Source organism: Elgaria multicarinata, chromosome 14, assembly GCF_023053635.1.
Source record: "Elgaria multicarinata webbii isolate HBS135686 ecotype San Diego chromosome 14, rElgMul1.1.pri, whole genome shotgun sequence".
Taxonomy (NCBI): domain Eukaryota; kingdom Metazoa; phylum Chordata; class Lepidosauria; order Squamata; family Anguidae; genus Elgaria; species Elgaria multicarinata.
In genome coordinates this window covers 12,974,009-13,044,937 of record NC_086184.1, presented here as the reverse complement: position 1 = coordinate 13,044,937, position 70,929 = coordinate 12,974,009, and the positions used below count along the sequence as shown (strand labels likewise).

At 45.9% G+C, this 70,929-nt stretch overlaps 3 protein-coding genes across 3 annotated transcripts; 2 read left to right on the top strand and 1 right to left on the bottom strand.

Moving 5' to 3' along the window:
* The first annotated feature begins 21,279 nt into the window (after positions 1-21,279).
* LOC134408746 (histamine H3 receptor-like) lies at positions 21,280-26,919 on the top strand. The gene is made up of 3 exons (XM_063141145.1): positions 21,280-21,565; positions 24,695-24,861; positions 26,003-26,919. The coding sequence occupies exons 1-3, from the start codon at positions 21,289-21,291 to the stop codon at positions 26,885-26,887; spliced, it is 1,329 nt and encodes a 442-aa protein (XP_062997215.1). The 5' UTR covers positions 21,280-21,288; the 3' UTR covers positions 26,888-26,919.
* A 4,018-nt stretch (positions 26,920-30,937) lies between these two features.
* Positions 30,938-60,362, bottom strand: VPS35 (VPS35 retromer complex component). The gene is made up of 17 exons (XM_063141243.1): positions 60,278-60,362; positions 54,802-54,900; positions 53,886-53,982; positions 50,800-50,923; positions 50,444-50,626; positions 47,830-48,043; positions 47,255-47,338; positions 45,497-45,606; positions 42,818-42,914; positions 42,475-42,623; positions 41,799-42,006; positions 40,010-40,165; positions 38,103-38,225; positions 37,430-37,609; positions 35,563-35,802; positions 34,492-34,635; positions 30,938-32,026 (listed from the first exon to the last, which is right to left on the bottom strand). The coding sequence occupies exons 1-17, from the start codon at positions 60,278-60,280 to the stop codon at positions 31,847-31,849; spliced, it is 2,391 nt and encodes a 796-aa protein (XP_062997313.1). The 5' UTR covers positions 60,281-60,362; the 3' UTR covers positions 30,938-31,846.
* A 426-nt stretch (positions 60,363-60,788) lies between these two features.
* Positions 60,789-69,952, top strand: ORC6 (origin recognition complex subunit 6). Its single transcript, XM_063140977.1, has 7 exons — positions 60,789-60,853; positions 62,866-62,995; positions 64,586-64,749; positions 65,569-65,658; positions 67,972-68,084; positions 68,723-68,797; positions 69,244-69,952. Exons 1-7 carry the CDS (start codon positions 60,789-60,791, stop codon positions 69,363-69,365), a joined length of 759 nt encoding a protein of 252 aa, XP_062997047.1. The 3' UTR covers positions 69,366-69,952.
* The last annotated feature ends 977 nt before the right edge of the window (positions 69,953-70,929 follow it).

The window sequence follows — 70,929 nt, the reverse complement described above, 5'->3', positions numbered from 1 at the left end:
TGGAAACATCTGAGGACATCCTCTGAATCCCTTGATGTGTCAGCTTTTAGTCATTCTGGCTCGTCATGTGATCCACATGGTTCAGGAAATCTCAGAGCATGGATATGCTAATATCGAGTCGGGTTATAGAAGGAGAAGACCCTGTTGGATGCAACTCACTGGAATGCCCGTTGCAGCCTTCTTCAACCTGGTGGTTGAATGCCACAATGCCAACACATCTGGAAGCCACTGGACTGGGTAAACTCCTATCAAATGAGTCTCCTGGCAAATGGAATTTCACACTCTTGACGACACAATCAAGAGGTTCCTGTTTTACCTCTCCACCAGCCACACTTGCAATGGTGCTAGGATGTGGAGTCAGAGGCATTGGACGCAATCTCACAAGAGGTTACAAATATAGTTTCCTCCTGTTCCTTCCTGTTACCTTGGGATGATGTCCTAAAAGTCCCCAAGGTTCTGGGCCTAATACAAGAGCCCTTTCCAATTCTGGGACAGTCTAGGCCAAATGGACCTGTTCCAGAGGTGGAGCGGGCAACAAGGTGCCTTGGAGAAGTAATAAGGCAGATGAAAATCCCAACCATCTGTACGTGAATAATGGCAGGCTGAGGAATCCTGGGAGTTGTAGGAGGACTTTTTTCTGCCTAAACATGCATAGGATTTGTTAGATCTTAATGCATTGGTTCTATTGCTTTGTTTGCCTGGCTGTGTGTCATTTCTGCTGCTATTATTATTATTATTATTATTGTTATTATTTAAAATTACATACAATAAAATAAAATACACAAACTTTCACAAAACAAACCACAAACAAACAAAAAAAGGAAAAGGAAAGGAATAGACAAGGAAAAAAGTGTATCTTAAACAATTTGCTATATATAATTAGTCTTCCCTTAAATATATAATATAAAAAGAAAAGGAACAAAATCCAACATGTAACTTCCCCTTTCGTGCTCCCCTACCCCAGGGCCGTCTATCTTTCTAACTTATGTCATCCAGTTTCTGCTGCTGTTTATGTTTTAAAGTTTTCTTTAAGTTTTGGTCTGGTAACATATTTGATACATTACTTCATAAATGTGGATTTGGGAATTTCTCTTATTATCTGTTTGAATGGACTGCAGCTGTTTTAATTTGTTGTGTTCACTTGTACGCCTTGTTTTCTTATTTTCTGTGTGGATGTGCTCAGGACTGGGCTATCCATCCACAGAAATAATATCCTTAATTCAGTAACCATACCAAATCATAGAATCATTGAATAGCGGAGTTGGAAGGGGCCTACAAGGCCATCGAGTCCAACCCCCTGCTCAATGCAGGAATCCACCCTAAAGCATCCCTGACAGATGGTTGTCCAGCTGCCTCTTGAAGGCCTCTTGTGTGGGAGAGCCCACAACCTCCCTAGGTAACTGGTTCCATTGTTGTACTGCTCTAATAGTCAGGAAGTTTTTCCTTATGTCCCTCCGGAATCTGGCCTCCTGTAACTTGAGCCCGTTATTCCGTGTCCTGCACTCTGGGAGGATCGAGAAGAGATCCTGGCCCTCCTCTGTGTGACAACCTTTTATGTATTTGAAGAGTGCTATTTGAAGAGTGCTAAATCCAGACACTGTGATTTGTATTGAGTTAGCTGGAAAACATGCTGAGGGAAATATCTGAAAAACATGGTTTTTCCAGTGATTCTAAAAATATCCTCACCTCTTTTATTTGATTTTGTTTATCCAGCATTCTCAAGGCTATTTTGTTTTTCAGCCTCTTTATTTACAAGCTACAATGGAGTTTTGCAGCAATACTGTGCCTTTCCTCTGTGTTAAAATTCCTACTGTCTTGATGGGGCTATTATGCTTAAATTGAGTAATATCTGACAACCGAGAACACTGTGTGCCGGCCCAGAGTTTGTTGCTTTTTTTGGTTACTTTCAGGGATGATTAGGAAAACCTTAATTTTCCCAAAGAGCAAGAGGAGACATATTAGATTGTAAGCCTATGCGGCAGGGTCTTGCTATTTACTGTTTTACTCTGTACAGCACCATGTACATTGATGGTGCTATATAAATAAATAATAATAATAATATTCATAAAGAAGCTAGACAGAGTGTTTGACATACCACTGTTGCTAATAAATTGATGTTCATCAGTTATATGTTTGGCTTTAGAAGAAAATATTACTAATAATAATGATGATGATGATAGGTTTACACAATGCTATCAATATACATGTTGATTTGTAGAGTGGTTTATTTATTTACTTATTTATTTGTTTGTTCTTTTTTATTATGATTATATTTCTATACCGTTTAATAGCTGAAACTCTCTGGGTTTCAGAAATGGGCCTTGGAATTAATATTTTAACAGAAATGTGTCTTGTTTCTTCTCCTTCCTAGTGCCTCCTACCAGTGAAGACTGGTGGATCCAATTTCAGTGGGGCTGTGATTCCATTCTGAGTTTCACTCAGAACCAGCCAATCTGGAGGAGCTATCTAAGGTGCTGAAACCAATGGTTCAACACATTAGGCACTTTTCTCTGCTATTATAGCACGTGGTTACAGTGGTCAGGAATGCTGGGAGCTGAAGTCCAAAACATCTGAAAGGCCCCAGGTTGAAGAAAACTGTGGTAAGATTACCTATCATCAGCTCACTTGCATTATTCTGAGCAAAGCTTCAGCCATTTTGTTAATGTTGGTGGATCCATACATCACAATAACCCACTCTCTAGGATTGAGTATGGGTTAAGTGTGGGTTGTTGAACTGTGCATTGTTGTTGGACCATAGGTTATCGTGTTGTCTGAACCCAGCTGAGTTAACAAACCATGGTTTGTTAAGCACAAACAACTCATGAAGAGAACCCATGGTTTGTTGTTTGGTTGTGAACTGTGGGTTGTTCATGCATAACAAGCCATGGTTTGTTAGCACAGATGGATTCAGACATGATACCTCACATGTCAGCATCAACCCATACTCAGTCCACACCCAACCCATGCTCAACCTAATAACCCCTTCAGTGTGGATTATTGTCTGAATCCAAGCCTCACACCCCTGCTCCCTCCATCACTGGATGATCCAGTCCTCATTGACAGGGATCCTTCGGTTTTAGAACAGCAGTGCAAAACCGCAGCTCTGGGGCCACATTTGGCCCTCCTAAGGTCCTGATCTGGCCCTTTGGTTTTTCCCAGATGCATTAGATAATGCAAATTAATGCAAATCCCCCCAATTTTAAAAAAATGTCCCACTATTTCCACGGAATCTGCATGACTCAAAAAACAAACAAACAAATAAAACCTGCCCTCTGCAGAAATCCTAAACTCCTTTGAATCCGTTACACACTTGTCCGACATCCTAGCTGCAACAATAAGAGATATCCAGACAATCTGCGCTTGCTTCCCAGTTTCCAGCCTCCCCAGCCAGAGATTCGCTTGGCAAGACAACCTGCCATGAGTCAGCGCCTCACCCTCTATTTTTTGCCATTGTCCTGCTTTGATGAAGCAGGCCTTCCCCAAGGGAACGTGTTTATTATGTAAAGGTTACGCTTCCCACACAGTGGGGTTCAGAAGACTAAATTCACACCTGACAGCCTGCTCAGTACAGCATCAACTCTCTGCCCAGATCATGCAATTTGATGCAGATAGACGAATGCCCCCCATCCCACCCCACGATCGTTTCTTACCTGCATTGCGGTTTATTCAATCAGAGCCCCTTATGTTTTCCCACCTCCCTAAAACACAGGGCCATAAGCAGGAGGTACAAGTGAACTTTGTATTGGGAAGGGAGTTGAGATCAGAGGGGCTGTCACAGGGCCAAGAACTGCATCACAAGGATGGGCACCTGCTTGGATCAAGAAAACCCTAAACACCTGCTAAAAACAATTCTGAGAATTACTGTGGTCCTGCAATGATTAATGTACACCACTTGCTGGGGAACATGGGTGGGAGGGTGCTGTTGCACACATGTCCTGCTTGTGGGTTTCCTGTTGAAAGATGGATGGGCACTGTGTGAACAGAATGCTGGACTAGACAGACCCTTGGTCTGATCCAGCAGGGCTCGTCTTTATGTTCTTATATAAATGACTGAGAATGCACGGGGAACATACATAACCAGTGGTGTAGTAGAGGCAGGGTTCACAGGGATGCCACGCCAGCACTTTTTGATGATCAGAGACACACTCACATCATGTGCCACCGCCACCCCTAAGAATTTCCTGCTCCTATTGAGCTTCGCTGCAAACCTCACTGTAACTTTGGGAAGGGGGGATGAATTTTCCCAGCAACAATCTGTGGGTCCCTATTGTAAGGCAAAGTATTTCAGAAGGATTGGTCTGGAAGGGCAATGAAGACCATTCATTTTACAGAATTCCTGCTCCTGGTGGAAGTGGAAAGTGCTGGAACTGGTTCCTTGATATGGTGCAGCTTTTGGAACGGTCATGAGGAACACCTGCAGTTCAACATTTCCATTATGTATTTGCATTATGAAGCCTTAGCCATAGATGTCCTAGAAGAAGCTAGCAAGCTTGAGTTTTAAATTGCTTCAAAGGGGGGGAAATGTTAGCATATGTGACTCCATTTTCAAAAGGAAACTATGAAGCAGCCATTATGCAGCAAGCGAGGCGTCACGTACCCGAGGGTGTCTCCTTGTGTCTGTCTTATCTAACAAAAACAAGAGAGCCTCGGTTCCAGTGCAAAAGTTAGCTTACAGTAGAGCAGAGGGATTGTTTAACAAAGATTAGTTATGCCCCAGTGTTACGTTCTGATTGGTTCATGCTGCTACTGGGCACTGCCCTTTGCAGGCTTCAAATGCTGTACTGAATCCTCTGCTTCTCTGTCTGACTGCTCGCCTTCAAGAGACCAGACCTTGATTACTAATCAATAAAGCGCTTTTGAGCCCTCTGTCGCTGGAAGTGTGGAGTCGTGCTTAGGGGCTGATTGGATCTTGTCCCTAGGGCGAACAACTTGTGCAACAAAACCACCTTGAAGATTCACGACTCAGCAGTAGTTGCAGCCCTGGGTGGACCATGCCCTTTTATTGATTCTTTTTATTGCTTAAAAAAAAGGACGGAGACGTCTTTGATGGGAATATGCCTCTTTTTATTTGATTGCTTTGTTATCTGCTGCTATGCCACGTTCTGCTTCTTTTGTTTTGGTGGCATTTGGGTTGTTTCCATTGTCATTTTTATGTAGCTAGATTCTTGGATTCCTTTTGAGGGGAGAGCAGTATATAAGTGGTTTCCTAGACCATGATCCTATACCTACTTCCCTGGGTGTAAGCCCCCATTGAACTTAATGGAACTTACTTCTGGGCAGACATGTATAAAATGGTGCTTTTGGAATAAAAATACATGAATAGGTTTGTGTGTTACATGTTGTTCTGTTCACTTGGACATCTGCGTCTAATGAGCAATTGCGATTTTGCTCTTTCAGCTGAGAAAAGATGCATTAAAAAACATGGACACACACTGATCTCATCCCTATTTATTTATTTTTAAAAGATATGAGAGTAAAAAGGTTAACTTGAGAGAGCACCAAACTACGGGGAATCTCTGATGATTATAAGGAAATAAAGAAACCCAGATAGCCTTGACTCCCGAGGTCAGAACTACTTCTACTAGATGCTGTGGTAAAAAGAAAAACAGTGTGCATCAGTAGAAGTATTCCTGCATAAATGTTTCAGAATCATGCCATTGCATAAGGGGAAAGTTACAGGGCATATTGCAGGGCTGTCAAACCTCAAGCCTATGAGCCAAAGCCAGCCTACCCAGTCCCCATCCAGTCCTCTGGGATTCTCCAGATGGCCACCCGCCTTTCCCTCACCCTACCCACACACCAATTGTTCGGTGGTATTTCAGCTTTTGCATGTTTTTCCCCCCACTCTCAAAGGCTGAAATGCCTCTATACATTAATAGAAGTATAGCTTCCAAATTGCGTGAGGTACTGGTTCCTCTCTATTCAGCCCCGGTTAGGCCTCATCTTGAGTATTGTGTCCAGTTCTGGGCACCACACTTCAAGAAGGATGCAGACAACCTGGAGCGTGTTCAGAGGAGGGCAACCAGGATGATCAGGCGTCTGGAAACAAAGCCCTATGAAGAGAGACTGAAAGAATTGGGCAAGTTTAGCCTGGAAAAGAGAAGATTGAGGGGAGATATGATAGCACTCTTCAAATACTTAAAAGGTTGTCACACAGAGGAGGGCCAGGATCTCGTCTCGATCCTCCCAGAGGGCAGGATGCGGAATAATGGGCTCAAGTTACAGGAAGCCAGATTCCGGCTGGACATCAGGAAAAACTTCCTGACTGTTAGAGCGGTATGACAATGGAATCAGTTACCTAGGGAGGTTGTGGGCTCTCCCACATTAGAGGCATTCAAGAGGCAGCTGGACAACCATCTGTCAGGGATGCTTTAGGGTGGATTCCTACATTGAGCACGGGGTTGGACTCGATGGCCTTTTAGGCCCCTTCCAACTCTACTGTTCTATGATTCTATGATTCTCCTGTGGCGTTACTGTCTGTAAGAGCTCTGAGCTAAAATAAGCTGATCTTTGGGGTTATTTTAGCCCCGCCTCCTTTGGCTTCAGCACCACCTACCACTGGAATGCGCCCCCATGATAGCTTCTCTGAAACTGAATTCGGCTGTAGGAGCTTCAGCGTCAGTAACTTATAGGGAATGGGCGTGCTTAAGCTCAGAATACAGATGGACGCAAGCATAGGGTGCAAACCACACTACGTGGGCCAGTCTCAGACACTCTGAGCAGTTCCATCTGTATCAAAGATGGCAGAGGGAAGAGGAATGTTGCATTGGAGGCCAGCTTTTACTCTTCTGCCAGTCCTGGGGGTTGTCAATATGCCCTATTTACTCCATCGTGGATGCCCAGTGACACTGCCTTTTATATATACATATATGATGCAGCCGCCGACTCACAGCCACATTGGGCTTTTCGACCCAAAACTGCACTTTTAAAAGGGTCCATTTACAGCAAATTTTCCCTTTGCTCCAAGGTCACCACATTGTTTCTTCATGGGTCAGTGGTGGCCTTGGTTTGGGTTATCCAAGTGTCCATGACTCTAGCAGGATCAGGGTACGCACCGGGACTCAGGGCAGAATGGCTGCTGACGCTACCATTTTTCTTCCTTTTGCCATCTAACGTTATCATTCCTGTCTCGCAGCAGAGGGCATCTGGTGATTTGCAGCCAAAACAGGGCCAATGAGAAACAGAAAGGAGGTATTAACCTGTTCAGAGGAACCCTGAAGTTTGCAGAAGTGGAAAAACAATTACATAACCCCTGGAAGTGAAATAACAGAAGCCTACACATTCCTCTCCATCTCCCCTTGGCCTTTAGAACTTTTATGGTTCCAATCCAGAGAAAGTCAGGTAGTGCATGCTTTAAGGCTACAATCCTATACATCCTTACCTGGCTCCTAATTCCATGGTGTAAAATCCAATATACACCGTAAGAGTGACCCCACTGAAATGAATGGGACTTAAGTTAGATAGTCCTGTTCATTTCAGTGGATCTACCCTAAGTAGGACTCCCATTGGATTTTACCCACTGAATTCAAGTGCTCAGCTGAGTAGAAGTGCCTAGGATTACAACAAGCTAGTTGTAGCTCAGCTAAATGTTATTCATTTCATCAGGGTTTTCGCACAACTATTTCCCCCCTCTGGATCAGGGCCTAAAAGCTTTTTGAACCAAGTGAGATGAAATAAAATGAAACACCGTCTCTGTTTGAATAGCGAAGCTATTAAAAACAGACAAACAGGACATGCAATTTCAGCATGCAGGCATAATTATGTCAATTGTGCAGTACCCAAGAAACAGGAAATCAAGGGTCATATTACCATGGAGACTCAGATATTTAGTCTCCATTGACATATAATGATACAGGCAAAATGCTCTCATAGATGGTACTGTACCCGAGGAGGAGGAGGAGGAGGAGGAGGAGGAAGGAAGGAAAGGATCGACAACAAGGCTGGAGAACATGTGGTCTTCCAGATGTTCAGCTGCTGAAATTTAAAAAATAAATTTAGGGGGGAAATAGGAATAGAGTTGGATGTGGAAGCGTTTGTTTGGGAGCTCAAGTTCTGGAACTGAAAAAACAATTTCGTAGGCTCAGCATGTGCTCAGACGCTCCTTTCTCTGCAACTCTGTGTCTGCCTTCCTGAACCACGATTTCGCACCCACCTCGAGTTGGTGGATCTCCTAGTTAGAACCAAGGTTGATCCTGATAGCCTAAAATTGGCACACACCCAGGACTAGATGGTATCCAAATTAAATAACTACTCTATCAGACTTCAAGTCACCAAGCGAACCTTTGCTGGTGTTATTCTAATGTTCAGGGGATTATGAGAGTTGTAGTCTAATCAATCTGGAGATTTGCAAATTAAAAACAAGACCACATCACGCCAGTCCTCTTCCAGCTTCATTGGCTGCCAGTCCAGGTCGAGGCCCGATTCAAAGTGCTGATATTAACATTTAAAGCCCTAAACAGCTTGGGGCCAGGTTATCTGAGGGAATGCCTTCTCCCATATGTACCTGCCCGGACCCTAAGGTCATCCTCAGGGGTCCTTCTCCGTGAGCCCCTGCCAAAGGAAGTGAGGCAGGTGGCTACTAGGAGGAGGGCCTTCTGTGCTGTGGTACCCTGGCTGTCCTAAGGAGGTTCGCCTGGCACCTACACTATACTATTTTAGACCTTTTTATTCTCACAGCATTTTAACAGCCTATAAACTTAATTTTAACTTTGCTGTTTTAAATTTGTATCTTAAATTTGTATTTCTGCACTACTGCTGATTTTATCCTGGTTGTGTTTTTATATTGTATTTTAAATCATGCCTTTACACTGTTTGTTTTATACTTTGAATGGTTTTAATTTTTGTGAACCGCCCAGAGAGCTTCGGCTATTGGGCGGTATAAAAATGCAATAAATAAATAAATAAATAATAAAAAGGCGAGATGCAGGGGGGACCCAAGTGCCTAGATCTTATCCAATGCTTGGACATTAAACACGCTGAGAGGAAAATTCTAGTAAGTGTGATCATTACCTAGCCCTTCTCAATATTTATACTGACTGTCTGCACAGTGCCAAAATTGTCAACAATCAACAGTTAAGCAGACCAAGGCCGTAGCTAGACCTAAGGTTTATCCCAGGATCATCCCAGATTCATCCCTGCCTGAGCGCTGGATGCCCTGTGTGGCACTTAGATGAACAGGTCTGACCTCAGGACAATCCTGGGATAAACCTTAGGTCTAGCTACAGCCCAAGAATCTGAGCTTCCTGGATCAAAGAAGTTGAAGTTTTTGCAATGCAATTCAACTCCTCTGAACCCTTTTTCTTTGGACAAGGAAAAGACAAAAGAATTTCTTTTGTTAAGACTGTACAATACTGTACGGCAAAATTTGATTTCCTTGGCAGCTAAATTTTGTGCTCCTATTTTTGACATGCGATTCCCAATTGGGAGTAAAAAGGCTAACAGTTTAAAAATTGTTCACCATTTGTAAGCCTCGGGTTGCGCTTACACTAGCCTGTGCGAACGATCTGCCATGCTAGAGAGGAAATTCAGTAAGGATTCTTCATTGCAACCTTATTGGCCCTGCAATTCAACAGAGACGGTTATGCATGTTTTATTATATTGCAATTTCTATCAGGATATTAGGAGAGAACTGATTGTGCCTTGATGATCTAAGTTTCCTGGCAAAGACAATCTGTTTTATGTATCTTACTATTCGGCCGACATCATTCCTGTAGTTACTGGAATGGTTGCTAAGTTGCTGTTGTTGTTTTTTCTGTTGCAGTTAAGTTGAGAGATGAGTTAACCCATTTTTTTATTTGCTCAGCAGGGACGGTACACTGCTCTATACATCTTATAAGTATACTTTGTTGTCATATATGTTTTTGTATATCTTGTATACCTTGCTTTTTCAATCTGGTCATCAACTGCAATAAGAACATAAGAAGAGCCATGCTGGATCAGACCAAGGGTTCATCTAATCCAGCACTCTGTTCACACAGTGGCCAACCAGATGTCAACCAGGAACCCACAATCAGGACACGAGTGAAACAGCACCCTCCCACCCATGTTCCCCAGCAACTAGTGTATACAGGTTTACTGCCTCTGATACTGAAGGTTGCACTTAGCTGTCAGGACTAGTGGCCATTGATAGCCTTCTCCTCCAGGAACTTATCCAACCCCCTTTTAAAGCCATCCAAATTGGTAGCCATCACCACATTTTTGTGGTAAATAAATAGATTTGGATTTGCTCAATGAGTATGGTCATATTAAGCAGCTAAATTTGGAAGTGGGATGGGGTTGCAGGGTCCCCATTTCCTCTAGGATTCCAAACCGTGCTGGCATAGATGTCCTTTGTTATAATAATATTCCATTTCAAAGGGAGGGCGAACGTTTACCAGTTCTTACAATTAAAAATGGTGTCAGATCACAATGTATTCAGTACTCTATTATTTTGCTTAATAATTAGCTTGCCATTCTATCTCATTTCTGTTCGTGAACCCTACTAATTGCTCATGACATTCTGAAGAGCTCTCTAAAGCTCTCTGGGTTTTCCATCCCACACTAACATGAACATTGACAGGTTATGGTTTCCCATTGTTGTTGGCGCGCACCAGTCACATCACCCAGTTCCACTCAAACCTCAAACCTCTTTATCATTTGATAATGGCTGAAAGGTTCTGCGATTACCCAGGGGGCAGGCTTCCAACATGAAAAACTTAAATTTAATCATGCCCATTTTCCATCAGCTCTTTTAAAGAAGTTTGCATGTCACAGTAAGCCACCCTGAAAATAAACTGCAGTGTGTTGGTGGTTCACTCACTAATCCAAGTTATTCCCAACAGATGATCAGGCACTCTGTGGCTTTTGCCCCTTAGGCTTCCTGCCTGCTCCTAGCATGGGTCTTTGCAGCGCAACCTCATCCTATTCTGCTAATGTGCGCAAATACACTCAGCAGAGTAGACTTTGTTTTGCCACAAAAAAAAAATCACCTTCAGGGAGATTTGTGCAAATTTAACTTAATTTTTTTAAAACAGCATCCAGCTCAATAGATATACCATAGGTTTCAACGGTGGCCAGGAGTGCATTTGCACAGTTAAAGCTAGTGTGCCAGCTTCACCCGTTCCTAGAGATGTCAGACCTGGCCACGGTGACACATGCCTTAGTTACATCCCGATTGGATTACTGTAATGCACTCTACGTGGGGCTGCCTTTAAAGAGTGTTCGTAAACTCCAGGTGGTTCAAAGAGCTACAGCCAGATTGTTGACTGGGGCTGGTTACAGGGAGCACACAACTCCCTTGTTAAAACAGCTCCACTGGCTTCCAGTCTGTTTCCGGGCACAATTCAAAGTGCTGATTATGACCTATAAAGCCCTATATGGCTCAGGTCCAGGTTATTTGAAAGACCGTATTCTCCCTTATGAGCCTGCCCGTGCTTTAAGATCTTCTGGGAAAGCCCTTCTTTCAGTCCCAGCATCTTCACAGGCACGCTTGGTGGGAACATGGGAGAGGGCCTTCTCGGTGGCTGCTCCAGTGCTCTGGAACTCTCTTCCCGGGGAAGCTAGTCTGGTTCCCTCCTTGCTGTGCTTTCGGAAGCAGGCTAAAACTTGTTTGTTCCAGCAGGCCTTTGGAGAATTATCTGATCCTCCATCTATGTTAAGGTCTTGTAAAACTGTTGTGTGTTTTAAACGTTTAATGTTTTATATTGCATTTTTATTTATTTTTATTTTATTTTTATTTTTGTATATTTCTTTCCCTAGGTTTAAAATGTGTATGTTTTAAATTTTGTAAGGCCACCTTGAGGCCCAGTAGGTGGCCCTAAGTTGTTCGTCATCAGTTTTCCACAACCCCACATTCACCTCTGCATATCCTATTCTCTATCCTGTCCTCATGGTTTATACCTGGTTTGGGAGAATGAGAATTTCACTGGCACTTTCTGCCTCCTTAGGGAGGATGTGGCGTTATAGGCCTGTGAGCCTTAACTCCCAATTTCCCTGCTTTTTGGAGTTTGGTTGAAAACTGTAGAGCCTTTAAAGTTGTTTTGTAAACCGTAGGTTTTTTGTTTATTGAATTTCATGGTTTTGTGTAACGGATGACCACACAGGAAAGAAGCCATATAAATGTATGGGATGTGGGGAAAGCTTCAGCTGTAGTGGGACCTTGAGTAGACATCAAAGAACCCACACTGGAGAAAAATATATTTTTTAAATAATTTCCCAATTTACACTATTTAAAAAATTTAAATTATGACACTATAGTGTAATTATTTAAAAAATTACACTAAAATTTATAATTTTTACTATATTGACATTAAAGAATCCACGTAAACCAAGGATCAGAGTATCTAGCATTTTTCATATAACTGCTTGATCACCCACATATCACATAACTTCCAGATGAAAGGCATCACCAAATGTTGCTTCCTTGCTCATATTTTCTTGCTATGTCAATAACTGGAGATCATTGTTAACAACACATTTAGGTATTTATTGCAGAGCTTTGGCTATGGGGCGGTATATCAATGTAATAAATAAATACACCCAGGCTATGGGGCGGTATATAAATGTAATTCATTATGCCCCCCTTTCCTGGCTTTCCCTCAGCCTACACTACCTCACAGGGTCATTGTGAGGATAAAATGAAGAGGAGGATGAAGAGAACTACATGCCCTGGACTACTGCAACTACTGAGGGGCATTGAATTCTATGATTCTGTGAATCTAAGTGTACAGCAACTGGAAGGTGCCACGTTGTAGCAAAAACTAGGTCCCTTAACCATTTCTTTGGTGTGAAGTAATGTTTTGAGTATAAGATTCATGGATGTACATTTTAGAAAATGTTGTCATTTCATACAAACAAAGCAGCAGGTTTAGCTTATAAGAAGCAGTTACACAGAGAAAGGAAAATATTTTCTATGTACAACCAAAACTATGCACCTTCCTTCACATCAAAACCTTCCTTCACACCAGAGATTTTTTAAGAGACCTATATCTGTGTTCAAATTCAAAATACACATACACACACACACACAAATCTATAAAAGAAAGCTTAAAATGTAGTTCAGCACCTTTTAAAGAAGCACACACTACCTGAAAAAGTTTAAACTCATGGCAGATAGGCCAGGGTTAACCTCCTCTCATTCCTAGTCTGAATATTTATTTCCATAAAGTTTAAACTTTAAGAGGCTTGGGTGAGGAACTGCCACCCCAAAGGAAAGTTTGCCATATATTCTTTATACTTTGAATTAAGAAGGATGCACCAGCACTTCAAACACACACACACACACCTCCCTCTTCACAATCACAGACACACAACAAAGTCAATCAAACCCCTACCTGAGCCAGCCAGGTTTTCTTTTTCCAGGGAAGGGCCTCCCTCCAAGCAAGGCAGGTAGTTTCTCTCTCCCTCCCTGGCCTCCACAGCACTGTGGGGAAGGAGAGGGCCCAGACAGGGCCTTGGCTTATCTGCAGAAGGTAATGGCTCCTAAATGAGCCAGGCGGCCATCTTATTTCAGCCAGGCAACCATCTTATTTCCAACATTCCAATCTATTTGAGACAGGAGGGAGGGGGGAGAGCAACGCTACTGAGCATGCTCCATTTAGGAGTTATGAGTCTGTACTCACTTTAATGGGGCAAAGAAATGTTCATTAAAAAACAATGGAAGCAAATTTTGAAAAAAGAAAAGCCATTCCACCAACTAAAAGGACAGGGGGACAAGATCCCACCACTGGTTTGAAGGGTAAGGGTCCCAATTCAGAGCTTTTAGTGAGCAAAAAAAATCATCGCCACCCGGAAATATAAAGCCTTTTTGAGCCAGAGAGGTTTTCCCCATTTTCGTACTTTGAACTGCCATCCTGCCCTCAATATTTCACAAATCTTCTTGAAACACGCAGGGTATGTAAAACCAGCATTTCTTTCTGGCAGGTCTCCTTTCTGTTTCAGAAAGATTGGTGAAACATTTTCCATTTTATGAACATCAGAATGACCCACCCCCAATTTCGGCCTTAACATGGTGGAATGCTCTTTTCACTGATCGCCTATAACACAGGGAAGCACTCCCGTGTTTCCCTGTAGTAGTAATAATAATAATATTAATAATAGACACACCAAAGGCCAGCTTGACTAAAGTGGCCTTTGCCTGCTGGTGGAAGGATTGGAGATAACCATTTTAGGAGGACGTTTCCAGGATACAAGGTTTCATTTACATACTAGTGAATGGACCAGGCATTGCACAGGCTAGAATAGAGTTTGGTACAGCGAAGCCTTGAGCAAACCTATTCAGCTGTCAGAATTGGACGCATTGTGCCTGCCCCATCTGAGGAACCCATGTCCTAGTATGGCCCTGTCCATTCCATTCCCCTGAGGGAGAGCCTTCCATACTTTATCTTGCAGGGCATTTCCTCTGGATTAGAATGCAACCAAGCCCGAAACACAAATGCATCCCTCCAACACTGCAGTGCAGAAGCAGCAGCGATGCAGAACCACGGCCAATTTGGGTGTGGTTGCATTTCATTCTGGATGAAAATGGACAGCAGAGCATGTTATGCAAACTAGGAGACATTATGCAAATCTGCTCAGATTGCTTAATCGATACCAGTTGAAGAGTTCCGTTTTTTATTTCCTTTGGTGAAGAATTTGATTTACCCAGATGCCGTGGTTGTTGTTTTTTACTCTCTTCTGCCAGGAATACACACAGCCTTTAGCACAACAATGTAGAAGGCAATGCTGGAACCAGAAACATAAAGTTATGGTATTTGTGCCATATACATACTATTCCCTCTTGCTTGCATCTTACCGTATACACAGAATCTGACAACAGGGAGAAAAGGAGGAGGAGGAGGAGGAGGAGGAGGAGAAGGAGAAGGAGAAGGAGAAGAGGTGTCTGTTAATGGTACACTGGTCCAGAATGTGCATATCACCACAGCACAGAAGCAGCTATTCAGAGAGCATTACTTAACAACCAAGGCTCTGCGTGCTGCCACCACTTAGCATTCCACCACGCAACTCCTCCAAACCCACCTTTTGTTGGAAATGCACCCTTGCCTTGGCTCCAAACAAGCCGAAGCATATGTATGGGGCGAGGGCAGGCATGCCAGAAAAGCAAGCAGGCCGACTGTCAGTTCGCAGTTATCTGGGCCAGCACTCTTGCTGTAACACGCAGTGATAAAAAGAGAACATCCACCAGTTCAGCTCAGAGTGGGTAGTTTGCATAACACAAATAATCGATGCTCTAGAAGAGCTGTTTATCAGTATGTTTCCCCCAGGAAAGGGGGGTTATGTGCAAAAGCAGCAATGTATACAGGGCCACTTGAATTGGCCCTATATTAAAGATAATCTGAATTGCATTCCACCACTATAACTGGAAATGGGGGGGGGATATGTTCTGTGGCTTATTCTGAGAAAACAGCTCAACAGACGGATCTGAAACGTAGCAATGCAGAAGAGGTAGCTTCACACAGTCCACGCCGATTTTGAGTTAGTAAAGACAAGAAATGGCTGATAGGAGTTTAAGGTTTGATGAGTGCCTCCCCCCGCCCATCAGTTTGACATGTATTGCTCTTTCTCCCCCAGAGATTTACATGGGGTTTACTTGGTAGTAATATTTCTCTGGTTGGTTCCTAGCACAGGCTGGAGGTTGGCCTCTCCTGACTTAGGAGAGGCATTTTGACTAGGGCTATACTCCGCTTCTCTTAGGATCGGAGAAGCAGATGCGGATCGGGGTGCTTTGCCTCCCCTTACCTCCTCCCCCCTTACCTGCACCAGCCTGGCACAGCTGCGGAGCTCCGATGCAGCTGCGGCCTGGTCTTCCAGTTTGAGTCCTTGGGCTCAGTTGAAGCCGCAGACGGACCGCAGACGGACGCAGGTAAGGAGGGAGAAGGGAGGGAGGCCTTACCTGCCACCGGCACCTCTGGCACTGCAGAGCTCCAATTCGGATCCGGAGCTCCTCAGCGAAGCGAAGCGGACCACTGGCGGATCGGCACGGAGCAGACCTGATCCAAAAGTTGTGGATTGGGGGGGGTCCATGCACAGCCCTAATTTTGACCTTTTAGAATGGGGGGGAACTGCCCAAAAGGTGGGAGACCACCAATCAGTAGTCAAAGGGAAATAGGATGGGACCAAGGGAAGAGGCTGTGATGGGTTCCCCCCTTTTCCTTGAGGAGCCGTCCTGCTTCATTAAAATAACAAGCGCAGTCTTGTGACACCTTAAAGACTAACCAATTTATTATGGCACAAGCTTTTGTGGACTAGAGTCTACTTCATCAGTGGGATTAAGTGTTATCTTCAGGTGCAACACATATATATATATACATACATACACATTCACACACACGCAACACACAATGGTGAGGGGTGGAATTGTAAGCACTGAAGCTAGACAATTCAATTAGAGCTTGAATGTATGCAAAACAGGAAAAGAAAAGGAACCTCTCGTGCAAGCACTGAGTCATTACTGACTCTTGGAGGGACGCCAGCTTTCGCTGACGTTTTCTTGGCAGGCCTTATAGCGGGGTGGTTTGCCGTTGCCTTCCCCGGCCGTGATTACCTTTCCCCCAGATAACTGGGTACTCATTTTACTGACCTCGGGAGGATGGAAGGCTGAGTCAACCCGAGCCGGCTGCCTGAAACCAGCTTCCGCTGGGATCGAACTCAGGCCGTGGGGAGAGTTTCAGCTGCAGAAACTGCTGCTTTACCGCTCTGCGCCACACGAGGCTCATTATGCAAAACAAGCACAGTGAAATTTCTCAACAGGCCCCAGCGGGTGATAGCACAATCAACTTAAATGGTTGAATTACAATGTATCAAGGAGTTCAATTCTATTAATTTGGGCCTGAATAAAGACAATGGTTTCCTGTCTCACCATAGATGTTAATTTACTCAGCATTACCATTTAACCTTGATGCAGAAGGTCCATGATTGGATCTCCCATCCTTTCCTGGAAACCACCGTGTGCTCCAATTTCAATCTCACTAGAAACAATGTCAGGTGAGAATCTTTAACTCTCGCCCCCGCTCCTGCCTCCCAGTAATACTTTCCAAATCTTAATCCATCATGCAGAACATCAGAAGAGCCCTGCTAGATCAGACCAAGGTTCTGTCTAATCCAGCACTCTCTTCATACAGTGGCCAACCAGCTGTCGACCAGGGATCCACAAGCAAGACATGGTGCAACCATGAATTAGTCCCACTAGTGCAGCCTTCCTCAACCTGGGGCGCTCCAGATGTGTTGGACTACAACTCCCAGAATGCCCCAGCCAGCTCTGCATTCTGGGAGATGCAGTCCAACACATCTGGAGCGCCCCAGGTTGAGGAAGGCTGCACTAGGGGGAAAAGACAAATACCCTATTTCTTCGATTCTAAGACACACTTTTTCCCCCATATAAACATCTCTAAAAATGGGGTGCGTCTTAGAATCGTGGGTGCATCTTAGGGTTTTTTTCCTGTTGGTGGTACTGAAATTAGTGTGCGTCTTACAATCGATGGCGTCTTACAATCGAAGAAATACGGTATCATTCAGGATTTAATAGGTGGAAATTGTGCGGGGCAGAAGGGCTGAATAATATCAACTTTAAACAAGAAAACAGCAGATGAGACCATGGATCTCTTGACAACATGTGTTATTTAGCCTTGCAACTCGAGAACATTGTCCATTGTCAGGTCAGGTTGCTACAGTAACTGTGCAACATCCTCTCTTTGAGACGACCCCTCGCAATGGGAAATTCTTTATAATGTTTTATTTTTAAAGTCTGTATTGATTTTCCAAATACAAAGGCTGGATCTACACTACAGTTTTATTTTCATTTTATTTTTATTTATTTATTTATTACATTTTTATACCGCCCAATAGCCGAAGCTCTCTGGGCGGGTCACAAAAATTAAAACCATAATAAAACAACCAACAGTTTAAAAACACAAATACAAAATACAGTATCAAAAGCACAACCAGGATAAAACCACGCAGCAAAAGTTGATATAAGATTAAAATACAGAGTTAGAACAGGAAAATTTAAATTTAAGTTAAAATTAATTGTTAAAATACTGAGAGAATAAAAAGGTCTTCAGCTGGTGATGAAAGGAGTACAGTGTAGGTGCCAGGCAGACCCTTCTGGGGAGCTCATTCCACAGCCGGGGTGCCACAACAGAGAAGGCCCTCCTCCTAGTAGCCACCTGCCTCACTTCCTTTAGCAGGGGCTCATGGAGAAGGGCCCCTGTAGATGATCTTAAGGTCTGGGTAGGTACATATGGGAGGAGGCGTTCCTTCAAATAACCTGGCCCCAAACCGTTTAGGGCTTTGAATGTCAATACCAGCACTTTGAATCGGGCCCGGACCTGGACTGGCAGCCAATGTGGTCTCGCCAGCCACACATTATAGCAGTATGGCAGTGCACTGATAACTGTTGGGGCACATTACACGTTCCATATACCATTTCCATAGTATTGTTTCCTTCTTTTTATTCCACATTATCCAAAAAATTGCAACAAATGTCATTTGTGTCCTAAGAGATATAAATGTGGGGGAGGAATGTAGCATTACCATGATGGCATCACAATGATTTGACTTAATGTGTAGATCTGGCCAAAGACAGACAATCAAAGAAAAGAAAAGAAAAGAAAAGTACATCAAGTTTAAGACTAGATGTTGACAGAAGGTAGTACATTTAATTTACTTTTGCCTTTTAGTTTGCAAAAAAAAAAAAAAAAATGAGTGGGATCGATTTGGTGCTTGGAGATTTTCTTCCTGTTAGCAAATTAAGTGTTAAGTCTCTTTTCCCTAAACTGAGGAAAGGCTTTGATAGATGTCGCTGTGTGTGTCCCTGACTTGCACATAAACATAGAGCATGCTGTATTTTATTTTAAAAATCAGATGTTTTAACTTTGCCTCTGGACAATTTGAGTTGATATGTCAATTTCCCAACGGTTAGCTCTTACTCTGCAAGCTGCTATCAGAAATGAACACAAAGAATCCTTTAGTTCCCACCCTAGCATTTTGTTCTCCCCTCTTATTGCAAATAGAGCCAGTACTGGTGTGTCCTACATAGTTTGACATGTAACATTTGCCATTTCTGAAATGACAGTGCTCCAAAATTGTACCAAAACAGGTCATGACCACCTCATACAAATATAAACACCTTGCTGATTACAGTTCCTCCAACATTTTGTATTATTTTGGTTTGCTGTCCTTGCCAGATGCTCCGAAGGTCTGTGAAAGCAGATGCTTTTTTTTCCCACCATCCTTGCTCTGTTTTTGATCGAGATAAACTTTTGGTCTTCGCATTGTAACGCAAATCTCACTACATCATGCAAAAAGATGCCCCAAGTGCCATCAAGCTACATCTAGTCACTTGAGCTTACTGTGCTCAAGAGAAGTTATTGGGAATGTGTATTTCAGTTAAAGCAGGAATTCCAAAGGAGAACATGATGGGGAGATACAACCACATGGGCTGTCGGCAAAAGCATAGGCCATGCAAATAGATAAAGTGTACACTGTGGAACAATGTACACTTCTTGGAACAATTTAGAGCAGTGGTTAAGGAACCCAGCAGATCTCACCATTGGGCCCACAGAAGACCAGCTGAGGCCCCTTCCCCATATGTAAGGCAGGGGAGAGGGAAGCCAAGGCACCCATAAGAGCAGTGTGGTGTAGTGGTTAGAATGTTGGACTAGGAGTCAAAAGAAAAGAATATAAGAAGTGCCATGCTGGATCCGATCAAGGGTCCAATCTTGTCCAGCGTTCCTTTCACACAGTGGCCAACCAGCTGTTAACCAGGAACCCACGATCAGGACACAATCTGGGTTCTAGACTCCATTCAGCCCTGAAAGCTCACTGGGTGACTTTGGGCCAGTCACAGACTTTCATCTCAACCTACTTCACAGGGTGGTTGTTGTTGTGAATATAAAAATGGAGAGGAAGAGGATTATGTATGTTCCCTTGGGTTCCTTAAGGAAGGGGAATGGTGGGGTATAAATATAATATATAAATAAAATAAATAAAAGCGCAGCTCTGTCATTGCTCACCTGTTTCCTGAGCAGCAAAAAAACATTCTCCCCACTGCTCAGCTGTTTGATAGCATCTGCAACATAGCACTGGGGAAGGGAAGAGATTGTCGAAAGGTGAGGTTTAAATTTTGCCTTCCTCTTGATCTCCCCATTCCCACACTGTCTGACTGTGCTGGCCCCTAGCCTCACTCACCACAGCAATGCAGAGATTGCCCACAATGCAATGCAGGCCTCAGGCTCAAAAATGTTCCCTGTCCCTGCTGCTGATGAAACTAACTTCTTTATAGGCACTGCTACGGATAGAGTTGTCGGAGAAACCCCTGACAAATTCAAAATGGAACAGCTTATTCTGAATCATGCGGATTACGAGGATTTGTGGACCATTTTTCAACTTCTGGTGTGGGGGGTTGTTGTTGCAGTAATTTCCATGAGACAATGTTTATTAGTACATTCATCAAAGTGTGCGTTAGCACCAATGGGAATTAGCACAAGTAGAAAGAAACTCTGGTTTTTTTAAAAAAAAATCTGATTCTATCAATGAGCAGATGATGGAATGAAAGACAATCCACAATCCACAGACAGAACAAAATCTGTACATCCCTTCTCGTCAGTGGCATAGTGTGTGTGTGTGTGTGTGTGTGTGTGTGTGTGTGTGTGTGAGAGAGAGAGAGAGAGAGAGAGAGAGAGAGAGAGAGAGAGAGAGAGAGAGTGTCCTGCACCCTTTCCCCTCTTCACCTGGAGGCATTTTCCACAGGACTCTCCAAATCGATTCACAACTTGCAAAGTTTTTGCCTGCAATCTATTCAGCAGAGCTCTGGAATCTAGTACAGAGAGGATGGGCTGCAAGCTGTGGGTCTAAAAAGAGGGACCCTGAGCTCCCCAACGATTGGATGAACCCTCCAGTGACCACACACACACACACACACACACACATCCTTTGCAAGTTATGGTATACAAGAAGGCAACATTGGATTGTATGATAGGAATCCATGCAGAGAGACTAGCAAGGAACTGCAGGCTACCTCGCTTGTCTACCTACTTGCTGCGATTTTCTCTCCTCCTCTACCGCTTCCCCCTTCATTCTCTCTCTCTCTCTCTCTCCCCTCCCTTCCTAATTTTCTGCCCTCCCCCTTTAAAGGGAGGGGGAGAAGGGGAGTTCAGGGACAGTTGACTCACCCAAGGCGATCATCTTCCACGCTCCGCCAGCAATTCCCAGGAGTTCGACTCCGCGGTGCCTCAGCGACGGAATGCAGCTTTCGTCATGACAAATCTTTCCCAAGCCCTCTCTCTCAGCTGCTCCCATCTCTGTCCTGCAGCCATGCCCGGGCTGCCGTTGAGTCTCAATTTCTCCAGCGGCTCTTGCTCCTCAGCCTCTCTGGGCAACGGATGTGCGGCCAGCGAGGAGCGGCACTTTCAGCACCACGGACAGTTCTCAGCCCCCGTCTCTGTGCTGCTGGCGGCGCTCATGGGACTCGTGGTCCTGGTCACGGTATTGGGCAACGCTTTGGTGGTCTTGGCTTTCCTAGTGGACAAAAGCCTGCGCACCCAAGGGAATTTCTTCTTCCTCAACTTGGCCATCGCGGATCTTTTAGTAGGTGAGTAACCCGCACGCCACCCCACCCCAGAGCTTTGTGAGGTCAGGAGAAAGAGGGAGAATTGGACCTAGCTGAGTGGAAATCAGGGGTCCAGAACTTCTCTTCTTGTTATGGTGTCTCTTTGAGCAAGGAAATGCATCTCGCCCTGAGCTCCCCACTGGGAGGAAATAGAATAATTTGTTGTTAACAATAACAACATAACATTGAAATGATATTATTATCATTATTATTATTATTATTTGCATTTACATCCTGCCTTTTTTCCTGTGTGGAACCCAAGGCAGCATACATAATCATCATCATCATCATCCTCTCCATTTTATCCTCATAACAACAACCCTGTGAGGTGGATTGGGCTGAGAGCCTGTGGCTGGCCCAAAGCCACCCAGTGGGTTTCCATGGCTGAGTGGGGACTAGAACCTGGATCTCCCGACTCCCAGTCCAACACTCTAGCCACTACACCACACTGGCTCTTATTATTATTATTATATCATTTAAAAAATATAAGATGTAAATGTCTCCAATATCCAGCTGTATTTGCCTACTATGGCCATAATCCTTGATCATTGGCCATACTGACTGGGATGATGATGATGATGATTTTAAAAAATATAAAATGTAAATGTCTCCAATAACTAATGCAGGAACACACAACCTGGTGCCCTCCAGCTGTTTTTGACTACCATGCCCATAATCCCTGATCATTGGCCATACTGACTGGGATGTATGGGAGTTGTTGTCCAAATAATCCAGAAATGATCAGATTCCCTGCTTTGGCTCTAAGGTCGGCCAATGAAGACTTTGTTTCCATTTCCAACTTACTTGGAAGTCTCATTGATTTCCACAAGCAACGGGGCCTTCTGAGTTGCAGCCCCACAAGTCTAGTCAATCTCCCACTGGTCCTGTATCACTTTCTTTAACATTGTTCCCTAAGTAATTGAAAAGAAGCTAGTGTTGCTGGGCCTTTGGAACTTATAATGCAATCCTGTGCATGCCTTCGTTGTTTATTCGTTCAGTCACTTCCGACTCTTCATGACTTCATGGACCAGCCCACTTAAATCCCCATTAAGTTCAATAGCACTTCCTCCCAGGAGGTGTGTATAGGATCAAAGCTTTAGCCTCTTTTTACTAGCTTTGCTATTTTCTGCCATTTTACTATTGTTGATGTTTTTCTATTGATTTCTGTTGTTTGCATTAGAGTATTTTATTATTAAGATTTGAATTGCTTTAATGTAATAGTTTACTTGTACACCACTTTGGAAGCATTAACTGAAAAGAGAGATATACATTCAATCATCATGAACTAATGTCAGTGTGTTATAAAGGTTAAAGTGTTGAACTAGGACTGGGGAAAGCAAGGTTCAAATCCTCACTAAGGCATGAAGCTCATTGGATGTCTTTGGACCAGTCACACACATACATATACCCCACACACACACACTGTGTCTCTCTCTACTTCACAGGATTGTTGTGAGGATACCATACAGTGCAGTGGGGGGACCAGGCATGTTGCCTTCAGCTCTTTAGACAAACGGCAGGATATAATAAATAAGTAAATAAATATATTTTAGTGAGGCAAATCCAAACATTAAAGCAATTTACAAAATGGGGCATGTTAAATAAATAATAATGCCTATTTGTAGCACAAGGGTGGGCAGATATCAGGATTCTGGGATGATATAGTAGTAGTAGTAGTAGTAGTAGTAGTAGTAGTATCCCAAAATGTAGCAACCAAAGTCATGTGCAAAAGACATACACTTAGATTGAAGAATTCTGAGCTCAGGAATTTCTTTCGCGTACCAGAACTTAAGTGAGATCACAAGCCTCCCACACAAAAATCCAATGCTGGTTCCCTCTAGCTTTCATCATTTCATCAGTGTAATTCAGGGTTGTGGGAGGTGAGGCATTTTATCATTGTGAGTACGTCCTGATCTACCTTCTACTCATGCCGGCTGTGGTTGAGATGGTGGTATATGTGCTTCTGTTGACATAGCACCCACATGGATTTAACTCTTTCCAACTCAGTTCTCCATCTATTAAGTCAGGAAAGGGTCTTACTTCATAGCACTATTGTGAGCCCAACTTGACTGACAGATTGTGTTGACAGTTTGACAGAGTGCAAATCTCTCCTACAACTCCCATCATTCACCAGTCAGCCATGCATGTTGTAGGATTTTTTCCTATCAAAACATACATAGGATTGTGACTGTGATGCCACCACCTCACACACCAGGCTTTGACATGCACACCTCCCTCAGGCTAAGCACCACCACTTAAATACCTGAGGAAGGGTTAAAAAGAAAAGTATAACCTTTCCCTTATAGCAGAGGGAAAAGGTAAGGAGTTTTGGAAAAGGCTTTTCTGTGAATATAGCAGGCTGAAGGTTTAATGTAATGTGTTTATTTATGAACTGATAGAGCAGGAGACACAGCCCAACTGACATGTGGTTTTATGGTAATAAAGAAAATGTTTATTGTTGTTTACAGTTCTTAGTTCCTTCAAATTCTATTCATGTACTTCTGTTGACATAGCACCCACATGGATTTAACTCTTTCCAACTCAGTTCTCCATCTATTAAGTCAGGAAAGGGTCTTACTTTATAGCACTGTTGTGAGCACAACTTCTACCAGTAATCTTAAGGTAACTCCTGACAAGAAATCACACAGCTAAACACATCTACCCTCCAAACCCCATCACCAACCGAACCCCTCAAATCCCTCAGCTCCCCCATATATACACTCCTCCCCCTTTCCGCAGCATCACCAGCCACACCCACTCAAGTCCAACATTCCGCACTCTCTAGACATACTCACAGAGACATGCCTAAGGGAATAGAAATGTGGGTAACGCCACAGTGACCTTATTATATATTTATAGCTTTAGTCGTGATTCTTATATTGTTTCTGTGGTTTAATATAGATTATTATCTGCCTGGGCTCTTTTTTGTGAGGAAGAGCAGGATATAAATCAAATAAATAAATAAGGTTAAGAAGCACTTTTGTGCATGCTATATAAATGATCAACAACAGAAGATATAGTGAATATTATACGGGCAAACTCATAGCTTGTCACCATACTAGCAGGCTAAGATTGTATCACTGATACTTGTTTACTGGTCAATGTCCACAGGTGGATTTTGCATCCCCCTCTACATACCTTACATCCTGACCGGTGAATGGAAGTTCGGGAAAGGCTTATGCAAACTCTGGCTGGTGATTGATTACCTGGTGTGCACTGCCTCTGTTTTCAATATCGTCTTGATCAGTTTCGACAGATTCATCTCTGTCACTAAGGCGGTAAAGAATGCTTCTTTCTACTAAACCACACTTCTGACCTTGGAATTTGAAATTTGCACCCACCCACACCCATACCCACAGTTGTCTCTGGAGCCCACAGTCTGTCTGTCACCCGCACCCCATCAAAGCTGTCTTGCTTGTCATTTGCTTTGTCCCGAAGCCCCATGTGACATTTTCCTCTTCTCCCTGGTTCCTGTTATTATGACATTCAAGATGTCCCATCCTCTGATTTTCAGTCAAGCCTATTCTATCTCTCTTTGGTCATTCTGACTTGCAGCCCTCTTCCCACTAGGCTTCACAGTCCTTGGCATCACTGCCAGGCGAACATAGCTGTCCTTCCTTCCATTACCAACAGCATACAGTAGCTCATACTGAACCTAGGCCATTCATTTCCTAAGTCATCCATTTCTTACCAATGCCTCTTTTTCTCATCCCCCTGCCTCCTTTTTCCTCTCATTCCTCGTCTCTCATCCCCAACGCAAACAATTTTTGTTTTCTTTGCACTACTTGTTAGAACAACCTTCCCCAACTTAGTGCATGCCAGATGTTTTAGACTGCAACTCCCAGCATCCCTGACCATTGGCCATGCTGGCTCAAACCGATTGGAGTTGAAGTCCAAAATATCTGGAGGGCACCAGGTGGTGAAAAGAGACACCCCCTCTAAAATTCCCCCTTCCTAGGAGATGCGGCACTGTTGTAGCATCAACAGCAATGAGACCAATCCCAACCCTCTTCTCAGACCTATTTGCATCGTCAAGGGACAAACTTTGTGAAATGTTACAAACCATCCAGCACAGCTCCTCCACAGAACAGGGGTGTTGAACCTCTTTGAGACGGAGGGCCAATTTCAATTTCAGAGAAGTTCTCGGGGACTGAATTCCAGGGATGGGCGGGGCCAAATATAAAAAAATATCCTCATATTTTAGCGTAACTCTTGGCTGTTGGGGTAAAAGGGGAAGGGCTAGTGAAAGGGGTGGAGCCAATGGAAGGTGGCGTGGAACCCCAGAGGGCGAGATTGGGAATGCAGGCAGGCTAGATTTGGCCCACTGAGCTGTAGTTCAACACCCCTTCCATGGAACATTCCCAAGTTAACAGATGCTTTGCGAGTATGGTCATAATTTGACACTTCCTTTCCTCCTAGATGAGTTACAGAGCCCAGAAAGGGATGACCAGGAACACCGTGGTGAAAATGGTCATGGTTTGGATTGCAGCTTTTCTCCTTTATGGACCTGCAATCATCAGCTGGGAGTACATTGCCCAGCGAAGCATCCTACCGGACAGGGAGTGCTATGCAGAGTTCTTCTACAACTGGTACTTCCTAATGATTGCGTCCACCATAGAGTTCTTCACACCGTTCATCAGCGTCACCTACTTCAACTTAAGCATCTATTTCAACATTAGGAAGCGGACGCCCGTCAGAACCCAGAACCTCCGGCCGGGCCAAAGGGACTGCGAAATGTACTCCGGAGGGAAGAAGCAAGCGCATACCATCTTTTTTATGAAAGTGAACAGGAAAAGAGATAAGGAGACAGCAAGCAGCCTCTCCCCGACTAAGTCTACCACCTCCAAGCTCAACGTCCAGACCCTGCAGAGCCAGTCGGTAGAGTACAACATCAGCCAAGATCTTCCGCCCCTACAAGTTGACGTCCAAACCAAATCCCCGTGGGACGGGTTCTACAAAGCGCTAGAGAGCATCACCAACACCACAAGAAAAACGGAGGTCGCCAATACCGTGGCTAGTCGATTTCGGCTTTCTCGGGATAAAAAAGTGGCCAAATCTCTGGCCATTATTGTCTGCGTTTTTGCTTTGTGCTGGGCTCCTTACACGCTCCTGATGATCATCCGGGCTGCTTGCCACGGACAGTGCATCCACCATGCTCTCTACGAAGCCTCCTTTTGGCTCCTGTGGCTGAATTCAGCCATTAACCCAATTCTATATCCCTTGTGCCACATGAGTTTTAGGAAAGCTTTTTTTAAACTCTTGTGCCCAGGCAAGGCGAAAATCCACCCTAACCTTTTTACGTGAGAACATTTAAGGCAAAAGAAGCTGTAGCATGGATGCATTTTGCACCTCAGCAGAACGTGGTTGGCCATTTGCTCATCTGAACTCATGACTCATCTAAGTTAGGAACATGGGCCTTGGAAGTTTCTCTCCTCAAATCGTCAAGACCTTGGGGAACATTTCTCTGGAACCTTCCCCCCCCCCCCCGCAATGCCACAAATTTTTTACAAAATTCAGTACGATCTGAGATGATACAATATCTTGAAACTAATACCTTGCAATGCTATGGATTTGCAACTAGAACTCACTGGTCCCAATCCATTATTGAAGCTAGAGGTTTTTAGAAAGCCTCTACTTGCAAGCAAACCTTGCATGTCTAAACTGAAACCTTCTTTCTTAAGAGTCAACCGTTAATAAAATTCTGTTTGCAGTGCTAAAGGGTAACGTCTTTTGCACATGCTGTGTGTTTGTGTTTAAGAAATTACAAAAATAAAAATAACGTGACAATGTTTCCTTTAAGGATTGCTTTGAAGGCTTTTGTGTTTCATTTTTAAATTACTGCATTTTATCCATCTTGCATCCCAATCTGGCACCTCAGTCTACAGTTCCTGAGACTCCTGACCATTGGCTGGATTGATGGGACTTGGAATAAAAAAAAACTATCTGGATGGCCACAGGTTCCCCGAGCCATGCTCTAGAAACTTTCATTGTGCACACGGAACATGTCCATGCACAAGGGCTTCTCCACATGGACTGTGAGCATTTCCATGAGCTCATCCCAACTGCAAACTCTCATCTGCCCAAATTAGGAACCCCGCACGAGCAGAGCCTCTGTGGAGCTTTTAAGTAGAGAAGGCACATCACTTTGCATTCATGTGCCTTTGCAAAGTTTACAACCAGGGCCGGTTTTGGTTTTTGTTTTGAACACCTTTGGGCAAGACTAAAACCCAGGGTCATCCTAGAAAGCTGATTGGTGGAAGATTCAGGACAGATAAAAGGAAAGACTTCTTCACACAGCATATATTTAAACTATGGAATTCATGACCGCAAGATGTAGTGATGGCCACCACTTTCGATGGCATTAAAGGGGGGTTAGATAAATTCCTGGAGAAGGCTATCAGTGGCTTTTAGTAGGGATGTGCTCCACTTCTAATTGGACCGGCGAATTAGAAGCGGAGCGGGGTGCTTCGCCTCCCCTTAAGGCGGAGGCGAAGAAGATTGGGGGGCCGGCGGAACGTGGCGAAGAGGATCGAGGTGAAGGCGGATCCTTCGCCTCGATCCGGAGCTCCGCCGGAAAGGTAAAGGGGTTTACCGGGCCCTGTCGCTGTCGCCCATGCGGCGACAGCAGCAGGGCCCGGTAACCCCCCCTTCCTCTCCCTTACCTGCCTTCGTCCGCGGTCCCTCGGCTTCTTCAATTGAGCCCGCGGTTCAACCAGGAAGTCTAGGCCGCACTTGCAGCCCAGACTTCCTGGCTGAACCACGGGCTCAATTGAAGAAGCCGATGGACCGCGGACGGCAGCAGAGCCCGGTAACCCCCCCCCCCCCGCCCTCCTCTCCCGGCCTTACCTGGCGCCACTCCCCTCCACTGCAGAGCTCTGATTCGGAGCCGGAGCTCCACGGCGAAGAGGAGCGGAGTATGGGCGGAGCGGCGCGGAGCGGGCCGATCCGAAATTTTCAGATCGGCCCGCGGGGCGGAGCGGGGGGTCCGTGCACAACCCTAGCTATTAGTCCTGATAGCAATGTGCTATCTCTGGTATAAGAACCAATAAGCCTATGGACACCAGTTGCTGGGGAGCATGGGTGGGAAGGGTGCTGTGAAGAAGAAAAAAGTCATTTGCCCATACACCGGCTGCTACCTGGTCTCTTTCATGTCTCCACTCACCCCTCCCACCTCAATTTTACCCCATCGCTCACCTGACATATATTCCCTACCTTTTTTCCATTATGGAACTCAAGGTGGCTACATGTGGTTCTCAGTTGGTCACCCCTCCAAGCATTGACCAGACTCAGACCTGCTTAGCTTCAGCAAGGTGGCTGTCTCATGTGCCTTCAGACCAGACCCTTCTCTCTCCCCCCCCCCGCCCCACATCTCCCTCCACCCAGTTCGCCTGCCTCCCTATCTTCTTCCTTTTCAGTGCCAGCTCCAGGTATTGGAGGGCCCTCTGGCAAAAAGAAAACTCCACCCAAGATTCCTAAGAACCACTGCCAGTCAGTATAGACCAGTGTGTGTGTGTGTGTGTAGTTAGAATGAAGAAATCTTAAAGTTTTGTTTTATCAGCCACAAGTTTCAACATTAAACCTCTCTATGGGTCATTTTGCACTGATTAAAAGAACACAGCTTCAAAATGAGGTATTGTCAACGTTCTTCCTGTTGGCTTCCTTCGCTGTATGTTTCAGACAGAAAATTAAGCACATTTTAATTCAAACAAGCTTTGCAATCTAGCTCTGCTGTTTAATTATTTTAATTGCTGCTTTTCATGATCACTTTTAAAACAGTATGTTTTTAATGTGTGTGCTTTTTCAGCTTTTTCTGTAAGCTGCTCTGGATAGATGAGCAGACCATAAATAATGTGTATCATTCTGGCCACTTGCTATTAGGATTGGAACAGTTTGCTTACATTTTGAGGCTCTCACTTTTGAATGTGCTGGGACACAGTCTTTAAAACAGAAGTGGACTCCAACAGCCATCATCCCTGACTGGGCCTGATGGGAGTTGAAGTCCAACAATATCTGGAGGACCACAGGTTTCCCAGCCCCACTCTAAAGGTATCCAGAATAAGCAAGTGATACCCAAGAGCAATATCTTCATTAAGTGCAATATCCAAATAATGTGGGTATATTGCACTTAATGTGTATATTGTACTTAAAATGAAATGTACTATGTTGTTTATTCTTCAGTCGTTTCCGACTCTTCATGACTTCATGGACCAGCCCACGCCAGAGCTTTCTGTTGGCCGTTGCCACCCCTAGCTCCCCCAAGGTCAAGTCTGACACCTCCAGAATATCATCCATCCATCTTGCCCTTGGTCGGCCCCTCTTCCTTTTGCCTTCCACTTTCCCTAGCATCAGCATCTTCTCCAGGGTGTCCTGTCTTCTCATTATGTGGCCAAAGTACTTCAGTTTTGCCTTTAGTATCATTCCCTCAAGTGAGCAGTCTGGCTTTATTTCCTGGAGTATGGACTGGTTTGATCTTCTTGCAGTCCGAGGCACTCTCAGAATTTTCCTCCAACACCTCCAACATGTACTATACCTGATCAAAATTGCTATCCTGCTCCTTCACTGCAACCATTGAGATGCAATGGCAGTCACCATCTTAAATCCTTGCAAAGCAGGATTAGATGCATAGACCCTGTTTGATAGCTAAACATAACACATCCAGAGGAAGAAGATACCCAATCTGATTAGGACAAGACAGAAGATGGCGATCTGCCTTTCCTCTGGTGGTGCACTGCGTAGATGCATCTGGCCAATTGCTTTCAGGAGCCAGAAAACTAGGCTACAGGGACCTTTGATGCAATTTAGAAGAGAACATTCTTCTCTAACTGGAAAGCACTCTGGGTTGGACTACTGGCATGTCTCCAGCGCCACATCTGGGAGACGCAGCCACAGAGAACTCTGCACTTATGCATTATCTGGACTTTGTCCACAGATGCCATACCAGTCTTCCTCAACTGGTACCCTCCAGATATTTTGGACTACAACTACTATCACCCCAGACTGTTGGCCATGTAGGCTGGTGCTGAGGTGACAAGGAATGGAGGGACCCAGGTTGGGAGGTAGGCTGGAGCCAAAGATCTGCAAGGACCCAGATTGGAGGAAGGCTGAAACCAAAGGATGTTCTTCATTGTTCTTGGGCAGATCTCCAAAACATGGTCCCCTCTTGATGTTTTAGACTTGGACTCCCATCAGCTATAGCCGGCATGGCCAATGAACAGGAATGCTGGGAGATGTGGTCCAAAAACATTTGGAGGGCTGGTCTTGGGGCAACACAATGGGACATTACATATCCATGCCTTATTCAATTTTGAAAGGACGTACAGCCAGCCATTCGGAGGAGACATTCGGAGCCAGAACTGTTAATAGCAACTTTATTGTTTCACTGGTGCAAACTCATGATAAAGAGTAGAACGGTGTAATGTGTTTCTCCCCTAATTTTACAGTAATGCAGGTTATACATATACTATATAGACCACGATCTATTAGTTTTGCTTTGTTTTTCTTAATACTATGTGGAAACAAAATTATCTGGATAAATATGCTCTGTGAGCCTTACTGGCCCTTCAATGAGTGTCACAGAGCTTCCATATGCAAAATATAGATTCTGGATTTTGACTTTGTTTGTTTTGAGCACGGTGCTTTACAACTCTGAAAACATGCAATAATATATTCTAAGGTGGGTGGGGCTGTCGGGTGGTTGCGGGAATCTGAAATAGCCTTGAGTTAAAAACAAAAACCGAGGAAGCATGATCCAGCAGAGAAGAGAATGACTTTTTCCCCCTTGTAAAAATAAAACCCACACACACATCTATAACACTTGCAGATGGAAAGCCAGGTTAGACGTTAAAGGTCTGGAGGCGGCATGGGGGGGGGGGGGGGCGGTGAGGGGGGGGGGGACTCAGCAAAAAGAAATTAGAATGCAAGGGAGCGGGAGGTAAGAGACACAGCTGCACATCACATGAATCCTACAGAAGAATGGCTCCAGTCATGCTAACGTTCCGATGGTATCTATGAAACTGCTGGTCCGAACGGCAGGAAAATTTGGTAGAATTCAGCAGGCCCTGAACACAATGCGCCTCTGCACAAAAGAGAAGGATGAACAGACAAGCCTAACTTGGCACTTCCAAAAGGCACAAATCTATGAACTCTAGCATCATCATCATCATTAAAAAAAACAAACGGAAAACCCCCCCTCCTGTACTGTGTTGCAAATGGAAAGACGATTGAGTTGATTACAGTGGTTGTGCGCCGACGGAGGCCCTTCTTTTAAATGACCAGCCCTTCGTACATCGGCCCCTCAGATTCCGGCGACTCTCTCCTCAACCGCAAGTGCTCCAGCGTGTTGTGGAAGTGTTTGTTAATCTGTTCCGTTTCCTCGGTCGATTCGAGGTTGGGAAGGTCTTCCCGGATTTTTTGTATAAGCTGATTCAAAACCTGAATTGTCACCTGGAGAAGAAAATGAAAGAGGGGGGGAGAAAGGAAGGAAGGAAGAACCCATCAGGCTTGGAATAAAAGCACAAGAGAGGAATGCTTAGACAAGGCCCCAACAGTGAAAGAAGGGCCCGCAGGGCTGACATCTCTTCTGCTGCCCCCTGCGCTTGGGATGGCGGCTGTTGGCCATTTGAATTTCCAAACAAGCCAGAGGCAAAGGGGTGAAAACGGAGCTGTGGTGTTTTATTAAAAATTGCCAGCGCGTTTCAGACCAAAGAAGTCCTTCATCAGGGTAATTCAGAACAAAAATAAGCTTTGCATTTCTCTCACGGACCCACAGCCTCCTAGGCAAAGCTTATTTTTGTTCTCAATTACTCTGAGGAAGGACTTTTTGATCCAAAACGTGTTGGTAATTTTTAATAAAACACCACACCTCCGTTTTCACCCCTTTGCCTCTGGCTTGTTTGGCTTCCTTCCTTTTGAGCATTTGAATTTCCCGCAATGCTCGACATCGAGCTGCTCCAAGGCATTGTGGGAAACTAAAATGGCAGCACCCAGTTGGGGTGGCCATTTCAATTTTCAAAATGGCCCAAAAGGGTACACTGGGACATTAAAATAATTGTCTACTGCCTGGACAAGGATCTACTTAAGAACTGAGGAATTGAAAATAAAAGTGCAAGTATCATACTGCCCTTATAAAAAAAAATCCATGGTGCGACCACACTTAGAATATTGTGTACAGTACTGGTCACCACACCAAAGATATTGTAGAGCTGGAAAGAGCGTAGAAAAAGGCAACTAAAATGATTACGGGGCTGGAGCATCTCCCCTATGAGGGAAGATTACAACAGCTGGGATTGTTTAGCTTGGAAAAACGGAGGCTAAGGGGAGACATGATAGAGGTGTACAAAATTACGTATGGTGTGGAGGATTTGGACAGGGAGACATTTTCCTCCTTCTTTCATAATACTAAACCCCAATGGGCTCTCATCTCATGAAATTGCTTAGTGGGAGATTCCGGACGAATAAAAGAAAATCCTTCCTCACACAGCACAGTTAAACTATGGAACTCGCTACCACAAGACGTGGGGATGGCCATCAACTTGGACGAGCTTAAGGAGGGTTGGATAAATTCCCAGAGGAGAAGGCTATCAACGGCTACTAGTCCTGATGGTTATGTGCTACCTCCAGAATCAGAGGCAGTAAGCCTGTATACGGCTTGGGACCACAATACCTGACGGAATGCCTCTCCCAACGTGAATATACCCGGTCACTACGTTCAATATCTAAGGTCCTCCTCCGGGTGCCTACTCCGAGAGAGGCTCGGAGTGTGGCAACGAGGGACAGGGCCTTTTCGGTGGTGGCTCCCGGACTGTGGAACGATCTCCCTGACGAGGCTTGCCTGGCACCAACGCTATTTTTCCAGCGCCAGGTTAAGACTTTCCTCTTTGCCCAGGCATATGGCAGCGCATCTTAATCACCCACATGTTTCGTTTTTTAACGGTTTTTAATGCTTTATGTGTGTATGTTCTGTGTTTTAGAATTTAAAATTTTGTATACTTGTTTTTATCTCAATTTTAGAACTTCTGTAAACCATCCAGAGAGCCCTGGCTATGGGAGTGTAATAAATAAATAAATAAATAAATAAATAAATAAATAAATAAACAAACAAACTCAGGTTGCTGTGGAACATAGGTGGGAGGGTGCTGTTGCACAGTGCCCAGCAGTCAGGGACCTTAACAAGGCTGTATAGTGTCTTCCCGCTAAGAACAAAACAGTAACAGGGTGCTGTTGCACCCATGTCCTGCTTTGTGGGTCCCTGGTCCACAGCTGGTTGGCCACTGTGTGAACAGATTGCTGGACCAGAGGGACCTTTGGCCCTCTGATGTTGAGGGCTCTTCTGATGTTCTTAGGCTGGTAGGAAATAAGAGTCCCCGGAGTTCTATCTTGCGTTCACAACAACTGCAACAGAACTGCAAAGGGTCTGTAACTCAGCAGTAGAGCACAAGCTTCCCATGCAGAAGGTCCCGGGTTCAATATCAGGAGGAACTGGGGAAAACTCTTCCCTTCAACCCCAGAGAGCCATTGCTGCCAGTCAGTGTTGACAATACTGAGCAAGATGGACTAAGTTGTCTGACTCAGTATAAAGCAGTTTCCTAAGCACTTAAGTTTATTCAACTAAATGGGACACCTTCCCCGGGGGGCGGGGGGGCCCACCCCCTTTTTCCAGACCGCCAACCATAAGATGGATTCCCAGCTTTTATAGAATTCCTCCCAACCCCATTAGGAAGGGTTGAAACTGAGCACGAAGAGCATCGTGCTTGGTATTTTGGTGTCACTGTTGGAACGGGGGCCCCTGAGAGCAACTCTGAAACTGAATTTGGACCTGGGACTGAAAGAGGTTCAATGCACCGGCTTTGAGACCCCCCACCCACCCAGGTGCAAATGCCACAGCGTTGCACGGTGCCGGGAGAACTTACCGCATCATTCTCCTTCTCATAAAAATAGATGTATCTGTTCAGGATCTCGATGAAGAGCTGGACTTGAAGAGACGGGTCCATGCACTGATTGGCTATCTTTAATGCTTTCTTCAAACATTCCATGACTCGTTTTCCTCCGTGAAGCTAAACAGCAAGGCAGTGAGACGGGTCGGTCACCCCGGATCAACACACGTCTACCACGACCCACCCCCAGGCAGGAACTGGAGCCTCAGAACAGCCTAGCTGGGCCAGACAGACTGAGTGGTAAATCAGGATGGCTTGCTGGCTGGCTTTCAGTGGCTGGAGGAAAGTCTCAGTAGCAGGTGAGGGTTAGGGTTCACCCTAAGCTTAGGGTTAGGGAGGCCCATCTCCCCGGACAGGAACTGGGGCCTCAGAAGAGCCTAGCCGGGCCAGATAGACTTAGTGGGCCACCAGGCTGGCTTGCCTCCTCTCTTTGAGTGGCTCAGAGGATCTTGGTGGCAAGTGAAGATTAGGGTTAAGCCTCAGTTTACAGCTTACGGTTGGGGAGGCCTGGCTCCGTGGGCAGGATCCAGGTTCTCGGCAGAGCCTAGCTGGGCCTTACTGAGCGGGCCACCACTGTGTGGCTGAAAGGAAGTCTCAGTGGCACGTGAGGGTTAGGGTTAAGCCTCAGGGTAGGGTTACCAAGTTGGGGAAGGCTGACACATTGTTTAATACAGGGACGGGCAACCTGGTGCCCTTGAAAATGTTTTCAACCACCACTCCCATAATCGCCAAGCATTAGCTAGTCATACTGATTGCTGCTGATGGATGTTGGGAGTTCAAAATACTGGGGTGGGGTGGGGGTTGCAGGTGGCCTTCCCTTTGCTCTATGGCAGCCTTCCTCAACCTGGGGCGCTCCAGATGTGTTGGACTGCATCTCCCAGAATGCCCCAGCCAGCTGGCTGGGGCATTCTGGGAGTTGTAGTCCAACACATCTGGAGCGCCCCAGGTTGAGGAAGGCTGCTCTATGGTTTCAATCGCGCCTGCAGCTCAACCCATCTGGGGGAGGCCCCGGCCTCCAGAGAACCCCCGGGGCCCCTCCTTTCTGACCTCTTCTCCGTTCTTGTCCGTGTTCCGGCCAGACCAGAAGAGATGGGCGCAGGTGCTGACGGCCCGGCATTGGTCCGGCTTCTTGAGCAATTTGGAGGCGGCCAGGGCGCACTGAGTCCTCAGCGGCTCGTGGTTTTCCTCGCCAAAGCATTTCATTCTCTCAAACGTGCCAATTATCAAGGTGATTGCGGCCAGCTGCGCTTTTGAATCGCTGATTTCGTCTTCGTACAGAGAGAATGCCTGACTCAGACACGCGAACGACAGGAAGGGGAAATTGGGATTAAAAGGGAGGAATGGAAAATTGGGAAGGAGGGCAGGAAGAGAGGGCAGCTGGTAATTCTGACGAGCAGAATCTCACTTATTTAATTGCACGGTTTTGTTCTCCCGTTTTGCAAAATAAAATATCTTTTTAAAAAACGAGCTCCGGCTAAATTACCCTCAAGCTCTCCGGACAAGGTACAGAAGGGAACATTTGCGACCACGTCTCTCGAGAGGCCCGTCCAGGTGGAGGAAGCGGTCACACAATGGCTGCTATGTAGTTTCTGCTAGCTGCTGGTTCAAAACTGCCTCTCACATGGGTTAACTTTGCTAATGGGGACTGGGGAGCCAGCACAATATATATGGGAGGGGGCTCTAACAGGGATTCCCAACCTTTTTGTGGGGCATTCAGCAGTTTGAGTGTCGCGGGTGCTCTCACAAGATGGCTGCCGGAGGGAGGGCTTGCCCATTCACAAAATGGCGACCAAGGAAAGCGTGGCCAGTCACAAAACACCCATTTCCCAGAAGGCCAAAAGGAAACTGACTTGCCCAAGAGCCGAAGTATGGAAAACTACTCCTTTGAACCCGCAGTTTCCGGCTACAACAGCCATTTCACAGAAAGCAAACAGCTGAGGCTCAGAGACGAGTCACTTGGGTTGAGAATGGCCAGGTGAGGCCCAGAGGCATTCTGGGAAAACAAGGTGACTCCAGCATTATGCTGGATGGGGAATGATGGGAGTTGTAGGACTTTCTTCTGTCTAAACATGCATAGGACTGCACCCTAAGTGTATTAGACAGTGTGTCAGATGTTCAACTGAAAGATTTATTTTATTATTATTATTATTATTATCATCATCATCATCATCATCATCATCATCATCATCATCAGTTGTCCATGCTCTGGTAACCTCCAAGTTAGATTACTGCAATGCGCTCTACGTAGGGCAGCCTTTGAAGACGGTTCGGAAGCTGCAGCTCGTGCAAAATGCAGCAGCCAGATTGATTTTGGGAACCAGAAGGTTCGACCATATAACACCTGCTCTGGTCCGCTTGCACTGGCTGCCTGTATGTTTCCGAGCCCAATTCAAGGTGCTGGTTTTGACCTATAAAGCCTTACACGGCTTGGGGCCACAATACCCGGTCACTACGTTCAACATCTAAGGTCCTCCCTCCGGGTGCCTACTCCGAGAGAGGCTCGGAGTGTGGCAACGAGGGATAGGGCCTTTTCGGTGGTGGCCCCCAGACTACGGAATGATCTCCCTGACGAGGCTCGCCTGGCACCAACGCTGCTGTCTTTCCGGCGCCAGGTTAAGACTTTCCTCTTTGCCCAGGCATATGGCGGCACATCTTAATCACCCACATGTTAAGTTTTTAATCGGTTTTTAATGCTTTATGTATGTATGTTCTGTGTTTTAGAGTTTAAATTTTGTATACTTGTTTTTATCTCAATTTTAGAATTTCTGTAAACCGCCCAGAGAGCCCTGGCTATGGGAGCGGTATATAAGTGTAATAAATTAATTAATTAATTAAATAAATAAATAAATAAATAAATTATTATTATTATTATTATTATTATTATTTTAAGTTAGAAAATAAGCTGTTGATCCACCTGGGACATGAATTCATAAGCCACCGTTTCGTGGTTCTCAAATCCGATTTCCCCTGCTGCCAAAGCCCCTTGGAGGAAGAGCCGGAGGGGAAGTTCTGCCAGCTCAGCTTTGATCAAAGCGCTGATTGTCTGGTGTGCAAACGTGAAGATCTTCTGGCATTTCTTTTCCCATTTGTCATCCTAAAATTTTTTTAAAAAAGCAAACGAACAGTAAAGAAAAGCCGAACAGGTCAGAGCAAAAAGTCACGATCAAAAGAAGGGGAAGCAAACATGGTAAGTTTGCTGTAGATAACCCTCCACTGAAAAGTCTGTCTTCTGTGAAAAGAAAATGAATTCTGCGGCCTACATTAAATAAAAAAGATAAACCTACGAATAGTTATATTTATAAACCCAGTTTTCTTCCAAAATGGAATTTAAGATTGCAGTTTCCAGTGCATCCAGGCACTGACTGAGCCCTTGCACAGAGACCCTTTATTTACACCCAATTTATTCGGTTTGTGAAAGTTTAGGGCATTATACCCTTGATCACCAAACAGGCCTCTTCTTCAAATGCGCCGTCGTTTACAAACTTGCCTCTTTGCTCAGCCCTACCTAGCCAACCTCCTCAAGTTCAAGCGGCTGTTGTGGGGGGGACAGACATATCTCGTACATGCCCCACGGCTCTTTCACTCACCACTTTAGAATTCTCCTTATAGCGAAATGCGAGCTGGTAGGCAGCGAAAACCAACGGCGGCAGCGTGAAACGGATGCGTTGGTTTCCACCCGCGCCAAAGTGTTTCCGGGCAGTGTTTAAAATCTAAAGGAAGAGACACGACACGTCTTGGGCATGGGTGATGGATCAGGCCAACACACTTCAAGAAGGACGCAGACAAGCTGGAGCATGTTCAGAGGAGGGCAACGAGGATGATCAGGGGACTGGAAACACAGCCCTATGAGGAGAGACTGAAAGAACTGGGCATGTTTAGCCTGGAGAAGAGAAGATTGAGCGGAGACATGAGTGCACTCTTCAAATACATGAAAGGTTGTCTCACAGAGGAGGGCCAGGATGTCTTCTCCATCATCCCAGAGTGCAGGACACGGAACGATGGGCTCAAGTTACAGGAAGCCAGATTCCGGCTGGACATCAGGAAAAACTTCCTGACTGTTAGAGCAGTACGACAATGGAACCAGTTACCTAGGGCTCTCCCACACTAGAGGCCTTCAAGAGGCTTCTGGACAACAATATGTCAGGGATGCTTTAAGGTGGATTCCTGCATTGAGCAGGGGGTTGGACTCGATGGCCTTATAGGCCTCTTCCAACTCTACTATTCTATGAAAACTAAATGAACCAATTTTACAAGGTCATTTATGCAGCTGTCAGAGTTGGACATGTTCTGCCCGCCCCTCTTCAGTGAAGAGACACCCATGGGCACCCCTAGGCATGCCCCTGACATGGTGCACACCCCATGGGGCCGAACAAAGGGGTCTGTCCAGTCCATTCTCCCACAGCAGGGGGAGAGGGCAGGCAAATCACTCTGCCCCTCAGCCTATTAATCTCCCGTGTCTTTGAACTGTATTGACGGTAAGGATGTCCGTCACCGGGAAACGAGACTTCTGCAGTGTACCCGAAACAGCCTGCATTGGCAAGGCGAGCTGTGCGTTTTCTCCAGGGACTTTTAACCTTTTTTCTGTCTTGGCCGTCATTTGCGCAGATATAGACCTGCACAATGACGGCGACAAATTGCACCAAGGTGCATGATCTGCACAAACAGTGGCTGAAATTGGCATAGCTGCTGCCAACCATTGTGCAATTTGTGCAACTGGATTCATCCAACATCCCTAACTGACTGCAAAGCTACACACTGGTTTGCCTCTAATGGCTGAAGATGTGATTGCTAGCTTCAACCAAACAGACACATTAAAAATGGTTAATTAATGGGCCCGTTCAGAAGACACCTTAAACCATGGCTTTAACCAAGGTTGTTAAGCCAGAAAGCCAGGCCGTGTTCAGAAGACACCTTAAACTACGGCTTTAACTACAGTGAATAAGGCTTTTTGTTTTATTCACCATGGTTAAAGCCATGGTTCTAGGTGTCTTCTGAACACAGCCCAGCTTTCTGGCTTAACTATTGTGGTTAAAGCCATGGTTGAAGGTGTCTTCTGAATGGGGCCAATATGTTTTAAAAACAAAACCACTTGAGGTGCAGACCCCTAGGTCAGAGGCCCCTAGAGCAGAGGGGTTTTGCCAAATGCCAAGTATTCTGTTTCAGAGACGCTCTTGGCTGCATTGCAGTGCTCGGTAGGGCAGAAGGTCAAAAGGATGATGGGGTCAGGAATACCAGCATATGTTAGCTCTAAGCTCTTACCGCAAGGAACAACAGCATTTCAACCTTTGAGAATGGTGGGGGGAGAAGTGCACAGGAGCTGGGAAACCACCCATCTATCCATGGTCAAGAAAAAAGGGGGCACGGTGATCTGGAAAACCCCAAAGGGAAGGACTGGGGCCACTGGAAAGCCAGATTTGACCCAAGTTCTTAACTCCTGCTCTAGAATGAAAGGCACCCTTGGGAGATGCCACCCTGGGACTCTTAAAAGCCATACCAGATACTGTTGGTTGGGGTCGTCTGAGCGAAGGAGGTGAATAAACCGGCCCACAAGGCCTTGTTCGTCGGCAAAATCTTCAGGATCAGGATCTTCAGCCGGCTGATCCGGCTGGTCCTGAATCAGCGTTGAGACGAGGTTCATGATGGCGTCCACCTACAGAGGGCAAATGGGTTTGGTTCAAGGTATCTATGGCTCTGAAGACCACCACCACCACCACCACCACCAAAGGCAAAAGTTGGCTTGGATCAGAAAACCACAAACAGAAACCATGCATGCGACAGGGGGATCTCCCCCACTGCACCTCCCAAAAACGGCCGGCCCTACCATTAGCCAGACTGAGGCAGTCACCTCAGGCAGCAGTTCTTGGGAGGTGGCAGAAAGGTGTTAAAAGTGAGACCTGTGTGTCTATACTCCCTAAATTAGCCTGCTGCGTTTGGGTGGGGTTGAGGATGTCTTCCCATCATCAACGTTAAAGACAATCATCTGGCAGGCCTGTTGGCTTCCATAGTGCCATGTTGTTCTAACAGTGAAGTGAGGGAAAGGGGCGGATCGTGTCACTATCCATACTCACACATATAAGTGAGATATTATAAGAACTTAATATACTGATAAGTTACACTAGTTCCCAAAGTTCAGGTATACTTCCACTGTAAAGCTGTATATTATATCATTAAAAAAGCACAGACAAGTACTCAAAGACCATTTAGAAAACACTCAAAGAACAAAACACTCGAAGAACAAAACACTTAAAGACCATACGTGTTTCGACCCAACAGAGGTCTTCTTCAGTGGTCACATGAACTATATATGCACATGAAAAAACTAAGAATTATTAACACTTTGTTTGTTAAAAGCTTTCTGTTAACAAACAAAAGTACATGTGAGAATACTAGTGCAAATGGTGCTAACCTTGCTACTGAAAAGAGGTTCCTTGCCAACAAAATACCACAATGGTTTTAATTTTTGTGAACGGCCCAGAGAGCTTCGGCTATTGGGCGGTATAAAAATGTATTAAATAAATAAATAAATATTAGCCGTTGGGACATGCAGCCTCATTCCAAATTTTGGATACTAACTAAAATATAGTAGCCCACTATCCATTCTAAAAGGCAAGTGACGGTAACATCTAGTGGCGATGGCAATTTGAAAATAATTCTTAGATTTTTCATGTGCATATATAGTTCATGTGACTACTGAAGAAGACCTCTGTTAGGTCGAAACACATATGGTCTTTAAGTGTTTTGGTCTTTAAGTGTTTTGCTCTTCGAGTGTTTTCTAAATGGTCTTTGAGTACTTGTCTGTGCTTTTTTAATGATATAATATACAGCTTTACAGTGGAAGTATACCTGAACTTTGGGAACTAGTGTAACTTATCAGTATATTCAAAAGTTTTTATAATATCTCACTTACCTCTGCAGTACATGTGAGTACGGATAGTGACACGATCCGCCCCTTTCCCTCACTTCACTGCTTTGATTTTAAGGGGCCTGGATAGGCTTCCCTTTGCTTATATGTTGTTCCTAACTTCAGAAAGAATATGTCCTGGGCTGGCCCTGCCTGCGAAAGTCAGGGGACCCTCTCGAATGGCACAGGATGTAGCTGGGGAGTGGGGGAGAGGATCTATGGAAGTTAAGAGACACGCAGCCCCTGGTAGAAATGGAAATGCCTTCTGTTGAAGCAAAGGTCTCTCTGGGTCTTGTCCATTGCCTGAACATGTCTAATTGGAGGTGGAGTCTCTTGTCATTCAATACCAAGGAAGTTCACCTGGTGGCATGGTTTTCCCTACCTGGTCTTGCGAGACAATTTCTGTGTTGTAATCCAGCACATTGCTAAGAACATAGCAACTCATGCTCTTCCTGGACTCATAGTCGAAATACTCGAAGAGGGGGTGGAAATGTTTCAGTTTCAAGACGGTAAGGGCATTGTTGTAGGTATCAACAGGGATCTTCAAGAGCCTCGTCAGCTCCTTTGAAACGGCGCTGCTCGTAGCGATACTAGAAAGACATAAGTGGGCGATAACGGGGGATCGGCAAATATGAAGTATCTTGTACGTAGATCCTTTTGCTTAAAGTCAGCAACTTGGGATGCAGAGAATCAATGGAAGGAATGAACGGGAAAGCAAAAGTTCCAAAATCTCTATCGGCGCAATACCTTTACCAGGCCCACGCAAGGCCCCCAAATAGCGTGCAAGCTTTCAGGTTCTCCAGAGCTCTTTATCAGGCAATCCAGTAAGCAAGGCCAACGTTCAAAGAGACGCCTTGTCAAGGTTTAATCACGCAGCGGCAGTTCATTGTTACGAGTTGAGTCATTTCATACCAAAGCATCACACACAGATTGAGCCGGCCTCCGCGTTACGCAGTTCTCGATTCGTTTGGGATCCCCGCTACCCCGCTACCCACCCACCCACCCAATTAGCAGAAGACGCGGCTTCCTGCGCTGGAAGAGAACTGGAAGTCACTTACTGCTCCAGGTTCAGCTTGTTAAAGATCTCCACCGTCGTCTCCAACACTTTGTCGACGTAGTCGACGCGATCCGGGTAGCACTTCATGGCCAAGTTGATAAGAGAGACTTGCAGAGACACCACGTCTTCCGAAGGCATGTCTTGCCTAGACTGAAATTTGAAAAGTGCAGAAGGAGGTGAGGGGCCCATGGGGAGATATTGTAGGGAAGCAGAAAGGACTGGGGATGGGTGAACTCACCCGGGTCCCACACATCGGACGCTCGCCCCGCCCCCATTTGCCCCCACTCGTGCCCTGCACAAGCTTCTTTGGCAGCCTGGCAAGCGCCCAAACGTTCTCAACTTACCTGTATGACAGTAGCCACCTGCTGGGAGAAAATGTCAAAGAGCTTAATATCAGCAGGGATGCCTGGTCCGTCCTCTCGGTGAGCAAAAAGCGCGAGCCTAAAGGCAGAGAAAGGTCGTTTTGCAAAACGCGACTGATAGACCTGCCCTAGAGGGGATTACTCAGAAGGAAGGCTTACAGAGACTCTCCTCACTGGTCAGTATGCTTACAAGTGCAGCTTGGACATTTCATTTCTCTCAGAGCAAAATCTGGGCTTTGGTCAGGTGGGTCTCCCATCCAGACACTGACCAGACTCAGACCTGCTTAGCTTCAGAGAGACAACTGCATATGTGCCATCAGTTATGCCCTAGGACTGTCTTCCTTGGCCACTGGCAAGCTTAACACTTGCAGAAGTAAGCCAAAAAACTGAACGAGGTAACAACAGAGGCTTGTACCCGATGGTGTCCCTCCGTTGATGGAAGGCTCTTGATCCAGTAGAGACTTCCATCAGCTGGAGAGGGAGGCAATTTCCATCAATTCCCCTTCCTCCTTGTATCCACCCCCACCCCCAAGCAGACCACAAATCAGCTCTCTGGGGCTAAGGGATCTTTTGGAACAGTATGGGACAAGGACCAACGAAAATCCCCTTCTTTCCCATTCCGCGAATGGAAGCATTCCATTCTGCTGAATCAAAGAGCCTTCGATCAGTGGAGGGACGTCACTGGAGACGTGCCTTCTCTCTGCGCTAGAGATGCTTGTTGCACTCCTAAGCATGAGCTGGGGAATAGCTAACAAGCACAACACAACTAGAATCACAGAGAAAGATACAGAGAGGTGGATTATTCATACCCACACCGCTCACTATGTTATGCTGAAGGGAGGACGGGATGTTCTAAGGGAGAACTGGGAAAGAGACTCAAGCGAGACTACAGAAAGGCACAAAAGGTTAGCTTATATAATGGCTTTCGAAGGCTATGTAAACCGGCATGAGTATAATACTCATGTCAAAACTATCCCCAAACAAAAAGATGGGCGTGAAGGTCGCTTCAGAAGGCTGATTCACCGATTTATCTCTCTCTCTCACACACACACACTCTCTCTCTCTCTCTCTCTCTCTCTCTCTCTCTCACACACACACACACACACACACACACACAAACCATCTTTCCTCTTTTTAAGAAGCCTAATTTCTGCAAAGCATTATTTAAAGGAGTACTAGATTTACAAACACACACACACCTTCGCAATCACACTGTATAGGAGAACAGTGCTTTCAAAGATGCCCATACAAATTGCCATCCAGAAGTAAGAGAAACAATCACAGGAAGGAATTGGGGAAATGGGAGGAGGAACTACAGAACTGTCGCACTTCTCCAAAACTAGCAACCGGGGGTTGGGGGAGGGGGGGTTGCTGAAAAAAATCTGCAGGAAACACTCAGCTGGCTAGTTAAAATCAATGTGAAATTCGACCCTCAAACTGCCATCCCAACTGCCCCCAAAGTTCCCTTTTCCCCCTGAAAAGACACAACCAGTTCTGTCCACACAACTAGCTTGGACCACACCTACCATCCTCCAGGTCTTTCTTGTACATCTACATTGGGGTGGGCAACCTACAGCCCACAGGCCACAAGTGGCCCCCGTCCTAATTTCCAAAGCCCTCTGCATGCACTCACTTCAGACCCCTGGCAAAAGTGATCTGTCCTTTCCCTGGCAGCCCTCTGGGTGGGAGGGAAGGAAGGAACGAAAAGGGGTGAGCCACGCACTTTGGGCTCTGACCTGACTACCGCTGGCTACACCAACTGTCTGCACTCTCCAAACGTTCACTGCTCAATCCACACATCATTGCAACACATACAAACTTAACGTTTTACAGTGCCGTTATACAATATTAAAAGTTACACATAAGGTTAAAGCAACAGAATTATGAAACACACAACAATCCTTAGCTGAAATGATGGAAAGGTGGGTGAACGACAAACGTACAGAAACCTTTAATAACCTGTCAATCAAATTGTATCCTAATCTCTGAATCTTTATAACGCTTCGCACCAATAGTATCCAAAAACTTTGTTATACATCTGGTAGCTCGTATCGGTTGGCTGGATATAATAAATACCGCTGGCTTCACCAACATGCAGCCTCCAACATATGACTCACAAGGGAATGTGGTCTTCTATGGAAAAGGCTGCCCACCTCTGATCTGCATCCTTCATATCCACAGCACACAGCTCCTCTTGTTCATCCTTTACTCTGGGTCTCTCCTTCTCAGCCTGCTACTTATTTCTAAGAAGCCTTCCTTTGACCAGCCTACCCCTGCCTCGTCTGTCCCCTCAAAACTCCCAAACCCTCCTTACTGCCTGCAAACAGCACAGATCTTTTTCTAATCCTAACGAAGAAGTTTTCAGTCCCACTCAAACTTGCCTTTCCCTTCTTGCACAGAAACAACACTGTTGAAAATGTCATGGCTTAACACTTCCACTCTGTCGAAACAACAAGGTTCATGTGCATTCTGTGACATCACAGGAGCTCCACCAATGGGTGGGGGGAATTGCATCAGAAACACATTTTTAGCTTAAGATAACTGAATAATCGAGGTCATTTGGAATAGGAAAAAAGTAAGTCTATGCAGTTTTCCTCCCCCTCTTTGAAAAAGCCTACGGATTTCCCCTCCCTCTCACACCTGCAGATATTCATCACACACCTGTCAATTAAAGCAATAATGATATTTTTCACATTCACGTTTTGGTGTAACTCTGCACATGCTCGTAGAAAAGGATTCAAGGTCTGGAGGTGAAATTCATCTGGGAAGACCTAGATATGGCAGAAAAAGGAAGTCACTTGTAGGGATGGATTCAGCCAACAGCTCCCCACCTTTGCACACACACACGCATACACACACACACACATTTGCAGTTGTTATGCAATGAAAACCCCGGAGAACCATTGATCAACAGGCTCTTGAGTCTTTTTAGCAATGGTTACACTCCTGCTTCTTCCTCCTCACTGAGGCCGCCATCTTCCCCAATTTCATGAAGGACTAGGGAAAGATCCCTGGAGGAGAAACAGGGGCTTGCTCAAGACCATCCAGCTTTGGAAATAATTATTCCAAAGGAAGATATATATACTGGCGGCCTGTCCCACATTCCAGTTTTAGTCATCCGAGGAATGTTGACAGCTTGGAAATGATTACCAAGCAGATTCTAAGATTAGGCGAGGAAGGAGTTTGCTTTTCCAATCTGAAAACATTTCCTTGCACGAATGCTTAGAAAGCGTTCAGACTCACTGGCCGTGGTCACATGGCACGACAACCAGCCCTGTGAATAAGCCACATAAGCAGTATGGGTTGTTCACAAACAGACAGACCATCAGTCTCACCATGGGTTGTTCTCCTCCCCTTTTCCCTTGGATCTCCACCCAGTATCCCAGCTGAACCTGCGTTGTCTGCCTGTCCCATCCCCTTCCCCAGTCCTATTGCAACTCCTATTTTCGTTCCCTGGCTTTAAAAAAAAAAACTGCCCCAGAAATTTGCGCAAATGAGTTTGTGTTGTTGTTGTTGTTGTTAGCAGCAGCAGCCATTCAGAGGTGCACAACTGCAGACTTACAGCTGTCTGATTTGTACAGCCTTGCCTTGTCTGTTTCCTTGTAAGTTTCAGCAGGAAACATACAAGGAAATTGACAAGGCAAGACTGCATATAGGCTACTTTGGGCACTGTTGATACTGACTAGTCACAAAAAGGGGGGAAAGATCAAGAGAAGGAAGTGGTATCTCCCAATATATCCTCCAAGTTTTAAGTGTTGAACTGTGAAGTGTTAGTGTCCTGCTTCCATTCAACACTTTCTTGACTCTACTCAAGAATGGGAAGATTTATGCTCTTCCCCCAGCCCCGCTTTTCCCGGCTCCCTTTTGCAGTAACCACACCAGTAAGTGCTCCAAATACTTACAGTTGTCCCTAAAACCCTCTCTTGTTCTCAATGGCTAAAATCCAACGTAAGTGCTACTGAGAGCAGACCCATTAAAATTAATGGGGCTTAACAGACATGACTAACTTAAGTCTCACTTGTTTCATTAGGTCTATTCTAAGTAGGACTTACATTGGATTTTACCCCGTATGTTTGGGGTAGGGAAAGAGGAAGGGATGCGATACTTGAGTTTCCAAGAAAGCTCTCTGCTGTAACTGGGACTGGATATTATGTTCTCCCAGGGCATCAAGGGTGTGCCGCCATAGTATAAGCAGGAGAGAACTCTCCGAAGAGACACATTCCCCCCACCCCAATACTTGCTAAAAAGATCAGTAATTATGAGCTAATTCTGAACCGAGGGGAGCTCCCCCATCACCCCACCTCACTGCATCCAGTTTCCTCAACCAAAGGCTCAGGGTGCGACTTGGAGCAGAGTGTCTAGAGGACGTGACAGGCTGCAAGTCGCTCCTTACCGCCACCCAGGTTCACCAAGGCTTACCTGTATGATACATTCCATAAGGTACTCCTGAGCTAACGCATCCCTGCAGTTTACAACTTGCTCCAATATGCCAGTCAAGACGATCTGGGAACAGGAAAAGAGAGGTTTGCATCAGGTTTCCTCTCTCGCAGCCTTTGCACGTTGACCCGCGTGAGCCTCGGAAACTGATTCTCTACCTAAAGCAGAGGTGGGGGACGCCTTTCGGCTCGCGGGCCAAATTCAATTCCTGAGGTGTTCTCGGGGGCTGCGTTCCAGCAGTGGGCGGGGCCAGATGTAAAAGGGGCGAGGCCAAAACGCCAACAATACTAGTGTGTTGTCTTAATCTTCTTACTGTCAGTAATTAAGCCTTCGGAGAGACATTTCAACCTTTTAGAACGAGGAAGAAGCTGCTCAAATGCCAGGGGAGGAGAGGTGTGGCGATCTAGGGCCAAGTTTGGCCCCCAAGTCTGAGGTTCCCCACCCCTGACCTAAGCTGTAGGGTAGGAAACCAGGCAACTCGTTTTTTACGGCTGCAACAAGCTGGACCAACCGTCTGGCAAATACAGAAGGAAGTCGAACTCATGACACCGCCTCACCTGCTTGTATCTCTCCACGTTGACGCCTTCCAGCTGACTGAGACGCACCAAGTTGGTCCCCACCAGGATCCTCAGCTCCTGCCTCTCGCGTTCCCTCTTCTCGCGGTCCCGACTGTGGCCTTGGTGCTGCATTCGCACCCAGAGCTTGTTCATCTCGGCAAAGTTCAGCAGCACGAAGTCCATGGAGTCACTGATGTCCCCCGTGGTTTCTTCACTGCAGGTCAACAAGAACAAACACTGGCTTCTTAGGTACACAAAGCCGGGGGGGGGGGATTTTCAGGATGCGGATCAAGGCCAGTTGCGCGGGTCTTCCTGAAGCAAGGCTCGGAGAACCCGCTGGGGCTCAAAGGGGCAGCTTCCGTCTGTCGCGAGGCCCCCGATAGACACCCAGAGATGAGCGAATGATTAGTTGGAAGGAGGTGCTAACTTCCTTTGCATGTATCTATCCTGCATCCATTTTCCAACAATAAATGGTCATCTTTTTTTGACACAAGCGGCTCGTTTCATCTTGGTAACCAAAAGAACATGATTGATGACTTGGACCTGGCAGAACCAGAACCCAACTCAACACAAGTCCATGCACTGGTAACCTCACGTTTGGATTACTGCAATGCCCTTCATGTGGGGCTATCCTTGTTCTTGGCCCAGAAACTGCAACTAATACAGAATGTAGCAGCCAGGATGCTGAGCGGAGTGTCCTCGCCGTGCACATAGTTACACCGGCGTTGAAGCAACTGCACTGGCTGCCTATTAGCTACCGAGCCAAGTACAAGGTCTTGCTGTTGGCATATAAAGCCCCGAACAGCTTGGGACCAGGTTACCTGGGAGATCGCCTTCCACAATATACACCTGTGCAATCAATAAGATCATCAGAGGAAGCCTTGCTGGTTGTACCCGGACCCGCAGGCTGCCACCTCGCAGCAACCCAGACGCTGCCCTTCTCTGTGGTGGCACCCCTTTACGGAATGGTATTCGGGAAACTTATTTATTTATATCCCACCTTTTTTCCTCCAAGGAACCCAAGGCGGCGTACATAATCCTCCTCCTCCTCCTCTCCATGTTATCCTCACAACAACCCTGTGAGGTAGGTTGGGCTGAGAGTCTGTGACTGGCCCAAAATCACCCAGTGGGTTTCCATGGCCGAGTGGGGACTAGAACCTGGATCTCCCGGCTCCCAGTCCAACACTTTAGCCACTACACCACAATGTCAACAGTCGCATGTTTTAGGTGCCAATTCAAGACCCATTTCTTTACCCCAGCCTTCCCTGACTGAGTGCGCTTGTGGCATTACACCCCACAAGTCAATTCCAAATATATGTCTACAGTTTGTAAGTCTGTGGTTTGTAGAATGTTGGCCTGAGTGGGCGGAGTTAGAATGTCTTGGGAGTGGGGAGGAGTGATATATAAGGGAATGACTCAGGGGATGGAGAGTTCTTCTCCTTTTCAGGAAACCTTTTCAGGAAGACTTGTTAGATACTCTTAGAGTCTGTAGTGCTCTCTGTATTTATGGTACTTAAGTTCTGGGAAATTTGAGAGTCAGTGTAGTGAGTGGTGTCTTTAGAGTTTGGTGTGCACGTAGTGGAAGTATATTAATCAATACTGATAATAAAGAAAGTTCAAGAGTGATAGTGTGAGAAAAAGGAAAGCGCGAATGTGAGAGTGACCGGATTGTATGGAAGGTTTCAAAAAGGTTTTTAAATGTTGTTATTTGAAACAAAGCTTATGAACTTTTAAAAATAAATTTTGATTGTTTGTTTTAAAACTACCACAAAAATCCCACGTGTCTGTTTGGCATTTATCATCTTAAGTTTACACATTCAGCACCCACTCTGACAATCATTCACCTAAGCAGATATAACTCACAGCGCATTATATTATATATATTAAAATCCTTCTCCATTTTAAACCCCTTTCTCCACATAGTTTGGAGGAAGGTGGGCTTTATCCCTTGCCTCAGGCGTATCAAGTGGTGGTGCTTGGCTTGAGCAGGGAGTAGCCTCGGCCGGGTCTGGTGTTCAGAGCCTGTGTCGCCCCATAATAAGTGGTGGCAGACGGGAGGTCTGTGTCAACAGTCGCATGTTTTAGGTGCCAATTCAAGACCCATTTCTTTACCCCAGCCTTCCCTGACTGAGTGTGCTACCTAGACTTTTTGTAACTATAGTGTTGTTTTGGTTCTACTGTTTTTATTAATGTTTTATATAAACGCTATAGCAATCACTGCGTATTTTAATTGCACTTTAATGTGCATCACAATGTATTTTTTATTATTATTATTATTATTATTATTATTATTATTATTATTATTATTATTATTAATTTATATAGCACCAACAATGTACTTGGTGCTGTACAAAGTAATAGATTTCATTTTCTTGTAAACTGCTTAGAGATATTTTTAAAATAGGGTAAGCGGTGCATAAATGTACACAGGGTTCCCAGGTAGTCGCCCTTCCAGGCACTGACCAGGCCTAGACCCGCTTAGCTTCATGAAGGTTGCAGCATCCCATGCCTTCAGACCAGGCCCAGGGATTAGGCAGCTCTGCTCCATTGCCTACACCCAACTGTGTGCAACACAGTTCTGAAAGTTCTGCCTTCACCCCGTCAGGTGACTTACTCTGTCGGCTCTCCATCATCAGGCAGGATGTTCCGGGTGCACTGGAGGAGGTAGTTGCGAAGAAACAGGCCCCTTAGAGGGTGCTGGACCCCCCGACACATTTCTACCAGATCTTTTAAGATATCCTTCCTGGACTGAGGGAAGGACCTCACGTAGACAACCCCAACAGTGATTAGCAAATAGCTGAGAAGAGACAGAGACAGCGTTAAGGATGCTCCAGTTTAAAAAAAGAGTCAAGCATCATTCCTTTTATTTCCAATGTTTAGGCTGGGAGTGCCGATGCATATGTAGCCAAAAGAGCACCACCCAAGCACCGTAACTGAAGTAGATTTCACAAGAGATTCAGATTTACTTACAGCCGCGGGATGATGTTTCCAGCATACTGAACCAACTCGTAGAGATCCGCCACTTTTCTTCCCTTGGCAAATTCGTCTGTCAGATACACCTCTAGGTACTGCAGCTCGTCGGAAATGGCCATGTCTTTTTTCCTTGAGATTAAGGATGAAGACGGGAGCAACGCAAAGATATCGTGCGAGTAAGAGAGCGTCACCGCCCAGCAACACCAGATGGAAATCAATAGCTGTCATGTCTAGCCCTGCTCCCCCTGGGTTGAAAGAAGGTGTTTCAGGTGATCAATCAGAATCAGATTCTGAAGTTGAGGAGTCGGCGCCAAAAACAGGCCAGCCTGTACCAGTGGGGGAGAAAGCTCTCACGGGCCCTTCACCAGCTGGGAGTGAACCCTCTCCAGAGCTTATCTCGTCAAGGGCAAATAATACACAGTCAGTGGCAAGCCAACATTCTTCTGAGGCTAAGAGCATGGAGAGGTTAGTCGATCCTAGAGCACACCATAGACTAACACAGGTGGAGCTAAAGTATGGTAACCATATGAAAAAGAGGACAGGTCTCCTGTATCTTTAACAGTTGCATAGAAAAGGGTGTTTCAGCAGCTGTCATTTGTATGCATGTCACACCTGGGGAAATTTCCTCTTCATCGCAGCAGTTAAAGCTGCAGGTGCCCTGCCCTCCTTTAAATCTGCTCACTCTAGTATAGCTCCTGCAGCTTTAACTGTGGTGATGAAAAGAGAATTTCTCCATATATACAAATGACATCTGCTGAAATTTCCTTTTCTATGCAACTATTAAAGATACAGGAGCCCTGTCCTCCTTTTCATATGGTCACCCTAGCTAAAGGAAGGCAAGAGAAAGTCAGCCCGGTTGGCATCCCGTCAGAAGCTGCCTCAGAACTAGTCTCTATGAAGTTAACGCCTCTTCGGAAAGGGTTTTCCATTCTTCTTGAAAGGACAATGGTCTCGCTTCGTTTGCAAAGTTTTGCCTAGGGGGAAAGTTCCTAGAGGTTAGATTCTCTTCAGGTGGGAAGAGATGTTTAATGCTTGAATAAAGCTTTGCGGATTACTTAGCAGGCCTCGTTATTGTCTCCCAAGAAGGCGGGAGGTTTTGAGAAACACGACAACAGCTTAGAAGAGCACAGTATCTAAAGCGGCTGGTGAAAACAGCAAGGGAATGGAGTCGACATTTCGGATGGCAGAAAGATTAAGCAGCGATAACTAGGCAAAAGAATGAATGGCAGACTTTGAGATCAGGCCTGCTGATAGATGCCGACAGCGAGCTTTGAAAGGGGTGCAGGAGGGAGCGTGTGCAAGATCAAACTTTGGGATGGAGGCTCTGTGAACAAACATATGAAGAGCCCTGCTGGATCAGGCCAAGGGTCTCTGTCGCCCAACATTGTGTTCACACAGTGTCCAACCAGATGCCTGTGGGAAAACCCCAATTAGGCCGCGAGTGTAACCGCACCATCCCATCTTCCACACCAACTACTGTGCACAGGCCTTTGATAGTGGAGGTAACATATAGCCATCAAGACTGGCAGCCATTGATAGCCTTTTCCTCCAGTGATTTATCCAACCCCCTTTAAAGCCATCCAAATTGGTGGCCGCCGCTACACCTTGTGGTAGCAAATTCCATCGTTTAACTAGAAGTCCTTCCTTTTATCTGCCCTGAAACTCCCACCACCCATTGGGTTCTAGTATTATGAGAGAGGGAGAAAAATGTCTCCCTAGCCACTTTCTCACACCATGCATCATTTTGTACCTTGCACAGCCGGTACCCTTAGGAAGGAGAGGGAACACTACATTTCCAAAATGTGTCTCACCCATTTGTACATGTGCTTGCTCATTCCATTACCCATTATCCCCTTTCTGGCTTGAGTACCGCAACATGCAAAGCTACTATGCACCGGCGGCACTACTGCAGAGCAGCGGTTCAAGCTTGCAAGATCTATTCCGCCCTGGTTAGGTCTCATCTTGAGTACTGCATCCAGTTCTGGGCTCCACAATTCAAGAAGGATGCAGACAACTGGAGGGTGTTTAGAGGAGGGCAACCAGGATGATCAGGGGTCTGGAAAAAAAGCCCTATGTAGAGAGACTGAAAGAGCTGGGCATGTTTAGCCTGGAGAAGAGAAGGTTGAGGGGAGACATGATAGCACTCTTCAAATACTTGAAAGGTTGTCACAGAGGAGGGCCAGGATCTCTTCTCGATCCTCCCAGAGTACAGGACACGGAATAATGGGCTCAAGTTAAAAGAAGCCAGATTCCAGCTGGACATCAGGAAGAACTTCCTGACTGTTAGAGCAGTACGCCAATGGAATCAGTTACCTAGGGAAGTTGTGGGCTCTCCCACCCTAGAGGCATTCAAGAGGCAGCTGGACTACCATCTGTCAGGGATGCTTTAGGGTGGATCCCTGCACTGAGCAGGGGGTTGGACTCGATGTTCCTTTAGGCCCCTTCCAACTCTGCTATTCTATGATTCTATGATCTGTGAGGTTGCTGTTGTTGTTTTACTATACTTCCAAGATTCATAAACCAGATGCAAAAGACGCAGACCTTGCCTGCATGGCATAGTAAGCCAGAGTTCCCCCAGAACGCCAGCTAACTGGCCCTGCTCAGGCGACACGCTAAGCCACAGTGATTAAGCATTTTGAGCTAAACATTATGGCTTAGCATCTTGTCAGAACTATGACTCAGCATCTCCTGTGAACCGTTCCTAACCATGGTGGCCGCATAACCACGTTTTAAACATGCTCGATAACCATTTGCTGCAAAAGGGTTCACGGCCTAACCATAGTTTAGCATGTTGTCTGAAACAGGCCCACTATCTACAATCAGTGCACCTCTGTTCACTGCCCAAACACTCCCACTGCAAGTGGCTCAAGAAAACATGCACCTTTGGCTCATGCCAGTGGGCACATTTGAAAACCACCAAATGAGAGGCATTCAGGGGATAGATGGTGTAGCCATCTGGGGAAACCCGGATGGTTGGGTTGAGACCCCAGTTGGGATGGATTTGTCCCCATATGCCTGAGGTTCCCCAACCCTGAACTATAGGATCACGCAGCAGCAAGATTCATCCTGCCTCAAGAGGATACAGAGCTCGTAATAGCTCTTCGGAGACAACATGGAGGTCCGTAGCTCACCAAGCATGTTTGAGGCGTGTTTTAAGGCATCCATCAGCTTGTTTTTGTCCTACAAAATGCATGAAAAATAAAAATTAAGATTACTGGTTGCGTGTCTGATTTCAGCGCCTTAGTATAGGAGATACGTACATGCTAACAGTTATTAACTCTCAGTAACTTTTAGGAAGCATCAGAGGTTTGGAGTTCGCTTCCTTTTAAATGCAACTGGCGTCTAATTCACGTTTCAAGCATCCCCAAATATCCATCTATAAAGCTCGCTAGGCCATCATTTTGAACAAGCACTCAAGAGGCAGTTTTACAGCAATAAAGTCGGAAGCCATTTCGCACAAAAGCCAAAATAAAACCGCAGCAATGGAAAAGACAATGGGTTGGAGCCAGACTTAATTATGCTTAGAGTAGACCCACTGCAATCAATGACCCTGTTCAGATGACCTGGTTAAGCACTTTGAGCTAAACATTATGGCTTAGTGTGTCGTGTGAACCATGGCTTAGCGTACCATGTGACTCATTCCTAACCATGGTGGCTACATAACCATGGTTTAAACCCTATTTGCTACAAAAGGCTTAGTGGCCTAACCATGGCTTAGCGTGTTGCCTGAACAGACCCAACGAGACTTAGCTTAGTCAGGTCTAATTGTAGTCCCATTGAGTTCAATGGGTCCTCTCCAAGTATGACTAAGTCTGGGTCTAGCCAGTGGGGGCTGGTGGCTCCATTGTCAGTGGGGCAGCAAATCCACTTCAGGATTCAGTCTCAACCAGTCAGAAGTCTAAAGGAGCTACTGAGGTGCATATAAACAAGCAAAACCAATCATGACCAGTGCAAAACAAAAAAAGGGAGCCAGGATAAAAGGAACCGAGGTCCACTTACCAAGCATCGCTTCATTTGGAAAGACTGGACTTTGACAGCCTGAATGGCTTCATCCAAGAGCTTCTCTTGCTCATCTTGAGGAGACTGCTGTGTAGTCGGCTGGAAAACAGGAGAAAAACTGGCTATTCTAACACCGAGAGCAGCCCTTTCTAGAGCAGCTCAAAGCTCCGCCTAGTTCCTGTTCCCTGCCTCCCTATTGGCACCCTGCTTCCTCCAACGGCCAATCAGCTGCCTCTAGGAAGCCCACAAGGATGGCAACGGCTCTCAGATTTTGCTGCTCTCCAGCAACACATGCAATGGTACTAAGGATATCCAGATTTTGTGAAATCCATCCCGTGTGTATTTCGTGGACTGTGCAGTATCATTCGTTCCGGCGTCCGTCCTTAGACAGATTCCAAATTCTTTTACCCGTCATGCGGAAAAATATGCAAATAATTCCACGAGAAACTTCGCAACAAAAATACTTTGGCTTTCGTACATAACATTTAGCCTACGTTCCCCAGTCCATTTGGGTTTTCCCACATGTATTTCCCATCATGGCACACAGTACGTCTCAGCGGAAACTTGCATATTTTCCTGTGAATGAATTTGCGTAAATTTCAGGGAAGTAAAAAAAAAAAAAACCCACCTGAAAGTCCACAGATTTAGCATAGCCAGCCTGCAGGTCGGATTCTCAGAAACCCAAACTCATTTTAGTCCGTCTCGAATTTCTCCAGCGCCCCTAACTGGGACACCACCTCTTTGGCTGTGCTGGTTTCAATGTGGCTAAATAGCCACTGACTGAATTGTCATCCTCCCTGAATTTGTCTAAGCCCTTTTTAAAGCCATCTGAGCTGAACTCCCATCAGGACATCTCAAGGCAGCAAATTCCATAAGTTGATTCCTCATCAGTAACGGCAGTTCTCGTGTAAGGATGAGAAATCCATGGGGTTTGCATTTCAATGCGCGATTGCCCCATTTGCACCTCCCAGAATCAAATGTGAATCTGAATGCAACTTGCCTACATTTTCTGAGCTTGCAGAGAGTTCCACATATCCCCCTCCATCTATCTCGAATCCACCCCCTCCCCATAAGCACAGACTCCATCACTATTAATATACTTTAAGAACTTTGCCAAAGTGGTACTTATTGGCACCAAACCAATAAGTGCCACTTTTTCCTTTTCTTCTCTAGAGAAGGACCCAGCAGGAAATTGTATGCCTCTTTACTATTTTATGAATCCAGCACGATCTATGCAAATGGCGCTTTAAGAAGAACAGGTCTGACAGGTCCCTACCCCACACTGGGCTTGCAATCTAAAACAGACAAAGAAGAACAACCAAAGGGAGAAACGGAGGAAGAATATGTAATTATTTCAATTATCTGCACTTTCCTTACACAATTCCTACTATTCACCTTTACATTCTGCACAAAGAGTGAACTCTGGTGGCCAATAGCATTCCGCCCCCTCCCCAGCCTGCATGCTCGCACTTCTAGCCTTCCAAATTTCCATTCCTTACAGATTTGCAGGCCTCTTCCGATTGTGCCAGGGCCATTTCCATCACAGTGACCCCAAATCCAAAGGATTCCCTCTGTTTGCACAAGCTCTCGCATACACAAGAGTTTGTGACACTAGAGTAGAGTTGGGCAACATCAAAGGGGCTGGGGGGAACACAATTCCCCCCCCCCGAACGCTACCCAGGGCCACACAAACACCCCACAGCAGCAAGAGCAAAAAATCTGCATTTCCGCTTTAAAATAAGACATTCAGCCAGCGTGCTCGTTTTAAATCGCTCCTGAGTGTGATTTGCCACACTCACTGCATGCCTTGTTTTAAAGGGAACACACATCTGTTTGCCACTGCCGCCATACTGCCAAATTCGGTGCCATGCAGGTGATACTTTGGGGAGCAGTTGGGGGGGGGAGGAGCTGCATGAGATCCACATCTTGTCCACCCTTCAGATGTTGTTGGGACTCCACTTCCTATTATCCCCGACCATTGGCCCTGTTGGCTAGGGGTGATGGTAGTTGGGATTCCAGCAACAACTGGAGGGCCGAAGTGCTCTAGAGTAGTATGTTACAGCCTATATTTTTCCTATTGCTTTTCATACTGCTAACCCAGCCATGGATCCATTGCAGTGCCGCACTGCAAAATGACTTTCTCTAGCTCAGCCTTCCCGACTTAGTGACCTCCAGATATTTTGGACCACAACTCCCATCACATACCCCACCAATGACCATGCTGGTTCAGGGTGATGGAAGTTGTAGTCCAAAAACAACCAGTGGACACTAGGTTGGGGAAGGACACTCTAGTTTTTCCAAAGACGTTTATTGAAGAGCTGCTCACTGTTCTATAAATGACCAAAGATGCTACCTGAGGCTGACATGCTGGTCAAATATTCCCTGAAGCAAAGACTATCACTACTTAGGTGGCCACTTACCTTTATCACTGCCTTGTAAAAATCACTTGTTTTAGTAGCTGCTGTTACTTTGATTTATTTCTGTTTTTATTTTTCCCTATATCTCTAGACTGATCTTGGCGTTCCAAGTTAAGACCCAAAAAGGACAGTTCAATGCATTTATATAAACCTTAACTAAAGTTTTAGTCTTTCTTTAAGTGTTTAAAGGTGCAGTCCCATGCATGTTTATACAGAAAAATAAGTACTACAACTCCCAGCATGCTAAACGTGCATAGGATTGTGCCCTAAGTAAAACAGGGATCAGACATCAGGCCTGGGGGAAATCTACTTTCTTTTTTACTAGAACCACGAGATCCACCAACCAGAACTCAGTGCAAAAAAGTCACAGACTTGCAATGAAAGACGTCTGAGCCCAGGAATTTGTTTTGAGAACCAGAACTGAACAGAGATCACATTTCTGCCTTGCAAAACTCTACTCCTGCTTACTCCATTTCCAGCACTATCATTCAGGATGAGGGCAGGAAGTCGTTTTGTTGCTGCTACTATTAAAACAACTGGGTGTCTGAAATCCTTACCCCTCTACTGCCAGTCAGAAACCTACCTGTAAATCCTGATCTGCCTTCTGCCCATCCAAAAATTATAAAACGACAAAAGTAATTAAGGGCGGAGTCCTATGCCTCTTTAGGCAGAAAAAAAATACTACAAATCCCAGCATTCCCCAGACAGCTATGCTCGGAATTGTAGGGCTATTTCTGTCTAAACTTGCTATCCTTAATTTGCTTTTGCCGTTAGCATAGGTAGGAATGCTGTTGATGATCACACTAGTCCTACTGTTGTTCTACAAAAGTCACAGCTTTCAAAACACTGGCGCAATATTTGACTGCTGAAATACCCAATGCTTGGTGCAACCTTATTGTCGTAATATTATTTCTCAGCTGCTTACATCTAGAATCACATATGATTCTACAGATAGAAGACTCTGGATCGCTTTTGTGGTGTGAAGGGCTGTCTAACAGGATGAAATAATTCAGAGCCATTTCTGTTATCCTGGATTTGAATCCAGTTTGTCCCTCTCCTTCACACGTGGGTCCGTGTGTGCAAAACCCCCGACTTTCAAAACTCAGCCACTCAAATCAAAGCAAGACTTTTGCCGAAGAGATCTATGGAAATGAGCTAGGACAGACGGCCCTAAGATGCAATCCTCCAGATGCCTTGGACTACAGCTCCCATCATCCCCTGCCAGGGTGGGTGTTGCAGTCCGACAGATCTAGACAGTACCAGGCTGGGATTGGAAGTTGTTCATATTATCTGCCAGGCTATGGAGAGAATACTGAAAGAGGAAGGAAAGAAAACAGACGCAGAAGAGATGGGAAGTGTCACTGAGGTCATGCATAGGCAACTACCCTGGAAGTTTTCTTCCAAGAATGCACAGCAGAGACTGGCCATGTTTGGACACAATGATAATTTTCTGCCTTAATGTGAACAAGCTGTATTCTGGTGCACTCAGCCAATCTGCCCCGCTATGCACATCCTGCTTCTGTTCCCCATGCTGATCATGATGGCTACATGCTGCCTCTTTATGCAACTTAGGGGTGGCAGCTCAGTGTTAGAACATCTGCATGCAAAAGGCCCTAGGTTCAATCCGCAGCATCTCCAGGTAGGATGGAAAAACTCCTGCCCTGTAATCCCGGAGAGCCACTGCCAGTCAGTGTTGACAATACTGGGCGAGATGGACTTAGTGACTGGGTTCACATAACACAACAACCTACAGTCATTGAAAATGTGGGTTGTTGTCTTATGTGAACTCAGCTGCGCGAACAAGCCGTGGTTTGTTAACCACAAACAACCCATGGAGAGAACCCATGGTTTATTATTGGGTTTTGAAGTGTGGGCTGTTTGCGGTTAACAACCCATGGTTTGTTAGCACGGCTGGGTTCACACAACACAACGTTTCAACAACCCAAGGTTCAATGACAACCCACACTCAATTGTGAGTGTGGGTTGTCATGTTGTGTGAACCCAGTAGCTTCCTATGTTCCTACCTTTAATTTCAGAGGCAACATGGGACAGCAACAGTAGGAGAAGGGTTATTGGCCTCATTTCATGTTTTGGGGCTTCTGATTGGCCCTAAATAAACGAGCGCACTTAGGAATAGATCAGCAGAAACACCTACAGATGTTCGCTCAAAAGAAAGCCCTGTGTCACTCAACAGGGCTTGCTCATAGGTTAAGCGTGCGCAGGAAGGCAAGCTCATCACACAAGCCTATACATACCAGTGCAGAGGAATGCACAACCCCAATTCTCTCATCCAGAGGTTGAGGAACCTGCGCTGTACTCCAGATGTTGTTGGGCTACCAACTCCCATCATCCCCATGCAGGCAGGGGTCGATGGGAATTGAGGGTTTTATTGAATGGGTTTTATCCAATATTAGTCCCATTCATTTAAATGAGTCTACTCTAAGTAGAACTAACAGGGGATACAACCCTGAGAGCCCAGCAACATCCGACGGGCTACACAGGGGTAGAATCCAACTGAAGCCCTACTCAAGAGTAGACCCGTTGAAATGAATGGGACTTAAGTGAGATTAACATGGCTAACTTAAGTCCCATTCATTTCAACGGGTCTACTCTAAGTAGGGCTTCGGTTGGATTCTAGCCCAGGTATCGCCACCCCTGCAGAGGAACGCAGCCAGCGGCCCGATCCTGGAGTACTGGGGCGAATGACCCGGGGCGTCGAGCCCTCCGTGGCGCTTCCTGCCCCGTTTACGCGGGCGCACGATCCCAGGGATGCCTTTTACTAGAGGATCCCGTGTCGCTTACTCCCGAGTAGACCTACATCGGCTCGCGCTCTTCGTCCTCCCGGGAGCCACACCTGGGCGACTTCTTCTCTCCCCCCCTCCTTTTCAGAGGAGGAGGAGGAGCCGCCACCGGGCAGGCCCAGACCCTGTGCTCCTTGGAAGGAGAAGAGAGCAGGGCAGCGCGGGCGGCATGCACCGGGCAGGCCCCAAGCCGCCCACCCACCCCCTCCCCGTGCAAGGCTCCCGGCTCCCCCCTCCCCACAGCCCGGCGTCACTCACCATGGCCGCGCTACCCCCACTGCAACAGCGCTGCCAACAAGCCCCAGGACCTCCGTGACGGGCGCCTGCTCAGCCTGCCCCCTCCCACCACTGTCATGTGACACAGGGACCCCCTCGGAAGCCCGCCTCCCTGTGTCTCCGTCCCTCGCTCCTCATTGGAAGAAACGAGCGTACCCGGCAGCCATTGGGCGCCCGGAGCTCCGACGGACGTTCTGCTGGGCCAATAGGAATGTAGACTTTCTTCCTTGCGGATTATGTTCTCCCTTCCTCCGATAAGAAGAAGGCAGAGCGTGGCTACGTCACGTTCTGAAAGGGCAGGGGGGAGGGAGCAGAGCAGAGCAGAGGCTGTTGACTGGAGTGGGCGGGGACAGAACGCCGGGGAAAGCGCCAACGTTCGGGAGGGGCAGGCGAACGTTCGAAAGGGGCGTGGCCGGCGGCTGGTTGTAGCCAGTGAGGATGTCGCAACGTTCTACGCGCGCGGGAGTTCGCTGAAGTCGACGTCGGCGAGTCGATGGAGCGCGAAGTGATCCAGCGCTTGGCCGCCAAGCTGGGCATCACGGCGCCCGGAGTGGTCAGGTAAACCGGGGCAGGAAGCAGATTATTATTATTATTATTATCATGAGGTTTGTAAGGCTGCAACTGCAATGCATGCTTGGCATCAGCACAACAGTCCACCTTCCGGTGCCTTGCACATGTTTTGGACTACAAATCCCATCGTCCGGCAGGGGGTGATGAGAGTCGTAGAACACCATGCAGAGGGCGCCAGCCTCGCCTTCCCCCGACTTGGCGCCCTCCCAATGTTTTGGACTACAACCCCCATCATTCTTGAGCATTGGCTGGGACTAATGAGACTTGAAGTCCAGAACATATGGAGGGCGCCAGGTTGGAGATACCTGGTATCATGCCAAAGGGCCTGTCTACTCCAGTCTCCTCTTTTACACACACACACACACACACACACGTGCGATATGGCTTTCCAGATGTTTCCGGGAAACTCATGCCCCCTCAGCATTGTGGGGTAGGCTGCCCCTGGCCTTCGGGGTTCTAGCTGCTGTGGAGAAAGAGGTGCTGCTGAACCGCCATTCATTAATCTCATTCGTTATTGCGCAGGGGTGGGGTGGGGGAACCTGTGTGGCTCTCTCTAGAAGTTGTTGGGCTACCAGCTCTCATCAGCCCTTGCCTAACATAGCCAGCCATCAGGAATGGTGGAAGACCAACTTTACCCAAGTTTTCGACCCAGTGACTTATGGTATGTAGCCCACCGCCCAGTGTGCACTTTTATTGTTGATTAATTGTATTGTGTTGTGCTTATTGTTTATTTATTTATTTATTTATTTAAGGATTTTTATGCCGCCATTCAGCCAAAAAAGGCTCTCACGGCGGCTTACAAAAGTATTTCTTGACAGTCCCTGCCCACAGGCTTGCAATCTAAAAGACATGACACAAAAGGAAAGGGGATTGGGAGGGAGGAGGAGGGGGAAAAGGAAAGCAAATTCAGGCACTACAATCTTAGTTGGAAAGTTCAGCAGTTACAGGTGACAGCAGGAGGGAGGGGTGCTCTCAGCTGGAGCTGGACCCAGGCACGGTGGAGAGGTGCCTGGATGCTGCTTCCTCCTTGTTATAGTTATTATTGTTGTTTTTATGTCATTATATTTTATGTTCACCGCTTAGCTACTTTTGTGGAAAGCGGAATCTAAATCTGAATAATAAAATAAGTATCTAGAAAGCGGCAACAGGTTCCCCTTCCTTTGCGTTATAACACCTATCTCCAACCTGGAGCCTTCCAGATGTTGTTGGACTCCCAACCCTAGCGTGGCCAATGGTCAGGAATGCTGGGACCTGTAGTCCCAAACATTCATTTTTCTTCCAAACACCCTTGAAGTTATTAGATCAATAGTTCAATTATTCCCTTATTTCTGTTTTGTGTAACCCCTTCCCTCCTTCATATGTTTTAATGTGATTTTAGACTGTAAGCCTCTAGGCAGGGTATCACTGTTTTATTTGTATATTCTGTACAGCACCAAGTACATTGTTGGTGCTATATAAATAAATAGTAATAATAGCCTCACATCCCGTTAGCCACAGTGGCCAGCAAGAGGCTTCTAGGAGGCCCAGAAAGAAAAGTAGTAGCTTCCCGCGTGTACACTGTGTCCTGCACACGCACCTTCCAAGAGCCATTGTTGTTCTGTGCCACTGAACATGCAGACCTATTTGGCTGTCATTCTTGTGAAAATTAAATTATGGATTTTTATCCCACTCCACTGCAAAAAAAAAGGGGGGGTGGAGTGACTTACGTATGCTCAGTAAAAGTCAGTCTCTGCCAGCAGGCTTACAATTTAAAAAGTCATAGTGCACAAGGAAGGAGGAATGGAGAAGGAAAAGAAAAAAATAACAGGAGTGCAATCCCATGCATGTTTAAACAGAAAAAAGTCCTAAACTCCCAGAATTCCCCAGCAGGTGTAAACCCAAAATGCATCTAAAAGAATCAGTTCAATAATACAAAGAAACACCTTCGAAACATAATCTAAAAATGGTATTTTATGAAAAGTGGTCATCCATGCCCTCTTTTTGTGTGTGTGGGTCAACAGAAAAGCAGAAGAGTACCTGCGTCTGTCTCAAGTGAAATGTGCCACCTTGCTGGTTCAGATGACCGCTACAAGCAATGCTGTGATCTGCCTCGACTTGGCCGCTGCCTTCACAAAGAACCCGGTCGACAAAGTAAAGACATATTTTTCAGTGGGCTTCCCCCTCTCCTCCATTCCTATATCATTCCTGCTTTTTTTTTAAAAAAAAAAAATCTGATCAGATAACAGATGAGGGGCACTGTTCAATTGGAATGCATGCTTAGGAACATCAGGGCAGCCCAGGACCCCCAAACAGCCTGTCAAGTCTCTTCTCCCCACTCTGCAGACACGCACAACACTTAACTCAAATCTCAGTGATTGAGTGTAGGTTGTTTCTTGAACTATGGGTTATCATGTTGTCTGAACCCAGGACATTTTCTGCAGGGGGGCTTGTTAACCGCCCTGAACAACAAACCATGGGTTCTAAAGGGGACTTGTTCAAGAGAAATAAGCCACATTGCATGGTTAACAAGCCAACCTATGGGAAATGTCCTGGGTTCAGACAACACACTAACCCACAGTTTGACAAACAACCCACAGTTCAATAACAACAACTCACACTCTACTAAGTGTGGGTTAGTGTGTTGTGCGAATGTAGTCATTTATACTGTTATCCAGATGTTCGATGGAATTTCCAGAATGTTGACATTTTACCTTTTCTTTAAAAAATAAAAAATAGTGACAAACTTTTTGGCCAAGTCGCTACTTTCCTTTATGCCTTCCAGAAAGCTAAATAGTGAGCCTGCCATGCAGGCAACCTCTATAGTAGATCAGCCTTTCCTAACCAGATGTGTTGAGGCACAACTCCAAGCATGCTGTTTGGGGATGCTGGGAGTTGTATTCCAACACATCTAGAAGGCACCAAGTTGGGAAAGCCTTTAGCTGATGCTGGCAGGGCCAATGCCAGTTTTGAGAGGGCCCTGGGCATGGTGCCCACCATCCTGTACCACCCTGGAGAGCCGTCTCCCGTACCTACCAAGGGACAGAGGGCTGAGCAGCAAGGACAGAGGGTGGCCAGTGATGGGCAGCCCAGCTCTGAGAAGAGGAGCAGAAAGACCAAGTGCTTCTAAGAACATAAGAAGAGCTGGATCAGACCAAGGGTCCATCTATTCTAGCACTCTGTTCACACAGTGGTCAACTGTGAACAAGCAGGACATGGTGCAACCTGTCCTGCTGCCACTTTTATTTTTCCCAGTCTGCCTCTGATCTAATGTATATTGGACCCAGGTGCCTTGAGGATAATTAAGATAGGTGCTAGCTCCTAAAAAATTACAGGGATTTTTTTTAAGGGAGTCTGGCGGTAGGTTAGCTGCGGTGGGCCCAGAAAGACGCTTCCGCATGGTTCTGTTCTTGGACACTCAGTAGCTTATGGAAGCTGTACACCCAGCATTTTCTCTTTGATACCAAAACCACTCCTCTGCATTACAGGACCGGCGTATCACTGTGTACAATCCAAGTCGCTCATTTTGAGCAGAAACCAACCTTGTAAATAAGTGCACCCACGAGATTCTTTGTATCCACCCACACATACCTATATGGGCCATTTGAAACCACCTTTCATTGAACTGCACTACCTGGTCACCTGGAGGAGATCCTTATTTGCCCCAGGTGACTAGGTGAGCAGCAATTTACAAATGGGGAGGAGAAACTGTGTTAACTGTGTTCATTTGCTTTTCCTCCCCAGAGTTATTTAGTGAAACTGTCTGGCTTGAGCAAGACCACGTACCAGAGCTGTTTGAGGTCCTTGGAAAGCCTGCTTGGTGTACGTTCCAACCTCGGGATCCGAGAATTGGCCGTTCAGTTCTGTTGCCTGGAAGCTGTGAACATGGCATCAAAAATACTGCAGAGGTAGGGATTTCTGAAGGAGATCGCATAGCCCCAACTTCATCCTTGCTGCCATGAAATACAAGGGAGATCTGCGACAGAGGATTGCAATATGTATTCATCCTGTTCAGGGAGGCGGACACGCTGTCTGCTAGGGCATTCTCCTGTAGCCACCAATCATGAGCATTCCACAGCCACTGGGCACGCTCAGTCCTAGAATCATAGAACAGTAGAGTTGGAAGGGGCCTATAAGGCCATCGAGTCCAACCCCCACTCAATGCAGGAATCCACCCTAAAGCATACCTGACAGATGGTTGTCCAGCTGCCTCTTGAAGGCTTCTAGTGTGGGAGAGCCCACAACCTCCCTAGGTAACTGGTTCCATTGTCATACTGCTCTAACAATGAGGAAGTTTTTCTGATGTCCAGCCGGAATCTGGCTTCCTGTAACTTGAGCCCATTATTCCGTGTCCTGCACTCTGGGATGATCGAGAAGAGATCCTGACAATCCTCATTGAGGATTGATTTGGGGGGGGGGGGGAAGGAAGGGAGGGGAGTTTGCCTTTAAAGACGTTTTTGTACTTCTCCAAACCAGGGATGTTCCCTTTTGGGCTGCATAATGATCAGCACTCAGAGAATAAATTCACTATAAGTGTGCAAAGTGCTAGGCAGGTGAAGAATTCCATACCCAGATTACATTATGGGAAGTTTCATGTATCGTAGAACATTCGCAGGCATGATTTATCCCTGTCGTATAAAGATGATACATTTGTACTACGTTGTTCGAGCCTCTCTACATTGGTATCAAAATGGCTGCAGTTTCAGAAAGCGGGTTTGCCTTTTCAGGTACGCATCCAGTCTGCCGGAAGCTCAGCAAACGGATCTAGATTTGTCTAAACCCTTATTCACAACTGCGGCGTTGTTTACCGCTTGCAGGTAAAGTTGTCCGAGGTCTGTGGTGTGGTTGGGCTGGTGGTGGTATGAAGGAGTTGTCCTTGGTATTCATTTTACTTTAGGGGAAGAAGGAAAAAACCCAAGTGTGCAACAGGAAGAAATAAGAGGTTTGTTTAGAAGACAGATTCTCAAGCGGTGCTCTGCAAGTGCCATTCAGAATGACCTCAGAGAAGTTGAGGACTTGTCAAGAATATTTGCACTTGTTTAATTTTCTTCTGATGACGGAGATTGAGGCCATTTTGACCCTGACCATTTTCAGGGTCAGGTTCTCAAACAGGCGAATACTGCCTTGATTTTCATAATATAGTACAGGTTCTACCCACTATTTTCCCCCTAAAAATTTACAGGTTCAAGCAGCCCTTCTCAGCAGCTTGGCCTAGGGGCCCTGATTTTCATAATACGGCGCTGATTTTTTAAAAAATATTATTTTGTCTTCCTTCATATTTAAGCGAGAAGAGGTGTTGAGCAAAACTTGAGCGGTCTGCGAAGGCCATCGGCAATTTTCAAGCGATAATTAAAGTTTGAGGACATATGTTTCATTTTTGGTGGTATGGGAACAGTACAGATGGATAGTGGGACATGTTGGCTATAGAGGTTTGTTCACGTGTACAGGCTTATTCTAAGTAAAGAATCTGCTAATGAGCCTTTTCAATGGACAAGCTAACCAGAGTTTAAGCCAGGGAGAGAATAAGGAGGCATTTACTGCTTTATTAGCTCATTCTGTCCATAAGCAAATCCGAGCATTAAGGCCAACATTTGCAGCATCTTCAAGGCCCTTAAAACAATAACTGTGGCAGGGGTGGAAAGCCTGAGGTCTACCAGGTGTTATTGGACTCCAACTCCTATCATCCCCAACCAGCCAGGGCAGTGGATATGGGTGATGGGAGTTGGAGTATGACAACATCTGGCAGGCCCCAGGCTGCCCATTCCTGAACTATGAGTCTGAAAAGCACCAGGTTTTCAGGAGTTAGTAATTTGCAATCTTGCCACGTGGGGGTGCCTTTCCTCCAAAGAATTTTTTGGCCGAAATATCCGGCAGGGTGTGTGTGTGTGTGTGTGTGTGTTGGGGGCAGAAGAGAAGAAGGTTACAACTAAAACATGTTTTGTAAATTAGCTTGCCATCTTTACTTTTCCATGCTGTTTGTTTGTTTATTAAGGTATTTGAGGCCCTGTTCTGATTTGTTTGCTTTATTATTTATTACTATTATTATTTATTACATTTGTATACCTCCCCATAGCCGAAGCTCTCTGGGTGGTTTACATAAGACTAAAACACTTAAAAACAATATGTAAAATTTAAAACTACAAAAACCTACAACATACCCTGAAACATACATTTTAAACAACTATAAACAGCTTTAAAACAAATCTAGGGTGAGTAAAGCTCACCACATATTGCTAAATGCCTGGGAAAAGAGAGAACCTTTAACCTGGCCCCACAAAGATACCATTGTTGGCGCCAGGCAGGCCTCATTGGGGAGATCATTCCATAATTGGGGGGCCACCACAGAAAAGGCCCTCTCCCTTGTTGCCACCCTCTGAGCTTCCCTCAGATTAGACCCATTGAAATCAGTGGGGCTTAAATGCCATTGATTTCAGTGGGTGTACTCCAATGACTTTAAGTCGAAATCCAGCAGGGATGCTTCCTGAGCTTACCCATTCACTTCAATGGAACGGCCTGATCTGTGCACGTCACTCATGCTACACTAGATGTGAGGTGTGACTGTTTAGACAGAGGAGCGTTGTACCCTAGAACCATTCCATGAGATGGAAGAAGGCAAGTCCAATAACGACCCAATGTGGGCCTTCCCTGTGCTTAAATAAGTATCGCAAGTCTCCTGCCGGTCTCCATATTTTAGACTACAACTCCCATCACTCTCTAGCTGTGCTGGTTGGGGTTAATGGGAGTTGTAGTCCAAAACTTCGGGAGGGGACCAGGTTGCCTACACCTGCAGGATAGGAACCGGAAGTGGAGACTTGCACCTCGTCTGCACAGCGAGTTGGCCAGGCTGTCCCTCCGTTATTAACAATAAGCGAACGGACCTGGTTTTGCACAGGTCGGAATATTCCTTAGTTCAATAGAGTAAAGGCAGCAAGCAAACGTCTGCAGCTGTCAGAGTTGGACACTCTGCTGTCATCTCTAGGCATGCCCACGGCCATAAAGCCGCCTGAGGGAAGGGTCTGTCCGCTCCATTCCCCTGTGTGTGTCGGGGGGGGGGGGCTGTTGCATCTTCTGTGTGGTTAAAGTGGGGTCCAGGACGATCCTTTCACAAGCCAATCGGCTTCCTGTTACAGATGTTTGAAAATTAAAGTGGATAAGAACAAAATGGCAGCTGCCTCCGGCGTGAAGAAGACCATATTTGACCGTCTCCACAGCCAGCTCCAGAAGATCAGCCAGCAGATCAGCCGTATGTACTTTTAATTCGTGCCTTGCATCCACAATTCCCTGTTTCCAGGGTGGGCAGCGAGAGAGAAGCACACAGAGATCCAGAATGTACCTTATAAGCCAGGGGTGGGGTAAATCAAGCCCAGGTGGCCCTGCCCCCTTTCTGCTAACCTTCAATTGTTTGGTAATGTCCTGGCTTTTGCGCAGTTTTTTTTCCCTCGTTCTAAAAGGTAGAAATGCCTCTAAACTCCTGTTCAGAGCTAGCTTATGATCCTGCCTTGATCACCCTACTTAGCTGGGATTTTTGGTCAAATCCCCCCTCCCCTCTGCTTTGAATTCATGCTCTGGGTGACTCCGCCTACTGCAACTCATTGGCTCCGCCTACATTTAGATGCCCTGCCCCAACAGCCACAATGGGCACTGTCCACCACTGCTTAGCCGTCATACCAAGTTCAGACGCAACACCAAGCTATCTTGGTTTGTTTGTCCGCTCTTGCAAAACAAGGAGCGAACCGGGGGGGGGGGGGGGGGCGTACATCAGCATGCTGTTCCTTTGTATCATGGTTTATTAAGCCAGGATTCCTGGCTTTGAGCGATGTGCAAACTTGAAGTCCAAATTAGCCTAAACTGCAGTAAGGGAATTGTTCTCTTCTTCCGAAGGAGAAAGCGACCAGTTGACGGTGGAGGCCACCAAAACCCAGAAGACCTTACTTGAAACTCTTGGAAAGGAAGAAGGTAGGTCTAACTGGACTGACTTTGGAGGCATGCTGGGAGTTGTAGGACTTCTTTCTGTTTAAGAAAGCATAGGATTGGGCCCTTACTCATAGAAAATGCTCCCAGGATAGAAGGAATAAATGAAAACTCTCCTTGCTGTTTCAGAGTGGCTTTTAGTACAATAAGATCAACCTTCCCAGCCTAATGCCCTCCTAATGTTTTGGACTATACATATAAAACATCCACTTCCTTATACATCCATGTTGCTAGTCCGTATGGCTTGCTCTAGTGGCAAGGTTTTCAAGTCACAAATTTGCCACGTTTGTTCCATATATCCACTTGAAGAAACAGGTCTACGATATCCCTGGAGGGATGGAGAAAGTTCTCAATCAGCTTAAGGAGAGGTATTTTTTTTAAAAAAAAATCATTACCCTAAGAGACCATCTGCATTTTCTCCCCCTCGATAGAGACGGAAGCAGAGGCCCCTCGCAAGCGTCCCAAAAGTGAAACTGAGGCAAAAGAAGATTATGAAGAATGGAAAAGGAGAATTCTAGAAAACGCTGCTAAATCACAAAGGGACAGCTTTTGATCTGAGAGCGTTCAAACGACAAACAATCCTTCCAGCTTTTTAACCTATTTTTATGTCGGCATCCTTTTTATGCCTTGTCACAGCACTGGTTAACAAGACACATCCCAGTTGGGTGTTGTACTACAAAGGTAAGATTGTGAGAATTGGCTGTGCTTCCTCCCTGGGATGTCTCTCTGACAACTGCAGAAGCCAGTCCTACTGGATGGTCGATCTCAGTCATGAAGTCTAGACTGCCGAAACTTTCCCTGAAAGTTGAATTCCCTGGAGAAGCCGCTGTTTTCATTGTTGATGGCTATGTGGACACCCTTTGAAATAGATTGAAGTCTCTGACACTAAGCAACCTGGACCCCTGTTGCAGTGAGACAGCTAATGGGCTACAGACCATGTTCTGAAAATTGAGCCTTGGCAGTCTTGAACGTTTGATTTCTTCTTCAGTCATAACTGCACTTCCTCCGAAGTGTCGTTTGTTTTCAGTGGAAGTTGCTTCCGTATACAAGGCTTGGAATCGGGGTGTTAAGATCTGTATCCAAATTCTAAAGTTCCTGCTACCAATTCATTCGACACCAATAAATATTGTTATTTCTACATTTTCATGCCTCGTTTGTTTTGCAAATATCAAAAGTTAAGGTGTCTTCTGCACACAGCCCGGCTTTCTGGTTTAACCACCGTGGTTAAAGCCATGGTTTAAGGTGTCTTCTGAACAGGCCCAGTGTGGTGTAATGATTAGTTTGTTAGACTTAGGGCATAGCTAGATCTAAGGTTTCTCCCTGGATCGTCCAGGGGTCAAACCTGTTCATCTAGGTGACACACACGGGATCCAGTGCTCAGGCAGGGGCGAACCTTGGATGATCCCAGGATAAACCTTAGGTCTAGCTGTGGCCTAAGAGTGAATTGAACTGGGTTCAAATCCCTATTCGGCCACAATCTTGCATAACTTTGGATCAGTCTAACCCAGGGGTGGATAGGCAGATGATAGATCAGGATATACTGTTAAGAGATGTCGTGGTAGATTTCCCAATAGTTTAACTATAGTAACAATTGAAAGGCACTTCCCCTCCCCTAAATTAGACTGTTCTATTCAAGAAAACTCAGGGTGAAACCAGATGTGAATCTGTGTGAGAGTGAGTGTGAAAATTCTCTTCCTGAACTTTCAGTTCTCTTACTGAAAAGAATTCTTGGGCTGAGCATGTGCACCACGATGCTTAATTCTAAGGGTACAAAAATGGGATGTGCGAGAAATCCGTTATGGTGTCAGGGAGCCAGGCAAGTTTTTGTTAACTGCCCTATGCTTTCTGTTAACTGCCATGTCTAATGCAGGGTTGTCAGAGGAATCCGTTTGCGGGGGTGGAGCCAGATGACCTTTTGTTGGCTCAGCCCGTCCCCAGACTTTAGTCTGTTTTCCGGTAACTGACCTGACTCTGTCTGCAGTGAGTTAATGGATTTGCCAAGTACGACTGCAGTTTGCGCAAATTGTGGCCCAACACCGCCCACCCAAGCCCAAAAAGAATTTTTTTGGAAAAGGTCCCCGGAGTTCAGGGGAAAGTCGTGGCTTGGCTCGCAGATA

Bases quoted from the DNA above. Each gene is read 5' to 3' on its own strand.
- LOC134408746 (XM_063141145.1), top strand. From the start codon at position 21,289: ATGCCCGGGCTGCCGTTGAGTCTCAATTTCTCCAGCGGCTCTTGCTCC. The intron at 21,566-24,694 runs GTGAGTAACCCG...CAATGTCCACAG, and splicing joins CATCGCGGATCTTTTAGTAG to GTGGATTTTGCATCCCCCTC. The intron at 24,862-26,002 runs GTAAAGAATGCT...CTTTCCTCCTAG, and splicing joins TCATCTCTGTCACTAAGGCG to ATGAGTTACAGAGCCCAGAA.
- VPS35 (XM_063141243.1), bottom strand. The intron at 47,339-47,829 runs GTGAGGCGGTGT...TCCTGTTCCCAG, and splicing joins ACGTGGAGAGATACAAGCAG to ATCGTCTTGACTGGCATATT. The intron at 40,166-41,798 runs GTAGGGAAAACC...TGCCCTCTGTAG, and splicing joins AAATTGTCTCGCAAGACCAG to GTGGACGCCATCATGAACCT.
- ORC6 (XM_063140977.1), top strand. From the start codon at position 60,789: ATGGAGCGCGAAGTGATCCAGCGCTTGGCCGCCAAGCTGGGCATCACG. The intron at 65,659-67,971 runs GTAAAGTTGTCC...TTCCTGTTACAG, and splicing joins GCGTTGTTTACCGCTTGCAG to ATGTTTGAAAATTAAAGTGG. The intron at 68,798-69,243 runs GTAGGTCTAACT...CCCCCTCGATAG, and splicing joins AACTCTTGGAAAGGAAGAAG to AGACGGAAGCAGAGGCCCCT.